Source organism: Nothoprocta perdicaria, unplaced genomic scaffold (genome assembly GCF_003342845.1).
Source record: "Nothoprocta perdicaria isolate Ctin4 unplaced genomic scaffold, notPer1 scaffold_427, whole genome shotgun sequence".
In the NCBI taxonomy this organism is placed as follows: domain Eukaryota; kingdom Metazoa; phylum Chordata; class Aves; order Tinamiformes; family Tinamidae; genus Nothoprocta; species Nothoprocta perdicaria.
In genome coordinates this window covers 84,401-155,969 of record NW_020455674.1, presented here as the reverse complement: position 1 = coordinate 155,969, position 71,569 = coordinate 84,401, and the positions used below count along the sequence as shown (strand labels likewise).

Genomic DNA, 71,569 nt, shown 5'->3' with positions numbered 1-71,569 from the left:
ACAAAACATATTACTTATAAAGGACCTTTCTCTGCCTTTTCACAGTATCTAGTAATCTTGAAATTCCCTTCAGAATTTGGTGCTCTTGAAACTGAGGTGTTGTCTTGGTTGGCCTGCTGGAGAGCAACTTTGCAGAGAGGGACCTGGGACTCCTGGTTGACTCCAAGTTAACCATGAGTCAGCAGTGCCCTCGTGGCCAAGAAGGCCAATGGGATCCTGGCCTGCATCAGGAGGAGTGTTGTCAGCAGGTCGAGGGAGGGGATTCTCCCCCTCTACTCAGCTCTGGTGAGGCCACACCTGGAGTATTGGGGGCAGTTCTGCGCTCCTCAGTGTAAGAGGGATGTGGAGCTTCTAGAGAGGGTCCAGCGGATGGCAACCAAGATGATGAAGGGACTGGAACATCTCTCATACGAGGAGAGACTGGGTGAGTTGAGCCTGTTTTCTCTGGAGAAGAGAAGGTTGACAGGGAATATGATTAACATGTATAAGTACATGAAGGGGGAATGTAGGGAGGAAGGGGCCAAGCTCTTCTCAGTGGTGGCCAGTGACAGGATATTGAGTAATGGGTGCAAGTTGAAACACAGGAAGTTGCATCTGCATATGAGGAGGAACTTCTTTACTGTGAGGGTGACAGAGCCCTGGAACAGGCTGCCCAAGGAGGTTGTTGAGTCTCCTTCTCTGGAGATCTTCAAAACTCGCCTGAATGCCACCCTGTACCACGTGCTCTAGGTGTCCCTGCTTGAGCAGGGGGGTTGGACTAGATGATCCCTAGAGGTCCCTTCCAAACTTAACCATTCCGTGATTCTTTCAGAGATCTTACTGTTATCGTATGAGATTGAGTGCTTTTCCCCAAACTGGCAACTATTTGTTGGAAAATAGCTCTATAGTTACATTATTTTAGAATTGCTGCAGTAGAGCAGAGAATGCTTAGTTTCAGACAGTGAATATTCCTGTTCAAGCTCTGATGTTTTGTGATATGTTCCATGTGATGACAATAACACTTTTAATATCAGGTAGGAAAACCTGTGTCATCCTTTTACTGAACACAGCATTCCTCTGAAAAACTCAGTGATTTTTAGAATAGGCAAAGAAAAGTAATGTCTCTGAAATTGTTTAAATTTTATAAATGGATTTTTTGATTGTTTGTTTGTTTTTCTATCCCAGCATTCTATACATCAATGCCATCACTTTCTTTGCTGATACTGAATCAGACAGATTGTAAGGCTTAAAATCTCTGTCCTTCTCTTCGCTGAACTCTCATGGGCTTTTATTGCAATTCTGTTTAATCACTCATTGAAGAAGTTCTGTCATGCCTGCTGCTTTATTTGTTGTTGAAATTGGTATGGTTAGGATATCAATAATTTCATCTGTGGGTCCTTGCATCCTTTGCATCTATAAACATAACAAATATTCCCAGGTTGACTAGTGCAGCTTCTTTTTTTTTTTTTTTTTTTTTTTTTTTTTTTTTTTTTTTTTTTTTTTTTTTTTTTTTTTTTTTTTTGCCTTTGTCATGGAATGCAAAACAGGTTTATATTGCTCTAATGAGATTCAGTTTAAAAAGTCTGAGTAATTTGAAACAGTTGTACATGTGCATCTCAGCTGGGTTGAGACCTTAATAATTGCTTGAAGTTCTGGATTCTGCTGATCATTAACCCCATATGCATCTGGGGTTGCATCTGGAGATGTTTTTGATACAGGGCTGCTGCTCTTCATTTTTTTCCCAACTCACTGCCGTCCTTATGCTGTGTTCTGGACTAAACACAGTGATTGAAAAGTACTTGTGTTTTGACATCTTTCTGCAGTTACGAAACCTACCTGGCAGTTGTGAGGCTGGCACACAAGGGCTGTAAGTGAAGCAGGTGTGACCTTAGGTTTCAGGGTGCAGGCAAGTCCACTAATATCTGTGCAACCTGATACCTTGATCTGTGCACAGACAAAGCAGGTGCATAGTCCAAGATCTGCCCAAATACCTGTTTTGCATGGGCATCAAGTGCACCTTGCTATATTTTCTTAAAAAATACCTAGTGTTTAAAGACAGGAACTGATTCTGAAACATTACTGAGATGAAGACAAAATCTCAGATAATTAAAAAATCTTCTATAGAGTTTGGTGCTGAGACTGAGAAGATTAAGAATAGTGATGGTATTGATTACTTTTGCACTAGTGACACAAGGTTTTGTATGGTTTGAAATATAATAACAGTTTAAGATAAGTCAAATCCTAATGATAGGTGTTCCAGAAATTAAACCCTAAGTCTTTGCATCTGTTATAATTGGAGAACTTTTGGAGAACTAATTGAATAATATAATTGGAGAACTAATTGAATCCCCATAATAATAAGAGATACAGTATTTTTTTTTTCATGCAGATCCAAAGGGAAATTGGATCCCCTTGTGGTTCAAATGCAGTTTTAAAGTGACAGTGGAAACACCAAAATGAAGTGAATTCACCAAGGTATTTATGTGATCTTGGTGACAGAAGCTTTCTCCTATAGATGATCCGAGTGTGGGTCTGTTTGATGTTCTGCCCTGACTTGAACAGCAGTGACTGATGATGCTTGTTGCCAATTTGAATTTCAAGAACTTTTAAAATGAGGCATAATATTTGTATGTTTTGAAAAGGTAAAAGAATTTTTGTTTCTGGAGCTGAATCTTCTTTCTGATGCAAGTATATACCCAGATTTAGGATTCCATATTAAACTTAAACTGTGAAACTGGACAATCCACATCCAAAATGCTGTTTCAACAATATTTTTACTGTTGCTCTTACACATTTTAAAACATCAAACTATTCACTAACAGTTGACAAAATCCAACACTAACAATTTAAAACAGGTGACATACCTACTAAAATTCAAATTTATGCACTGTGAATAGTTCTCTGCAATGGGACAATGATGGCACATGCTAGTTATCAAGAAAATACTCTGGCATGCAATTTGTGGAGTCATTTCATCAGTGCACTCTGAACTTCTGTACAATACCTCCTCCAGCCTTGCCTTCAATGCACTGTGGAGTGCATTGTGCTGAGAAATCTCCTGCCCTGAGACAGATGGAGTGATGATGTCATTGGGTATTGCCATTTCTACTTCCTATGAACATTTGCTTTATTCTTACATCCCAGCTCTTTCCTGACATGTTTTAGACTAGAGACATTTTTCTCTTGGAGGAGAGCTGAAAAGGAATCATTCCTTTTGATTTTAGACAGGATCTGGCAAATGAGTTCTTGCTCCTAGTCAAAAAAAAAAAAAAAAAAAAAAAGGGCACAGAATCTGTGTTTAGCAAAGTAATTTGCATAAGCTGTACACTTGGTTCTTAGAGCTGGAACAGTTCTAATCTATGACAAATTCCTCTGTCTGGGCTGTCTTCCAAAACTATTTTCATCTACCCTGGCAAGAGAACTGACTCTGCATTCTGCAGTAATTAACAGCCTTCAGAAGAAGGGCCCCAGTAGAAACGCTGACACACTTTGTACATACTTTATTTGTAAAAGGGGACACTAAGTCTATTTGATGGCGTCTCCTGCTCTGTCCTGCCATGCAAAATTTTAAAGAGGGAAACAAAATGGCTATAGTTATGTCTTACTAAGGATCTGAGTTACTAAAACATGGCAATCTTTCCATTAAAATAGTGCTATATTGAGAATGTATTGCCTTTGAATAACATAAATAAGCAGCTAAAGACTAAAGCTATGGCAGGTCCTCAGTGAACATAAAGTGACATTCACAACTTTAATGAAGCATAATAGCTTAATGTCGCTGAGGAACTCTCTCTCTAAATGTCTTCCTTTTGGAAATAGCAGAGTATAGAACCAATGTCTCTTTTACAAACAGGAGGCTGCTGAGAAGGAAAGAACAGCTGTCTTGATAACTCTGTAGATTTCTTTCAGCAGATCTACCTAGGCCAATGAAAAAGCTTTCTGTACTAGATTCATAAAAGGATTCATATCCTTTAGGCATTCAAAACATCCAATTCAGAGTCCTTGTTCCAGTGAGGTGCCCTAAAAAAATATGTGTGAAGAGTCAGGCATCTGAAAGCATGATATCCTCAAGAAAAAAATGAGGAGACATCTCAATAGTCACTACTAAATGGGAAATGGAATAATTTAGGATCTGAAGGGATCGCTATTTAGGGTAGCCACTTGTGTCCCCTTAAGGGGCTTATATGGGGCAAGACTGTTCTTGTTTACAAAATACATCTTCAAGTGCAAGGTTCAGAGGCAGTTCACTCTCTACTTGCTGTAGATGAGGGATTGAACCGTGGTTTCCATCTTTTAGCTTAACTGAGCTATCTGGGGGAAGGATGGCTCCTTGGTCTAATCTTTTGAAACCGGTCACTTCAGTATTCACATTCATGCTTTAGAAATGTGATTATACAACTACTCAGACTGAAGAGGGATCCTGGAGTTGGATCATTTTGTAAGAATGCCCAGCACTGAGAGAAGGAAAGAAATTATTTTGGTGGTTTTTGTGTACCTTGCTTCACTTAGGAGGTATGCTCTGAAAACTGAAATCTAAAAAAATCTGAAATCTTATCTGAAAGATTAGATGCAATCCTACAGCTGAACTAGATAGAGACCTCCTGTAAAGGATAACCACTTTTAAATAAGTTTTGGTGTATTCACCCTGGTCAGAGTATGGAGCGATATATATTTTCCCATCAGGTTTTCAGGTTTTTAATGAATTGTGTGGGGGAAAGGACCATTTAGACATCTGTATAATATTTGAAGAATTTAAAGAATATATTCAAGCTTTTCATCTTACTCTTTTGCCAGGAGTGTGGAAAGCAAAATTAAGTGGAAGAACAGGAGGATTTCTTTCACAGGCTTTTCTGAAATATTTAACTCCTCCACGTGCTCTACACTGCAGCCCTCACTAAACAATGACACTGTGAAAAACTGCACTGATAATCTAGCAAAGAAAGTAGAAAATATAATCAACAATCTCTGTAAGGAGTTACCTTAGGGTGAGTAAATTTCAGGACAATTTTCCATGAATCTTGAATGTGAAGTTTCTGCAAGCAGAAATTCACCAGTACTTTTCCTCCTTCTGCAGTACAGAGGACAATTCAGTCTTTTTTTCTCTCCTCCTCCCAAAAAAGTACTGACTATACTATCTACAAAAGTACTGACACTAGGCATGTGCTTGCAAATGAAAAGTATCATGAATGCTTACACGACCCTGTATGGAGCCTCATGCTCCATCACTGGGAAACAAATTGTTCACTGAAATGTGGCTGGCCTGGGTGTTCTACATACCAAGTAGATGCAAGCAGAATGCCATAGGGAAATAAGAAACATATTGTATGTGATTTAAAATGCTTACAGCTATGGAATATCCTTCTGAAAGTCTAGTGAATATCTCTAACACATATGCAGTTGAAATATTTTGTGCCTCAGAATATAAAACCACAGAACTGGAGACAATCTCTAAACCACAGAGCAAATCTACTGACAGCAGAATCTATAATCATACTGGGGCAGCATTTTGCTAGTTCTTGCTTAATTTTATTCCTTCTATTTCCTACTATCCCAACCTACTATTGAGGGAAGGTTTCGATATGATCCCAAGAGCAAGATTAAGAAACAAACAAGGTCAAAGGCCATACAACCTTGTAAGCTCTATTCTCATAATTGCGATAGAACAAAGAGGAGAAAAGGGGGAAAAAAAGATAAGCAAAAGAGAGAGATGCAGCAAGATTATAGTTACCACCACCACCAGTCCAGCTACATTTTGTCAGTTCCACCTCAGTGCGGTGATGATCTCTTGAAGGAGAAGAGATCGCTTCCAGTGCAGGTGATGATCTCTTGAGAGAGTTCAGAACAAGAGGAAGAAGAAGCCATTCACTTGGTGCGTAAGTGAAGAAGTCTCTCAGTGCAGATGAAAAAGAAGGAGGCCTCTCTCAACGGAGGAAAACATAGTCCTTTTATCCCAGTCCTTGAAGAGTCTGCCCACCTGAAGATTTCTGGTATGAGTTGTCCTACGTGCTGTATGCTCTGGTGCTCCTCCTCCTCCCAGCTTGAGTGCCTGAGCCACTTGGCAGGCACTGCTGAGTATTGTTAGCCCAAAAAGTTGTGGATCCTTGAAATGATATCATAGTCTTCCTGGAGAGAGGATGCTGCAGTCAAGAAGTGTGAATACTGGGGCAACAACATTGAGATAAGTACATCAACCAAGAATGCCATTGTTTGGGTCTTGAGTTGATATCCCAGTCTTCCAAGGTAAAGAATGCAGCAACAAGGCAATAATGTCAAGGCAAACACAGTCCAAAGCCATCTGTTAGAACTACTCAGATCAGCTTGTGCTCTGGGTTCCTTCCTTCCTTCCTTCCTTCCTTCCTTCCTTCCTTCCTTCCTTCCTTCCTTCCTTCCTTCCTTCCTTCCTTCCTTCCTTCCTTCCTTCCTTCNCTTCCTTCCTTCCTTCCTTCCTTCCTTCCTTCCTTCCTTCCTTCCTTCCTTCCTTCCTTCCTTCCTTCCTTCCTTCCTTCCTTCCTTCCTTCCCAGCCCAGACTGACCAAATTGCCATTTATAAATTTAACATCCTTGTATCAGAACTGAAAAAGACCATTTTAAAAGGCACGTAGTCCAAGCTACTAATATCGTCTTTAAAATACAGGCAGGAAAACCTCTCAGATCTGGTCTTGTAAAGCGTTTCTCTGCATAGAGCTTCCTGGCTATTCCAGAATATGAAAAAGAGAAAATAGACCCTGCAGAGGTCTCACCAAAAGCTTAGGCAATGAAGACACAAATGCAAGGGGGAAGAGGTGAAGAAGATAATTTTATTCCTTGTTCTCAAAGTGAAATATAATTTTCAATTAATTTATTCTACAGATGATTTGTTTTCTGTTTCTCTGGTAGGTGGAGGGAGACCTGCATTTAGCACTGTATTGAGAGGTAGTGGTCAGGGTTAAGTGGGTCAAGTTCAGGGACTTTCTATCCATGCTGCTCTCTGTAGCAAGTACTCAAAGTGTCTACTCTGTGGTTAAGCAAGATGAACTCAAGACATGTGAACAGTAGAGATTATATTGTTATATTTTACCCATATCTTAGAGATTATATTGTTATATTTTACCCATATCTTATCAGCCTTACATAAACAAGCTACAACCAATCTTAATGAGCAAAAAGCATTCATGATGTCGTTCAGGGAGAGATAAAAGCTTTTGAGGATGCTTGAAAATTGGTGGACTGGTTTAGGCTTGAGAAGAGGCTCATCCCTGCACATATAGAACACCTACTGTATCAAGATATTGGAGCAAAAGCAGATGGGAGTTTCAGATTCAGCATAGCCCATTTTTATTCAAATCACAGGAAATGCCTCAACCTCAGGACCATGTTTAGGGAAAAAGCATGGGAATACAGCCAAATAATCATGAAAAAGCTCTTCCCACACATCTCTGTCTTGTTCCAAGCATGGGTAGATATCAAGCTTTCCAAGCTTTTCTGTTTTCCAGAAACAAAATATGTGCTTTCACACATAAAGAAAAGAAGAGGAATAACATATAACAGATGGGGATTAGGCTGACATGAAGTTGAGAAGGTAAAACACTAATTTACATGTCTGCCAGTGTCTTTGGCAAAGTCATTTTGCTTCTCTCTTCATGCTCACTCAGATTTAAAACTCCTCAGGATGGGAATGGTCTTAGTTTAACCTGTTGGTGCTGCAACAATCCAAATAATGTTATATAAAAACACATTATAAGAAACAACCAAACAAAAAACTGGAGATGTGTAGATGAGAAGGGAAAGAGATATGGGTGAAAGAATGTGAAAGAGGAAGACGGATAGGGAGAAAGAATGACTTAAAATGAAAAAGTGAAATAGGACTAAATGAATATGAGAAATTGAAAGCAAATGCCTATAATTCTGAGATGGGGTGATGCACATGGTTTACATTCTACTCTCCTTGTAAAAAAATGGAAAGACTTGTGAAACTGATCCAAAGGGAGAAAAGTGCAAAGCAGCTAAGCAAAATTGACACTTGATGCCAGTATGAGCACCAGTGCTAATACCATCCTGCTCTTCACCAACTCTCTGCCAACTCTCTCTCTCTGTGAAATCTTAGATAGCATTTTAGTAATTTGAATGGATAAGATACTGGAAGGCAGTGGAATCTCTCTTTAAAGATCCAGCGCAGGTGTAAACCCATACTAATATGCCATTATTTATTAGTCCTTGAAGGTCGTCTTCAACTTGTGCTAACATAATCCTTCTAAAACCTTCTGGTGTCTGGGGCTTGATTCTTTTCTGGCAATACAGAGGTGCTAAATATTTATGGACAGAGATAAAAATAAAATACAATTTACAGCCTCTTTATATGAGTCTTTAGCTTTAGTTGTAACTCAGATAAAAAGGTCACAAGTGACAGCTAAATAGCTTTGAATATTGTAATATAGTATGACCCTAAAGGAGATAACTCGGCCTAATGCTTTTTGACATTGATGGAAAGACTTTTTGTCTCTCACAGATGTACTGAATACATCTCCAAGAAACTGGATGAAACTTAACCAAGGCCCAAATTTACTAGAATTTAGTAACCATCAGGGGATAGTCAATGAGAATGAGAGTCAATTAAGTGAAAAGGCAGTTGCAGTAGCATGCTTTGTGACCAATAAACTTGTTATTCTTGAGAGGGGCCTGCAGCCATAAACCCATGAAGGAAATATTGCCCAGGAAAGAAATTGCCAGGAGGTAATAATAAACTTACCAGACCAAGTGAGGCTCCCAACAAAGGAGCTCAAGTTACACAAATGTCAATCTGTTTCTGTATTAACTAAGTTTAGCAAGGTTTCTTACCCAAAGTCAATGAGCCTGTCAGTTGACTCCTCTCTTCTACTAAACTAAGGATTTTAAAATAAAAGTCCAAGAATTGGCCTCCAAGTACACCACCAAGTACAGCTGAGACTTTTAGCAATCTTCTCTCTTTGTGTCTCATGTGAAACTTTTCCTAAGGTGTCTTTGTGTGGCTATTAGTTACTGTACTTGCTGCACTGTCACACTGTCATAAGTTTTATGATGGCAAGTGAAAGTGTTTCCTTAAGATGTCTTCTGAGAACCTCTTTAGTTATGGATCATTCTCTAACTACACATGGGAGGAAAAAAAAAAGTAATAATGAGATTTGTAAGGAGCTGATTTCTTTCCATTTTCCCTGAAAATGACCTAAACGGAATAGATCATTTACTGATGTCTCCTGTAAATGCATCCTCTGTGCCTACAAACAGAAACAACTTTCAGCCAACATATTAAACTTGGACAGGTGTATAGCAATAATTTAAAGCCCTTTGTGTACAAAGTAATGATTAATAACAAAGGCATATGAGGAACTGCAAATAAGAGTATAAAAAATGACATACAAGAATTGGAAATATGAGCTTAAAATAAAACAAGATTCAGCTTGGAATATTGCATGTTAACATATTCAGGGAAATGTAATCTGAGATAATATCCTCAATGGGAAAAAGAAATCTGGAAATCATTTATGTTTCAAAGGAGTCTTATGGCTGATTGAGAACAATAAAATAGATTGATATGTTTAGAGTTCCACTGTAATGAAAGCAGCTCATCTGGGACTTTCAAACTCAAGTTTGTTGCTGCTGTAACTGAGGCTGGAGGCCCATTAATAAATCCCTCAAGACTCAGCAGTCTTCTACAAGCTGATTTATACTTTTTTTGAAAATACGTCTGGAAGTGTTTACAAATTCATGGTATTTTAAACTGATCACCTGCCCTGGAAAAAACTGTGCTTTTGAGTCGATGATACTACACCTGGAGACAGTTAGCTCTAGCAATATGGTCTGATGAAGATCTGATTGATCACTGTTTTCAATTGAGTGGATAAGGCAAATTCCTCCCTCCAATTTATGTATAATAAGGAAGTCATGAGTCCAGATTCACCGACATTAGCAGACATAGATATTGCTTCTGTTGGCTTCTGTTGTAATTTGAAAGGGGGCGGTGGCGGGGGCAGGTGCTAATTTGGTAAGAGATGAATCCCTTTGCATTCCAGCTAATCCTTGGAGGTAAGACTAACATGATGGCTGGACTCCTTGTTTGTAGGAATATCAAATACTGTGGAAGCTACAGACCCAACTCGCACGGTACCGGGTTCAAAAACAGTTTGTTGACTATTGGTCTGATTGCCTTCAAAATGAGTCCAGCTCACGAACAGTATGATCAACTATAGGCCACACTCTGGCAGTACCAGATACACAAACAGTCTGTTGATTGTAGGTCCAATTGCCTTCAGAACAATGAATTGAGTTCTATGGTCGACTATAGTATGATCAGCTCCTGGCGGACGGGCAGATTGTGTCCCTAGGAAACCATGGAGGAGCAGTCCATGTGTACCAAACAATCCTAGAAGTGGCAATCGTGTGTCACCCCAAGCAAGCTTCTGTAATGCTAAAACGTCTCTTAGCCTAGCTTTTCTGTAAGTTCCCCTTTTCAAGCAATTATTCTACAGCTACTGGCACATAATTGCCAGTAGAAACTCAGGAAAGGAGTTTCAAATTTCTTAAAATAATCTAGAGTAAAAAAGGCAACCAGATAGGGAAGAATTTTGATGATGCCATAAATCATATAAATAAATAAATAAATAAAAATAAAAACTACATAAATTGACAAAGGCTTTTTCAATTCTAACAATATATTAGACATAGTCTCCTTCTTCTGCCTTGGATCTCTGATGCAGGTGGATCTAAAGCCATTTAGGAAAACTGGCCTAATAGGGCAACCATTTTGATCTCCAGACCTTTGATTATCCAGAAACTTTAAAATGTGAGTAGTCAGGACAGACAGACATACTTCTCTCCACCCTGTGTGCTGTTGGCAGAGCAATTTTGTCATGTTGAAAAACAAAATGTTAATTCCAGAAGCATTTATTTCCTTGAAGTATTGGAGCAATAATTTTATGTCTTCTTTAACACAGCTTTCCATTTTGTCAGTAGTAAGCACATTTTACTATTTTCGGAAATAATTTGTATCAGTTGATGGCAGTAATAGGAATTTCTGTTTACTCTGTGGGAGATCTACAGACTCTCATGGCACATCTATTTATACTTCCATGCAGGAGTAAGACGTACCCTTAGCAGACAAAAAAGATTTGCATGATTCTCTTGGCTTCCAATGCTCACTTTATGATCGTCTTTTCCCCCTCTAGCTATTCTAATTGGATGTTCCCACTGGTTCTTGAGAGTTTTTATTTATAGGCATTTATAGGCAGTTATAGGCAGTTATCCTATAAATGGAGAAAGAAACAAACAGTATCATGTTCAGTATTTGGCAGAAGAGAACCAAACCTGGCGACCATTCATTCAGTATCCAGATGGCTTCAAGTATATTTTAAATTCTAGGCAAGGGACTTAGGTCTCTCTGTATCAGGACAAACTAGACTTCAGGAAAGACAGGAGCTCTGTGGTGTATGCAGCACAAATTTGCCTTGTAGAGACAGATAAAGGGAGTTTACAACCAAAAGTTTTCAGACAGATTTCAAGTGATATTTTGTATGCTCTTTTTTTTTTTTAATTCATATGCTTGCTCAGCAGGAGTAGTACAATTAATATCAGCTCCTCCAAATCACTGGTGGATAAATGAGTCTGAAATGATGGTGGTCTGCTAGGTGCTTGGCTGGTATCAAAATTCTGTGCTTGGTTGGCCAGCATCATGCTGCTGGTGAGGATGTGAGGGGCAATGGCTCTGCTCACAGGTTATTAAGCAGCCAGTCCAGGACTGGCAACCGATCAGCATTCCCTAGAGCCTCACTAGACTGCCTTTCCTTCTCATATTTCAGCATTGCTTGTATAATTTCTCCAACTTTGTATCCCTTCTCCACTGCTATTGATGACAGTTTCTGAAGCTGTGAAAAAACAAAAACACAACAAAATGCAAGTGTGATACATCAGAAATTCTGCTAAGGTTGAGTATTTTTAAGATGAACTGAGATGTGCTCTGTGTGTGTGTGAGGGAGATGGTGATGTAATAAATTATCTCAGTCAACTACTTCCATTCTCCTTTTTGGAGGTTTATACTCTTTATGGCTGGGCTCTAGGTTTCTGCCACCCTAGAAACAATTACAGTGGGAGAAGATCTGCAGTTTGCTAAGTCATCAGAAAAGGGAAAATGACTTCAAACACAACTCAAGCTTCTGTTCATTATTTAAGTTGAAAAAAAATGTATATGTAGAAGGAGTATAGGGTGAAAAGTAATTTTGAATTCTAAATTGTTTTGATATTCAGAATTCATAGCAATTCAGTAGCACAGTTAAAAATTGGAACAATTCATGATCTTTATCATCTTAGTATTCCTTTGTTAAATGGATTTGCTATTAAAAAAATTATGAATATAAAAAAAGCTTTACGTAATACATGTTGAAAGCAAGTGTATTTTTACCTTTAAAATTAAACCTACCAGATCTGTGGAAAAAACAGCTAAAAATTTTAATCACCTTTGTACTGAACTAAAAGTACATATATTGCTTTACATCTCTAATTCCTGCAAGCTTACTATCTTGTAACGAGACAGTAGTGTTCATTTTACCACATTGATATCCTAGGCACTCACTGAAAGAAATGAATATATTAAAAAAATTTCTTGAGAAAGAGATGTTTGTTCTCTGAAAGACAGTAACATTGGGAATTGGGGGAAGATAACAAATACCTGAGCCCAATCACATTCTAATTTCTGCCCCACTTACCTTATCCAGGAATTCTTCATCATCATCCAAGAAGTACAGCACAGGCATGTCTGTCTGAGAGGCAACCATCCACTGCAACAGGGCTCGAACTTGTTTGTTATATACGTTTTCAGAAGGATTCTGATTAATCACCACCACCCTGTGACCTGATACAGTTTCTTCACTAGATCCAACCATAGAGTCTGCAGTTCCTGTGCCCTTTGAGCCTACTGATTCTGTGACATCTTCCCTGCTCCCTGTGTCTGTCGGAGATGACTCAGGGTTGCTGTATTTAGCTACCATAAGACTTAACTTTGTCACTGTATCCACTAGATTGTCAATAAATTGTGCACTGCTCCCATCTTTTCCACTTAGGTCAAGCTGATCAGTAAATATTTTAGTCAGTCCAGACATGGCCTCTTCACAGGATTGCTCGACATCTGAAAGGCTAATATGTCCTTCAGGGCTTTTGCCAGAACTCTGTTTTATTTCATCCATGACTGGATTTCCAGGTTGACCTTCTATTTTGCACACAGTTTCATTTATTAACTTCCGGACGAGCATCAACATAGCACTAGACATGCCATTTTCAGACTTCTGTCTTTCAGTGTCAGACTTCTGTGAGTCTGATTCTTCAGCCTCTTTCAATGAATCCTGACTTTTCTCTGAACCGTGTTGGAAGGTGGGGCCATATGAGGACTCCTCTAACAAAAGCCCAAAGGTAGCAGGACCTGGTTTGCTATTATTGTTACCTTCTGTTTCTTTCTTGTTGGCATTCTCCTGCTGTATTAGATGATACTGTAGCAGCAATAATGCAGTTACAATCAAGCGCTCTGCCCATGAATCTGATGAGCTGTCATCAACATCCTGAGTTTCTGAACCCCAGGGCATGTTGTCTGGTGATCCTGTTCTGGTTTCCCTTCCTGGTTGTGATTTTGAGCACTGGCTGCACTGTTTCTGGTTTTCATGCCAGAGGGTGAGCCCTTGCTTAAGGATGTGGTTACCCACGACTTCTGCACAGGTCATTTCTTTTGAAAATGTTTCAGATTTTGTTGCTGCAAACCTCAAGTTCTGAGCCCTTGCATCTGCTGTTCTTGAACCTGTCTTCATAGATGCATAAGATAGACTCTGAGATCTATCTCCTCCAGGTTTTTGCACTATTAAGCTAGAATGTAAATGATTCAACATTGCTTGTACAATTTCTGCAGTCTTACGACTTCCAACTGTGAACAGAGTCTGCTTCACTGAAGAAGCAAAATCTGTATTAGTCAAAAGTTTGCCTGTTACATCGTGTAAGTTTTTCATACAGGAGTCAATGAAGTCTGAAACTACTGCCTTCGAGTGCTTCAGTAAAACATTTTTCAGCACAATACAAGCTATATTTGAGTCATTTGCCTGACCTTTCATGGTTTTCATAACTGAGACCATCATGTCTGAAACCACATTATTGGCATAATTTAGTATCCCTTTGCTTAAAGTATTTGTAAATTCATCTTGGCCAAACTGTTTTCCATGATTGCATTTTTTGTTTTCCTGGACAGGCTCATTTCTATTGGAAGACTGTCTTATTTCTTTATAAAAAAATGCTTTCTTGGAAGGTGGATTCTCTTCAAATTTAGTTTCTTTCATATTGACGTTCTTTGATGGATTATTTTTATCTTCGTTTGTACCTACTCCAACAGATTTATGGCCAGGTTCCCCAAGAAGAGCAAAATGTGTCTTGTGTATACATGAGTCAGGACCATCTGACTTTTCATTGATCTCTTTATGTGCCATTGCAATGACAAGGTTAGAGAGTTTGTCAGCATAAAAGGAAACTTCATCTAGCTCCTGATTGCCTTCTATAGTATTAGCCTGATCATCTGTGTCCTTTGGCTCCTTTGGATTTGAAGTAGCTTTTACCTCAAAATGAAAATCTGGTGATCCAGTGTTGGATCTGACATCCATGCTAATATGTTCACCATACACACTGAATCCTCCTGGTGATATACTATGCTGCCCCCCATCAGATGGTTCTCTTGAGTTTCCATCACCCTTCTGCTGTTCAGCAGTCTTTAGCACATCCTGAATGCTGAGTGCACATCTTTCAAGGTCTTTTCGAAGCCAGCTCAAGATTTTGAGTGGATCAGATGTAACCTGTTTGAAAACTTTTGCTGAATCAGTCTGAGGAATAAACAAAATGGAAATGCATGAAGGTTTGCTACCTAGTTGGCACAAAGGCTCTTCCTATGTGCATGTACCTGATGAAATTCTGACTGGTCTTAGTGATTACAGAAGAATCAGTACATATATTGACATCAGTAGTATGATATCAATGAAACAAAAGGCCTCCATAAATGACAGTAACTATGTAAATAACAAAGAAAAAGCTTGGTGCTTGATACGTTTGCCATTAAGTGACTAAATATTTTCTTAATATTTCTGTGAAGGGGTACTGTTGCTCTGTAAGTGATGACTATAGCTATCCCATATTGTGGATATTACTTATTTTATGTTAGATTAAAAACATAGTCTCTCATCCCCTACCCCTCTGTGCTGTTGTTGCTCCTTATAATCAATGTAGTCAGCCAGCTACTCCTCCTATGTATCTTTCTATAGCAAAAGGGGAGGAGTAACATGTTTACATGGGAAAGAGTGACAGAAAAGTCCCAGAATAGTGAGGGAATTTAGGGACATGTATCTCCATATTATTATTTTCTGAACTTGTTCAGGGACTTAAAATAACATGCGCTTTGGCCTAATGTTGCTCTTGAGTCAGCTTCTTCAGCATTTTACAAAATATATTACAAAAATATATTCAGTGAATCAAATACTAGGGGAAATGTGGGTTTACAGCATGTGGAAACTTCATACATTCACTCCTTGTCATTTAAGAGGTGGAAGTAATTCTAAAGGCAAATTTCTTAATCCCATTACCACTAAACGCCTAAAAAAAGCTTTGGTTTAAGAAGGTTTTGCACAGGGAGAAAAAATTTTACACTTAGCACTAAGGCTAGTGTAAGTTGTGGTAGACTTATTCTTATCTAGATAGGCATGAACTTATTTGGATAGTTGCAGCTCTGCTAGTTAACTGCAGAATGACAAAGGTTTGATTGAAGGAGCTCCCAGTCACCTGCTAGAATTCATGACACATCATACACAGCTTTGCAAGTGCACCATTGTCAGCAGAGTGGCCACAATAGAAACATCAGACGTGCACAGATTACATCTGTGCCACTCCTTATGGCCCAGAAGTTTCAAATCTTTTGGACTGGCATTAAACCTCATTTGGGTTCTTCTGACAGCTCCTAATGGTTGTGTTAGTTGTGCTATAGTTGTGCTAGTTGGGATGATCAATATATATGACATACTTTAGTGGACAGCTGTGCCATCAGCTAGGGATATTCTATCCTGCAGCTGTGCCACAAATGATTCTTTCCTCCTTATAGTTCTTTCTTCTCTTAGAATCTCCCTTATATTTCTATGTCATAAGGTATGGATTTCTGTCATTTGAATATGAACAGATTTTTTTATTTACCCTGGCATACATTAGTGAACACAGGGTAATGAACTGCAATCCTATATGACTCTCCATATTGTCTTCTTATCACTGCTCTTTGAGTGAATCCACTGAATACAGCTCTCTCCTACCCGCTACTTCCTCAGACAGGCTTCTTTCATTCTGCCATTTTCCCCAAAATTTATAAAAGCTCTAAGTACTGCAAGCTGGAGCCTGAACCTAACATAAAGATTCAGTGGAAACAAAATGGTAGAGTTTTTCTTTCTTTTTTTTTTCTTTTTTTTTTTTTTTTTACTTTCTTCTCATTTATTCTTTCTTCTTTCATTTCTACTTGCACATAGACTTTTTTTTTCTCTGCATGTGCTTAATCAAAAAATGTTTCTTTCCTTTTTTTTACTAAAAGGTGTAACTTTCTTAAAATTATTTAAACAGTCTTTTCTTTTTTTTTTTTTTTTTCCTTCTTGGGTAAATTTTGTATGTGCAAATGCATTTGCAAAATAATAATAATAAAAAGCTAACAAACAAAAAACCACTTCTTACTGTCCAATTGTGTTCTTTCTCGCCTCCAGGAGTATAACGATCCATTTTACAGAGCCCTCGCTGGCTCTGCAACCAGTCAATATTTTCAGACATCTCTGAATAAAAAAAAAAAAATCTTAGAATGGCACAGATATGAAAAGAAGTGTTTTTAGTATGTGGTAAATTATGGAAATACTAGGTTTTCAAATTTTTGGTAGAGAAGCCAGGATTTAATCTGATAGTGTTACACTTTGTTTACATTCACGGAACAAAGGGGTTGCTGAATAGATGGGACAGATTCACACTGAAACTGGGATTTTTCACAGGAAATGATACTCTTCTAATAATTTCTTTATGAAATGAAAATAAAAGTATCAAAAATAAATAACACTTTTGTAGGGGCAGCACGAAAATTTTGAAAATTCATGTATCTAAGTATATTACACACAGATTATGAAAGGTATGGAAAGTTCAGGTTTAATGCCTTAATTTTAGAAAATGTCCCCTGATTCTTTTGGAAGTGAGCTGTAATTAAATTGAGTTTTCAAAAATAACTTACTTTCCCTAGAATGCCTGTGAAAGTCTGAAGGGTTGTGATTTTCCTCACAATTTCCAAGAACAACTCCTGTAGGCAGCCATATAAAATCAGAGTCTATAATGGAGAAAAAAATTGTTTCCAGGATATCTTTGAAAGATGGTAATGCTAGCACTCTAATTTCACTAACCTTTAATTATTAAAAGTGTTGCAATGTATTTGAGAACAACATAAATCAAATGCAGCAATATTATCAAAGTTTCAAACCTCATTAGATGCTAAAAGCATAAGTGATTGCCAAAAAAAAAAAAAAAAAAAGGGGAGCAAAACAAGATGTTGTTAAAACTCTCATCAAACACCAGCTGCCTTTCATTCTGTTTTAAACATCTAAGGTATTGATGGTAAGATCCAGGAAGAGAAACACATTTGTATTATTATGCAGCTACATAGTCCACCTCCTTTATTTCTTCTTGTGCTACAAGTTAAGTAGATTGCCATAACACTCTGCTAAGTCGATCTTGCATAACATCAAATAACCTCAAGTAAGGAAAACTGCTACTGAACATTAAACCTCCAAATCTGGAATATCTAAAAGGGCACTGCACTCTGAGAGTGGGTCAGATATACTGAGTGGAGTCCAGGGCAGCGGAAGTTTCAACTACCAGGACAGCTAGTTCTGGCAGGAGGTATGCAGTTGGTGTGCACTGCTTTCCTTGGATTTACAAGTGAAGTAAAGAAGCTACATTAAATCCTAAAGGTGTTGTGGGTATCTCATGTTCCTTCTATACTTTGCACTGAGGTCTGGGAGATATGCTTGCAGTACACCCTTCAGCTTCCTCTCCCTGTGCCACTTTCAGTCTCAGTGATCTAGTCTAACATCTTTTTCATCTGAAGTTGAATTTAGCCTGCTGTAGATTTTAGTTTATTTAAACACAGACTTTTATGTCAATGCTAAAATATTATGTTTGTGTGGGTCATTTTAAGTGGTCCCTCTGTTTTTTCTCAATATTAGTTACTGTTGTATTATGAGAATGAAAATTTGTAGATATGCTAGGACAAATTAGGTTACCATTCTTACAAGAATAAAGGAAACAATGACACTATATACAGTGCACACTATATACGGTGCACAAATACAGGGAAAAAAAAAAGTATTGTAAAAGTTAGAATTCTATATAAACAGAGGAAATTTTAGGATTGAGTTTTTAACTTCAAAAATATACTACTTACATCAAATAAAGTTAACCAATGGCAATAATATCAGTATGTTGTTTTAATATAGTGCTTTTCATTATTACATTTCTAAATGTTTCACAAATGAGGTATTATTATTCCTCTTTATAGTTGGAGAAGCTGAAAACCAAGAAAGTGATGTGGCTTCCAGAAGTCACACAGCTGACCAGCAATAGAACTGAGAAGGCATTCCAGGGTTCCTGAATTCCAGCTTTGTCCTTGGTCCACTGACAATGCTGTAACTCCCTTCTGCCATCTACAGTAAATAGTCTAGCTTCATCTGAATCAAGTTTTTAAGTAGCATCACAGGAAAAAATCTTGTCACACATAGATCTCAATATCATGGATCTATTGTTTTGCACTCAAAAAGGCCTTTGTTCTGGTACTTGGCACAACTTAACTGCTGCAGAAACAGCCAGTTCTTTGGGAAAGTTACATTACATCTTAAAAATAATTTTTAATTTATAGGTATTACCAAATGAAATAGATGAAACACAGCATGTACCTAGCAAAGGTATTTCCTTTTTTTCTTCCATACTGACTGCCTTTCTCCTGAATGCCAGGCTAAGCCTCCTAAACACTTCAGCAGAGAAACACATCAGAAGGTGAAGGTGAAATTTCAAAGGAAGGGGAATCTTCTGCCTGCAGTTCTTCAAAAGCAGGTATCTGCCTGCTGTTCTTCACAGTCTCTTTCACAGAAGTCAGATAAAGAATAAGGGAGACTATGGGTAGGAGAAGGATTCAGAAGCAAATAAACTAAAGCTATGTCATTGTGGTTTCTTAAGCTATAGAGCCATCCGGACAAACTCAAAGGATGGTGAATGAAAATGGAGCCTCCAGTCAGAAATTCATGGTCTCATTTTTCCCTCACATGAATTTAACAATCTCTAATTTACTTGGTTCTGAGTAGCCCCATAAGAAGACTTTGTTTTACCTTTTAAGTCTTGCATGATCAGCATTTGTAAAACAAAGAATTGGAGTTTCCTACCTCAGCAGCATTGGTGTGTTGGTCCCAGAGAGCTTGAATGGATGGTTTTATAACCAAGTTGTTAAGTTTTTCTCACCAGAGAGACTCTGTGGTCTCCCTCTTTTTCTGCTCCACCTGGGAAGCAGTGACATCACAATGCCTCTGGGGACACCGATGTTTGCACAGCAACAGTAAGGAGGGTTCCAGGAGATCAACAGTGCAGGGCCTCCTAGAAACTGAGGCATGCCTTGGCTATATGCACGTGCAAATAGTCTGCCCTTTGTCTGGAATGGGAATGCTGAGAGATGCCAGAAACACTCATGTAGCTTTTACTAAATCCTCACATGTCTTAGATGTTCTCTAACTTTTCTTGGTTTTAAATAACCCACTAATCAGCACTTTAGCATTTTGAATTGTTTTGAAAATCAAATCCAGCTCTCTTTAATTTACTCATTTAACTGTAGTTGGAGCTGTAACAATTTGGATGTATTCATTATCTTAGTGCCTTTTTATGACTGTATTACTCTAACACATGAACATGTATGGTCAGCTTGTACATATTATGCCCACAAAAACACTGTTAAAATAGCAAAATGTTCTTTTAGAAATAAAGAACAGAAAGCATAAACTCTGAAAACGAGCTATTCTAAAATTGCAGCAGAAGATGGTGGCAAGCCTGGAGTAAAAGACACATCTCATTTATAGCTTCTTGCCTTAGTCTCAATCCATTCTTATCCCCATTTTAGGGTGTTTTTTTTTGTTGTTTTTTTGTTTTTTTTTTTTTTAAATGTATTCCTTTCCCTCAGATGTCACTGTAAAAATAAATGTGGGCTAAGTTTCCATAGTGAGAGATTCTCATTTATGTTAAATTGAGAACAAAAATAGCCATGGGAGATGGCAATCACGGCAGCAATTGCTGGGGCGAAGGGAAATACATATATAAAAATATATAAATATAAAATATTTGCTTAATCTGCATTTATAGTTAATTTAACTAGGCTAGATAATTCAAGATATAAATAATGAGTTACTTATAATATTCTAAATCAATCCAGCTCAGCAGTGGCCAAAAGTTACTGTCAATTAATTGCTTGACTTGATCCATTTCCAAACAGACTAACATTTATAAGATGGCATCAACTCCTTTACAGATTAAACAATTGCATCAGGAGGAGCTGGGGGTCCTATCCACAAAGAAAATAATCTCTCTTGGGTGCTTCTAAAAATCCACCTCTCCAGAGCTGTAAATCTAAACCCACCACGCCAAGTATTCTGTCAGAGACACCTGAAGCAGGCAGCAGCGGGATGCTGCGCCGGTCGCTGCTAATGGCCGCACCCCAGAGCGGGGGGAAGGGAGGGAGCTGTGCCCAACGGGCACGACGGGCAGCCCAGCTCGCAGCAGCCGCGCTACGCGCAATGAAGCTGCGCTTCTGCGCAGCTCTCCTAACGGTCGCTTCTCCCTGCCAACTCTCCCGCGAGCCGAATCCATGGCTCCTGCGCATGCGTCGGTGAGCAGGTTTGGCTCTGTCTGCTGTCCGTCCACCGTGAAGGTTTGTGGGTAAGGCAAGATGGCGGCTGTTGTGTCTTGCCGGCGGTTTTTTCGCGGCCTGTTGTTGCCAAGGGCAGGTGAGTGTCACCGCCGCGGGGGGCGGTTCGCGAGCTGCCGCTTCCTGTCTTTACTGTTTAGCAAATGTCCTCTGCTCGGAGGCGTCTAGGCTGCCCTTGTGCTCTCCTCCTCGGCGGCCTGAGATAGGGCAGGTCAGGCTGGTAGGGGCTGCTTGTAATGGCTAGTAGCAGCCTCGGTTCGCGGCCCTGCCCCCTGCCGAGATCTCACCCGGGAGTATGTGGCAGCTCTGTGCCTGTTGCCGCCGTGCGTTATGCGCTGCTTCGAGAGAAGGCAGGATGTGCTAGATTGTTCTGTGCTGTGCCATCCTATAGGTGTGAGCTGCCCTCATCTCACTGCACTATCCTTGGAGTAGACCTGAGCTCCTATAGCTGCATCTGGGCAGCAGCTGGCTGAAGTGATGCACACTACCTATAGAGCTACATAAGCTTTGTCTGTAAGAGCTGTAGTTCCTCTTCGGGCAACTATAGTTTGTAGTGCACAGTGAGGTGTGCAATTTGCTCAAGCTACAGGCTTATCTGTGTAATACTAACAATATTTCACTGGGACTGTCAAAATCTCTGTGTATGAGATGTTGTCCTGCAGGCTAAAGGTTTGGATTATTTTTATGATCTTGTGGGTAACTTTGGCAGTTTGGTTTAGGACGGTAAGCATGCTTAGACTCATAACCAATATCCAGTAAGGGCTGTACATTACATATCCAGAAATAATAGTAATATAATAATAATTAATAATAATAACAATAATATTGAATAGACTGTAGTTCATGAGGAAGAATCTTGTTGTTTTGGGGCAGAAATCCCTGGTTAAGTCTGTTCACGTATAGTTATAGGACAAAAAGCTTTGAGCAGCATGTACTGCCTGGAAACACTAAGCCCTTTTAGTCTGTGTTATCTGTGTTAACTAAGCCTTATATTTTGGCAGGGCTCCATAAAGATGGGCTGTTCCTGGTGGTGAATGTAGAGACAGAATTCCTGTAGCTTGGTTTTGTTGGAGATTCCATACCCTTAAAACTATAGAGCAAATCAGCTGAGCTTTTCAATTATTCGTTGTTTCATGTTTTTTGTTATTCATACTGCAGTGGTAGTTGAGCGTTTGGTCACATTAGTTAGAGTGTGATATCTTGTGAAGCTCCTGTACAGTATTTGCAGTATATAGCAGGTAAGAGTGAGTGTATGGCATATGAGTAAACAAAAAAAAGACAATAATATTATTCAGTGTGACAGAGATGGTAACAGTCTGCCATCAACATTTTTATAGAAATAGTATAAAATTTTAGTTAGGTATAGATTTAATTTTACGGGTTAACTTTCTAGTTCTTCTTGCAAATCTGTTGATCTGTTTAATAATGATTTTTATAATATGCTTACAGTGAATTAAAGTCTTGTTTGTGTGTTGTACTGTAAGGACGGAAACATTCTCATCTTTCAATAGTGGAGATATGGATATTGGAAGAATTACCACTATTGGGTGCATTTTCTTCAAGTCTTGAGAAAGAAATATATGTGAACAAATTACTGAAAAGTGTTATGGATCACCCAAATTTATCTTTCACCATCTCAAACAGGGTACAAAGCAGTAATTTTGTGCATATGAAGGAATTCTGCTAAATGTAAAGAACCGTTTTTCTTTGAGTGAATGTGTGTGTCTGAAAACAGGCACTGCTGTCTCCCATTTTGTGTTGCAGGTTCTGGCGTTTCTGCATTATCTGCATTGCCACCTAGATTGCAGAAGCACCGCCAAGTTCATCATGCGGTCATCCCTCATGGAAGAAGTGGGAGGTCCTCCGTTAGTGGCATTGTGGCCACTGTCTTTGGAGCTACAGGCTTCCTGGGACGATATGTTGTCAATCGTTTAGGTAGTGACATGGACTCCCAATTAAGAATTCATGTCTGTAGTATTTCTTTGGGTTACAGAATAGCCCCAGATTTTTTTTTTTTTTATCTAAAAATTGAGCAGTGCAGATATATTTTTTGTAATACCTGTGTGAAAAGTAGTGAGAACAGCCTAGTTTTATTTTAGGAAAATGCAGAAATTTTTGGATATTGCACAAGTCATTATGACAAATACTTCTCTTTCATTTTGTATTTTTTATTTACTTATTTTTTGAGCTCATCAAATGTAATTCTAAGTCATCTCCTAGTTGGTTCTTCTGTTTTGAGCTAAATTAGGATATTTAGCTAAAATGTTTGCAGCAATATGGAATTTGATCAGATTTTGTTAAGACTGAAGTTATGGAGTTTTTTAAATAGTTTTCCTTTCCTCCTTCCTGTCCTGGTTCCCCCCCTTCCCCCTTCTGTCCTGGTTTGGTTCCCAACCCCCCTCTCCCCCCCCCACTTCCTTCCTGCCCTGGTTCTCTGCCCCCCGCCACTTCCTTCCTGCCTTGGTTCCCTCCACACCCCCCTTCCTTCCTTCCTTCCTGCCTCGGTCCCCCCTGCCCCCTTCCTTGCTGCCTTGGCTCTCCCACCCCCTCCCCTTCCTTCCTGCCTTGGTCCCCCCAACCCCCTCTTCCTGCCTTGGTCCTCCCCCCCCCCACTTCCTGCCTTGTTTCCCTTCTCCCTTCCCTTCCTTCTGTGTATTGATTGAGAAAAATGTTTTGTTTTATAGGTGTGTGTGTGTGTGTGGTGGTGTTTTTTTTTTTTTTTTTTTTTTTTAGCATTAGTTCACCCAGCTATTCGGGAACTTGGGAACATCCTTGCTTAAGAATGTCTATGATACTATGTGTTGGGAAACTTCACTACTTTTAGCTATGCGGGTGAATATTCAATATACCTGCATTTATTTGTTGTATTTTAATGTCAGTGGAAAAAAAAAAAAAGAAATAGCATGCATTGAGAAGATTATATCCTTAAAATTATTTAGTAATTTGACATAAATGAAAAGTTTTTTGAACACTTAGGTCGCATTGGATCTCAAGTAATCATCCCCTATCGCTGTGATCAATATGATCTCATGTATCTGCGACCAATGGGTGACCTGGGACAACTTCTCTTCCTAGTAAGTGATTTACTTTGATGATCAAACATGACACCATTGCTATACAATAGCTATACAGCTATCTTTTAGCATCTATATGGTAGTAATGTGAAAGAACTTTCTTTGTTAATACCTGTTTGTATGTGATCTCACTTCTTTCCTATTTGATTCTTTGGTTACAGGAGTGGGACTGTAAAGATAAAGACTCTATCCGAAGAGCCGTGGAACACAGCAATGTGGTCATTAATCTTGTTGGAAAGGAGTGGGAAACAAAGTAATTGTTATTATTTTTTTCTTAAATGGCTAGATTTGCAACGTGTATTGGACAGTGTAGCAACCTTTTGCAGCATGTTTTCATTGCACAGTGAAACTAGTTTTTCATTTACTTTCCTTGAAGGGACAAGATTGAAATCTTCTACATAAAAGTACTTCCATTTCTTTGGACGATTAACTGAAATTTGGTTATGATATACTCTTAGAAAGAACATTTTTTCGGTGTCCCATATTTTTTGTCTAATATACAGCGTTTGTCCTGTTGGACAGTCATATTTTTTTAAATCACTTTTGGATTAAAGCTCACAGTTTGGTGATATTTGATGCATGGTTTCTTAGCTGTGATAGAGGTTTACAAATCTCTGAGCTCATATTTGTGGTGTTACAGGTAGGTGGGCTTTCATCCTGTCACTTTGGTATACTGATGTTATACTGAATTACAACCTAGTAAAATAAACTGCAGTCAATTTTATGTTATTCTCTGGAAAATGTTAATAAATGGGAGTAGCCAGTGGAGCATTTCTAAGATGATAATAATATTTTTTTGTTATTGTTTGTTAACCTAATATTTGTTTTAGGTTAAAAATACCTGTAATAATATGAGGGTTCTTTTTAACATACAAGTAAGTTTGCTATATTCAAACTCTACTTAGTGGAAAACTGGCAGAGTAGGTTCTCATTAATTGTGTGATTTGCCTTTGTTTAGTACTTATATGTGTATATATATTTAAATTAAAACTATATTTCTCTGTGTGTGTATATATATATAATTTTCCTATTATAGCAGACAGAAACCAATGTAGATCTTAGTCTACATTTATAAGCTTAGTGCCTCTGTTGCCAATATTTGTAGACAAGCATTTGGTGACATAGCCTGAAATGCTATTTTTTTTCCCTAAACTAGTATGTCTGTTGGCAAGCATCCACTCTTTTCTAGTCAAGTGTCACATAACTTTTGGGAGATGCTTTAATTTGGCGTTCAAACTTTTTGAGGCACTTCTATTATAATATTTAGTCTTTTATTCTACTGTTGGAGTTTATAGCATGGTTTAATTCCTGAAGGGTGGCGGGGGGAAGAAAGAAAAGAGTACAATCCATCTAAACTTTGATTTTTTACTTTGATTTTGATCTGACAAGGTTTGGGGTTCTTTTTTGTCTTTTTTTCAGACTTTTGGAAATAGGTAATGACCTACAAACTAACCTCCCAAGATTAATGAGTGTTCTCAGTAGAATACAAATAGAAAGGTGTAATCTCCTATTACTGTCAGATAGAAGTGAATAATACCAATTATTCAACATAATGAATATGACATAATCTCCATTTGTCATTCAGATATGTTTTTCATGTGTACTTTCTTCAAATTTAGAGGCTCATGTGAAATTACATGGCTTATATAACAGAGGTCTCCTTGCTTATTGAAACTCAGCCTTTGGAAGTTCTATAACAACAATAAAATGAACGTTCATTGAAGCTTAAAAATATCTCAAATCTAGTTGCTGACATCTCTTTGAACAGAGAGGAATCAAAAATAGAGGGGTCTTGGTCTAAGTTACGTACATTTAAGTGTTAAAATGAATACTATATATTTCCCAGATACGCTTATCATATCTGAGAACTGCCATGTTGACACCAATGGTGATGTTGGAACCCTACAATAAAATTATATGGACAAAATATATGAATAACATAAGCAAGCTGAAAAAAAATGAGGTTAGAAATGTAAGTCAGTGAAAAACTAAAGCTTGCTGTTAAATGCTTTCCTTCTTGCCCAGTACTAGTATACAGTCTCATTTGTGTATACTGTGTTGTTTGAGAACTCCATAGCTACGGGAGAGATGTTGTTTGTTCTTGTGTGTTTTTAAAATCTATTTTTATGAGTAGAAGAGGATTGATGGTTCCCAGGATCAGATTAGCTATTGATGGGTCTAAAATTAACTTTTTATTTTTAAGGCTTTTTTTAGACTCTGGAAGGATCTGGAGAGTTGTGGTTAAGGACAGATAGATAAGTAGATAAGGACAGAGATAGGCATTTAAAGAAAATGCCTGTTACACCAAGGCAGATATAAAAGATGGAACAGGGTGTTTACAAGGGCAGTATTCAAACATAGGAAGTCAATTGTACCTTCCTTTCCCTGCCTCCTCCCTCATTATTCTTCAGATGATTAGAAGGAATTTGGGACTTCTTGCCAGACTATAGTGTCAGTTTTGTTTGAAGACTGAGCTGCTGTAGTATTTTTGATCAGATGCCAAGCAAGATTACAGTTGAATCCCCTATTAGGCAACTTGAATGTCATAAACTGAGAATTCTTCTGCGTGGTTTCCTTAAAGTCCCTTATAGCTGCTACATCTTAATTGCCACATCTATGTAGAATCTTCCAGTTGTTTCAGTGAATTCTTTAGTCTGTTTTGTCCAGTTTCCAAACCTGGCATCCCTCTGAGACTGCTCAGGATTCTTGAGCTCATCTCTAATGAAGGCATTGACTCACATTTTAGACAAGTGTGAAAATTGACAGCTTTGCACAGACTTCAATAAAGCAGAACTTTAAAAATCTGTTTTCAAATTGTAAGAGTATTTATTTACCACAGATAAATGGGCGAGAGGTTTTTAAAATGGATTTAATCTTAATAGAGGAAAAAAAGAGTTAATATTATTGTTGTAGCTGCAACTTTCTGTTATATTTGCGTTCTGTTTTGTTTTATTAAGACTCAGTAAAGGAAGCTCGCTAACAAAGAGTATCAAAATAGGTTTGTGAAATATGTCCTGGGATAGCTGAAGAATGAGCATGTTGCCAGTTGTTGGTTTTTTGGCAGCTAGTGTTCCTCTTAAAAATGTAAATTTATTTGTCTTGTTTTAGAAACTTCAATTTTGAAGATGAATTTGTAAATATTCCTAGAAGTATTGCCCAGATAAGTAGGGAAGCTGGTGTGGAAACACTTGTGCATATATCTCATCTGAATGCTAACATGAAGAGTCCTTCCAAATACCTCAGAAGTAAAGTAAGTACAGAATTCTTTGAAATATACTTTAAAATAATTATTTCTTTTTAAATGAGTATGTTTAAAGAAAAATTCTGTATGAATTTTCTGTACTAAAGAATTTTTTCCTCAACTGAAAATAATTTCTATGTGTTGTGGACTTAAACTGTGTGCTTCCTACAACTACAAATCCTGGTTAGTACTTCATCTTCTCTGAAGGGAAGTTCATTATTTATTCCTTATAATCTTTCCTTACTTGTATCATTGAATATGTTCTACATTTATAATTACTGTCACTATGAAAGGGAAACTGGTTTGGTGATGGAATGGATTCTGAAATCAGTCCTAACATGCAAGATTGGAGTGATCTAGTGAATGTAATTAAATAGTTGAGACCAAAATAACTGCTGCAGTGGTGAATTAGTGAGAATTAGTAATACAGTTTGTTACCTATTTCAGTACAAAAAGAGATTTTTTAGTTTTAATTAGGAGGTATATGTTTCTAGTATAGCTTTTTTCATACCTTTTTTTTTTCTTCCCTAGATGGATGCTGTCCAAGTTTCCTTTTTTTTTTTTTTTAAATCCATATGTTTCTGTTGTTTTGGTTTGTAGTATAAACACAACTTTCAATGCAGGATTAAAATATTGTATTCATAATTGTGCAATGACTCTATATGCCATGACTCTAGTTCACTAAACAGCAAATAGCTGCCACTGGTTTTTAAGTTGTAGATAAGCTGTTAGGGAGTGTTCCAGCAATGTAATAGATTTATAGTGTAGTAGATTCCAGATTTCTTCCAAATCCTGGTCTCATTTATGCCAGAGAAGTACTTGGAACAACTGATATGCTGGAGAAATACCTAATACTTTCTTCAGTTTTTGAGCTTAGTCATTTTAAGCATTAACTCTTCACTGTAAGTGCCAAGACTATACTAAATCTCATTTATGAATGGTTTACATGCTTATGGGACTTTTGGGGGTTTCTGTGGGACCTGTTTCTTATCAAAACATTGCAAACCTGAAATTGACCAACCTTGAGCATTCTGTGATTCTGTGATGAAATAGAAATAGTTTTGTGCTCCTGCCAGTATTATTTCACTGAGTATTGTAGTCAAGATGTGCTAAGTTCCAAAAGGGCATCCTATTCTGCGCTATTCAGATTGGGTCTAATTAACAACTGTTACTTGTATTTTTCTTAATTTAATGACAGGCAGTTGGAGAGAAAGCAGTGAAGGAAGAATTTCCAGATGTTATAATTTTGAAGCCCTCTGAGATGTTTGGGAGAGAGGACCGCTTTCTCAATCACTATGCAAGTATGTATTCTTGAAATATTCTTGTTTACCTATATCTAGAGGAAAAAGGGCAAGATATGATTATTGTCTTTTTGAAAAGCAGGAAGGTATATTTTTATCAGAAATACTGCCAGCTGTATTGCAAACTGGATAATGAAAATATAATAAATTTATGAAATGGTAGCTTCTGAATTCTTAGCTTCTTAATCCACTTAGACTAAGTTTGACAATTTTCATTTATTATTACTGTTTGTTTAGATTGTTCTACACTGAGCTAAGGCTTGAAATCTCTCTGAAATAGAACTTTCACATTTGTAGTGCTGGAATGTAAAAAATGATTTGAATTGTTCTGGGCTTGTACAAAGCAACAGTAATGGCTGTATTAACAGCAAAATTGCTAGGTAACATTGAGGAGGATTTACTTCTGTCTCAAAGTTGAGAGATCTCTGAACCATTCTGAAGCAGTAATCGCAGTTGTCTGATGGATTTTGATCTTAAAAAAAAAGAATATTAATTGAAAACAGAGGTACTGACGTGGGGTAGTAGTGGTTTTGTTTCTTTTTGGTTTGTTTTGGGTGTACTGCTGCTTCTCTCGCTCTTTTTTTTTTTCTTTTTTTTCTTTTTTTAAAAATAAAATCATTGTTCAGGAAATACCCCTGCTATAGATGTGCTGTTGCGCTGTGGGATTGTTTTGCTACAGTGCAGCATGTCTGTAATTTGCAGAGGATTTGGCAGTTTTTTTTCTAAAGTTATGTGTCTCTCTATTTAGACATGCGCTGGTTTGGTGGTGTACCTCTTATTTCTCTGGGAAAAAAAACAGTGAAGCAACCAGTATATGTAAGTAAGTTTGACTGAAAAACAGGACAATCCTAAACTCACTCTTTCACTTGTGAGAGAGAAATTATCCTTGCCCCAATCATTTCTGGAAGGAGGATGTGTCTGTACATCTGTGTTTTCTAATGGTTATTTTCACAATTTGCAGGTAGTTGATGTTGCAAAGGCAATTATTAATGCAATTAAGGATCCTGATGCCAAAGGAAAAACATATGCCTTGGTTGGGTAGGTTATTTTTCTGATTCTAATTAATTGAAGTACTTCTTTTTGGCATCATTTTTTTGGCATGCACATTTAATTTCTCCCTCCATGTACACAGTCTGAGCTGTAATAAATACACCTCCTTTTTGGGAGGAAAAATGACTGAAGCTGTTATTGTGAGTACACTAATAAGCATTGCTTGGGCCCCATATCACTTAGTGTTCATACAAAGAAATTCATACAAAGAAATAGGTCATCTTGGAAATTTTATTAGACAAACTAGATATGTGAAAGAGAGAGATTCAGTCTGTGGGCAAATAGTTCAAGTTCAGCATGTCTGCAGGATAGCTACCTGTTGGACATGATTTAAAACTTACTTCCTGGACTTCTTAAAAACTGACTTTCATTTTACAGAACTGCAAGATAAAACCCAACATATAGTCAGTACCATGTAAAAGAACTGAAAGAATTAACAAAACTTGTTTATGTTTTGGCAAGGCCAGATCTCCTAATGGAGAAAGCTGTATCTTTGGAGAAAATTCTGCTTAAAATGTCTGGAAAATGACTTGGAGTAAAAACAGATAGAGTCAGTAGGGCCTTTTGAATAGTCTATGTATAAAAATGTCAAGTAGAGTTGACTTTAAGAAAAAAATGGCATAGTAGAAATCGAGTTTTATGTTTCGGTGTTATTGTGTGCCATTGGAGTTGGTTTTTGTCCACTATATGTGGCAAAAGGAGGTTTACATACAATGTAGGAAAGCAGTATTTAGCATCATTTGTAACTTGGCTAACTAAAGGCTGCTTCTTTCTACTGTATGTTTATCGTTGTGTCTTCTCCTCCTTTTACACTAGAAATATGCTTATTGTCTGGAGTTTGCAAAAGGAATGTCAGCAACTTCATTGTTTTTTCTCAACTCATTTTCTGTCACTCTTACAATGGCAGCGCTCTGCTCTTGTTTTAGAGATGATTGCTGGTTGGTTTTTCACTTGCTTTACTACTTTAACTAAACTGTTCAGGATGAGGCTAGGTGTGTTGGTGTAGTGGCTGCAGATTTTCAGCTACTTGTGGTTTGTGCTGAGTTGCTTTTTACTGAAAAATTGGTAAAGTAGAAACCCACAAAAGTCTGAAAGAACTAACAGCCTTGGTAAGGTTGAAGTTGCTTTCAAATTACTGGGATGATCTAAAGTGCAGCCCTATTCAGTAAGTAGAAACCAATACTAGGCAGGCATTCAAGAAGACTTCTTATTTAAGGAATGAGATGATATGGATCAGATTAGCTCATCCAGTGCAGAAATGCACCTGATTTGGAAGACTTTCCAGACAGCACAGATGTGTTAGAATTAACCTTTTTGCATGACTGCTCCATTTTGTGTTTGCAAAACTGAAGAGGAATGAACATTTACTCAAAGTATTTTTACCTGAGAAGGAGAGATGCTTTTGACTTTCTCATTTTGACTGCGCAGAAGCAATTGCTCCAGCTGAAGGAGAAACGGAGGCTTTATTGCTAAGTAGAGCACTGCTTGCAGCCAATTGTAAGGGCAGCTGGTTAAACTTTGAATGTATTCTTACAGTTTAAAAGTCTCCTTTTTTTTTTTGGGGGGGGGGGGGGAGTGCAGTTTGCAGAATTCGAGGAATTCAGTACTTTCTCTGAAAAGTATTATTAAAAAGGAATATTAATACCTTCTTTCTGATGATACTTCTTTAATGTGACTTCATAAATTCAAATCTCACATGTTCTATAAACACTAAGAGCAACGTGGTAAGGAGTGCGAGTTTAGAAATCTTGATTTGTCCTGAATATGTTCACTTAGCTTTGAGAATATGTTGTGCTAATTTAGCTTTTAAAAACTAAAGCAGCAAATGTGATTTGGGGTTTTGTCCCTTTTCTAATACCAACCAAATATTTTAGTTTGTCATTGTACATGTTGTTTGTTTCTTTGTTTGTTTTTCTCTCTCTGAAGTACAAGTTTACTGAAGCCTTAGTGTGGGTCCCTGGAAGCTCAAGCTTTGAAATCACACCTTTTGTTTAACAAAATGAAATTCATGTTACTTGTATTATAGCCTTGAGATTCTGGACTGGTTTGAATAGTTTTCCATCTTTAAACTGTGTATTCCAGTGTGGTTACATTTTTCTGGGATTTGAGATATGACCATAATTCAGTGTTTCATATTTAAAGAAAAAAAAAAAGTCCTATGCTGTGGTGTGACAACACAATTGTCATCTCATTGAGGCCCCTCCTTTACCTAAGAAGGAATAGCAGATCATCGGGAGAAAAACACTTCTGGTGTTATTGCTCTTTTGATTATGAACGGCAGGATGGGATTTTGAAAGCTGAATCGCCAAGTGACATGTCAGAACTCAGCAGCATGTTCTGGGTGTCATCATAAAGATTTTTCTGAATGTTTTGAAATACCAGCAAGTTGCCTTAAAAGACAAGCAAGATTTTTCTGTCAGTCTAAGCTTCTATAAAGTCAGTGCCAAATTGAAGCCTTAACAGGAAAGGAATGGGAGCTTCCAGTGGTATATGTTTATCTACAGTAAGTAGACAGGAAGCTTCGTTGCTTCCTTCCCTCCATTTTTTGGGGGGGGGTGGGGGGTGGGGAGGGGAAAGGAGGAGGAGGAGAAATGCGTTATTTTAGGGGAATTTATCTTTGTTTCTCCCTCTTGGAGGGAATGCCATGTTCTTGGTTAAGTGAATTGATTTTTTTGCTGTCATTTGTTGTCAAGGGATGTTTTATTAACAAACCTTCACTCTTCACTGTTTGTTTTCTATCTTCCTTCTGTTGCAAGCTGCTGAATAGGTTTGTCCAAACTCAGTCCTGCTCCAGTGCTGAAAATCTAGTATTCAGAATTTGAGTCAGTCCTTGCATGGAGGAAGAACTTTAAAACTGTTCTTTAAAAGTATTCAGAACAAATTTCATTGTTGAAGGAATTTTGTAACTGACAAAGTACAATGTTACCATCACTGGTGTCTAATGAAATGTTTTTCTAACTTAATTTCTCTTTGTTGCAAATAGTATAGAATCTTTGGATCTTTAGAACCAGAATCTTCTTCCCTTTTGTGGAAAAAAAAATGACAAATTACTTAGCATAAAGAAGACAGGCGATTTATATGTATATTTAAATATTTACAGCAAGAGACAAAAAAACCCATTGCCACTTCAAAAAAGAAGAAAATAAAGAATAACCTATACTGTTTATTGCTTTTTGATTGGTTTGTTTGTTTGTTTTCCAGACCTAATCGATACCTACTTTATGACTTGGTGGAGTACATCTATGCTGTTGCTTTTCGAACCTTTTTTCCATATCCACTTCCACGTCCTCTTTATCAGTAAGTGGAATTCTCTAAGAATTCATCAAGTAGCGTAAGAGTGTAAATAACTATTGCATTGTCCATTTAATATTATCAATGTTATTTAGTACTATAGTGTTGTTGAAGCTGGCTTTTCCCTAAGTATTTAGGATTTAATTTTGAGTCTTCTGCCCAACAACTCATCTTACTACTAGGAATCAGGGTATTAAATATGCACTTGTAAAAGATTGCTTAACAAAATTATTTATTACAGAATTATTGAATGGCATTGCTTTTGGTGAGTCAAGAAGTAAAAGGCTTGAAGTACAGAGTAATACTAGAAAATTCAGTGAATTTTTAATAATATTACAGAGAAAAATCATTGTGTATACCATTGACTGTAGGCTCTGACAAATTTTATACAGCTGCTTAGTGTATTGCTACTGTCAGCTCTTCCTGTCTGTGGAACACTGCAGTCCTGAAAGCAGATATTTTATAAGGATCTTGACTCTTCTGGTGAAGTCTCTTGATTTGAACCAGTGGTTGGCAGTAATTTTGTACTGAGATGGTGAGTCTGGGAAGTTCAGCAACACAATTGTGAATCCACATTTCTTTGTCCCCTGTGATGTGAGGATAGTACCTTTAGAAGATAGTAATAAATGTAAATTAGAGAAAGGTGCAGTACCATTACAGATGACTAAGGTAGATGTGTTGTGAAGGCTCAGCTTCCACACACTGAGTGTGATCCTCAGTTGTACATCTTGCACACTGGGGGCACTGGAATGGTAAATGACTGATTTCTAAAACATAACTGGTGAGTAATAGTGCCTTAAAATGTGCAGTATAAATCTGAGCCTGGACTTATTTGTTAGGCAGACATCCTTTTGAGGAGCTACCTTGAGCACTAAACACCATTTCAAAAGCTATTCTTTGTGCTGCTGAGATGTGGTAGTGTTTGGATGCTGATCCTGCTTCATTTCAGTACAACATAAGCTACTTAGCTAAAAAGATCAAATGTGTAAGAGCACTCCTACAAATATTTTAGTGGGTCTTCACATTGCATTTATGTAACTGATGATGAATAATACTAGAACAACATCTTAAACTGTTACAACTCTTCCTGAAGAAATTAGCTGGAGACACATCAGTAGCTTAGCTCATGGCTCAAGTGATACAAGCAAGCTTGTTTAAAAGGAAAAACATAGCTGTTTACTATTCTTATTTGTTGACATTCTCTTTAGGCCAGGTCAAGCCAAAGTTTTTCTTAGCAGGTTAACTAGCTCTGTGCAGTAACTTCATTATATGAGCTCCTAGCCTACCACGTGAGCACTTCTGTAAGATATTCTATCTTATATAATGTTGATCTGAGACACCGAGGAAAAAATGTATCTTATTTTTCTGCCAGAATTACTTGGAAAGGAAGTTGCATTTGTGGAAACTGCTAGTACTCTGATCTTCATCCTTTTTGTAGATGCACATTGTTCCGTATTCCATCATTTTATGTATGTTGTATTATGGCTATTAATTTATTTAGTTGTCGGCAAGTATTTTTCCCATGGAAGCAATGAATCAAAGTTTGTGACTAAATGGATTACTGCTTATACTACTAGGAAGCAGAATTTAGAGCAGAGGTGCAGGCAAGATTGAACCTTATAGTATGGGGGGGAATTGAAAATGGAGGTTTACTTTCCCCGCTCACTAAGGCATAGTTATTTCCAAATATCTACTCCTCTATTCCCTTCAGAAGAGGAAGAATTGGGAATTGAAGAATTTGTTTGAAAAGTTAGAGTTTCTAGAAATTCAGTTAAGAATTTGCCTGCTTGCTTGCTAATAGCTTAAATTATTTTTTAGTTCAGAAGAGGAGGGATGAAATCACCCCTTGCTCACTCTGGACAAGTTGAGTCTGAAATTCTTTACTGTGCTCCTGCATAATGACTATACTTCTATAATACTCTTTTTGATTGCAGTTTAATTGCAAGATGCTTTGAGATTAATCCATTTGAACCATGGTTAACACGAGACAAAGTGGATCGGGTAAGTGTAGGACAGCCCCAAAGTTACTCTGGGGAATGTTTTGCTGTGTGCTTGTAATCTCTACTTGTAACTTTGCAATTCAAGGAGTGCAGAAATGCATGCACATGTTGCAGAATTCCAGTCAATTCATTGTCTGAAAAAATTATAGAATTTGATTACAAAAAGTTGCTTTCAGACTGTGAGCCTTTTACCACAACTTACATTTTTCGATATGTTTGTATGTCACCTTCCTCAGAAATAGTTATGTTTTTTGTCTGCCTTCATCTACTTTCCTGCAATGTCACAATTATCTGTCCAGACCTTGCTGCACTGCACTGTCAAAGCAGTCTGCAGATTCCTCTGTGGCAGTCTTGCAAAGAAGAGGAAATACGGATCACAGAACCACAAAATCACAGACTGGTTAAGGTTGGAAGGGACCTCTAGGGTTCATCTAGTCCAACCTTCCTGCTCAAGCAGGCACACTCAGAGCATGTGGCACAGGGTGGCATCCAGGTGGGTTTTGAAGACCTCCAGACAAGGAGACTCTACAACCCCCCTGGGCAGCCTGTTCCACTGCTCTGTCACCCTAACAGTAAAGAAGTTCCTCCTCACCTGGAGACGGAACTTCTTGTGCTCCAGCTTGTGGCCATTACCCCTCGTCCTGTCGCTGGCCACCAGTGAAAACAGCTTGGCCCCTTCCTCCCTGCATTCTCCCTTCCTGAACATAAGTTTAGGACTGAACATTAACATATTAATCATATCCCCTCTGAGCCTTCTCTTTTCCAGAGAAAACAGGCCCAGCTCACTCAGCCTCTCCTCGTATGAGAGATGTTCCATTCCCTTAATCATGTTGTTTGCCCTTCTCTGGAGCCTCTCGAGAAGCTCCACGTCCCTCTTATAGTGGGGAGCCCAGAACTGCACACAGTACTCCAGGATGAACTTTTTATTACCATAATTATTTAGGATTTCAATAGCTTGCAGTCATTATTGCCAGCATGAATAGAGGAGGAGGAGTTAACTTTCTTTAAATATATTTAATAAGTTTGAAACAACTGATGGGAAGGTTATAGAACAAAAAGTAATATAGTATGAGAGAGCTTATCCTTCCAGGTATTAAAACTATTCAAGACTGCTTAGAAAAGCCAAAGAGAGAGATCCAGTGTGCAGCTAATTGATTTTATTATTTCTTTTTAACCTCCCTGGGGGTGGATACTTCTACCTTTAAATAGCTGGTGAGTTTAGGTACCTCTGGCTGCATTCAAGTGAATAGCATTGTGTTTATATTATCCAGAAAATGGAATTTTAACAACTCTTAACTATGCTGGTTACAACCAAAATTCATACTTATCATTAGGCTCTCTAACTAATGCAGCAGTTGCATCTTCATGTTTATTGTTTACTTCTTAAAGTATGTGAATAGTAGAGTATGTGCACAAATAAGCTGCAGAAAACATACTGCAAGTGAAGAAATGGTAGCGTTAGGAAGTGTTAATGTCAAAATCTGGCCTATATGCAGCTTAGCAAAAGTAGACTTGTACGCTTTGACGCTTGTACGCTACACACATGCTGTTCTCTGAAACTTAGAGGTTGAAGTTTTGATATCTTCTGTTACGATGCAGTGTCATTAGCCTATTGTGTTCTGATCATCCCAAATTTAATTAGAGACATGGTAATAATGTGAATCTGTGGGAACTTGATCCTGTTCATAGGACTATTTGTTGAATAGTTATAAGCAATTAGTTTCTATATTTAAATTTCACCTTCTGTCAAATAAACGTCAGTTTCCTATTCTGTTGTAAAACATTTTGAAAAACATGTGCAGTAAGTTTAGCAAAAAATCCTAGGTTTTATTCCTGGTCTAGCACAAAGATTTTTTTTCAAATCACAGACCTTTCCACATGCAAGAGAGAGTTGTCACCATCACTGTATTGACTTTAGACAGACTCAGGCTGTAGATGTAACATCTTCTGAAAAATTTTGACTGCCTTTGTAGCTTATAGAGAAACAAATACTTCACACAAGACCTCCGTACCAGTCTCTAAAACTATTGTAAGTCAGATACAGTATGGCAAGTTACTTCTATGACAGATTTCTCTGTGCCTTTCCCCAGCTTTTCATCTTCAAATAATCTGCACAAAATCAGATGTGATTGATGTAAGACCTTTCTGGGAAAAATATTCTAATAGGGACCCTGGTTTGCTAAGGTACAGGTCATGTATGTTGAAAATATGGTAATATATATATGTATGTATTTTTTTGTAATGGTAGCCTATTCTAAACCTTAAACTGAGTAAACCAACCTGTCAAAATATGAGTTCATTTAGCTTAAGTTTTCATGAAAAAATAGGAAAATTAGGATTTATATGATTGCAGTTCAAATATGCCTTTGTAAGTTTGACCTGCATTTCATGTTAATGTTTAGATAAAACAGTTAGGTACTGTTTAGATACTGTTAGAACAGTTTAGATACTGTTTGGAGGTGCAGAACATCTGTACAGTTTTCAAGTAGATTAGGTGTTTAATTAATATCTCTGAAAATCTGCTTATAGTTCTGCAGAGACAGACAGAATAGTTCCTTCTTCCTAAGAAGCAAAACAAACAAACAAAAAAAAAACCCACCAAATAATGGTCAATGATTTTACCATTGGCTAGCTGAGCCCACATTTGTGATTGTGAATCATTTTGAGTACAAGATGTTGCAGTGTGGTGTACTCTAGGATTTTTTTGGGGGGGGGGAGGACGGGGACACGACATTTAACCTCAGCTGCCTTTTTCAAAATAGGTGTTTTAAATCAAAATCTAGATAATTGTAGTTGAATCTCCCAGAATCTGTCACTTGAAAATTTTCACATATATTTAAATTTTTCTAGTGCTTGTGATTTCTATAAAAGAAAAAAGTGATCCCAGGTATAAGTGCATGGTGTTTTGTAGTATGTTCATAACTGCATTGACTGTAACATTTTTCATTCTATCAAGTGACTTCCCCCTCCCCTCCTCTCTCTCTCTCTTTTTTTTTTTTTTTTTTTTTTTCCTCCATACAACAAGTTTCATACAACTGACATGACATTTCCTGATCTTCCTGGTCTGGAGGACCTGGGTATTCAACCAACGCCTCTAGAACAAAAAGCAATTGAAGTTCTGCGCCGTCACCGTAGGTTCCGCTGGTTGGAGGCTGAGCTGGAGGAAGCAAAGCCAGCAAAGACTTATCCCATGTAACAGTTGCCAAGGTTACTCATGCTTCCTAAATTGCTTCCCTGTAACCTAGTTTGAAGAACTGTGTACACACTGAGTAAAATCTGTTAATCACATGAACTGTATTTCACTAGTGTTCCTGTCTCATTTTTAATTATGGGTGAATCTCAGTGATATTTAGTAGTTCTCTTTAATAGGTCATGAGGAAATATGTCATTTACTCCACTTTTAAATTTGAGAATTTCATTATTTTGAGATGCTCCAAACTTTTATGTGTAGAGCTGTTGCTTTGATTTTTGGCAGGAGAGATGAGTTGTGTTTCAAAATTAAATAATGATGATTATTTAAAGACCCAAAGAAGGAACCTTACCTTTTACCACATAGAAAGTACAACAAAGTGCTGCTGCCACATAGTACTTTGCTTTCTATTTGGTTAAGTTTTGGTTAGATTTTGACAGGGGCACTGTAAGGCATGATGTAGTTAAGGCAGAGTAAGATTTGTGCACTGGGCTGAGGAGAGATCTAGATCTTCTGTTTTCAGTACAATGCTCTGATGACTCCAAGAAAAGAGAAAGGAAGAGAAGGAAGATATTCTGTGAATCAAGGGAGCTTTTAGTTTTGGAAGAAGGCCAAGTTGCATTAATTAGAATGAGCTGAGTTTGGTGAGAAACCTGGTTTTAATTGGTCCTGGGAGAGAGGATACAGTGAGTGACAGAACATCTTGTTTTCCTTGTCAAGTTTCCTACTATTTGCCTTTGTTGGCTGTGACAACAGGAGAGGAGGGAATGGGACAAAGCGGGCAAATGATAAGCATGTCAAAGAGAGAATCCTAGTGGGATTGCAGAAACATGACATGGAGGTTGGGACTAAGAAGATGATTAATATGGAGCATAGGAGAAAAAAAGCTCAATCTTGAGTTGATCAAAAAGTCCAAGGAGAGTAGGAGAAGAAGCACAAGTCTTTCCATTACATCAAAGTCATCGCTGAAACAAAGGATCAAAATCTGCTTCTCTGCTGTCACCAAGCTACTGTAAAAACCCCAGCCAAACAATTTATTTAATTTGAATGGTGCCTCCTGTTGCTCATCTTGATATGCGACCTACTTCTGGTAATGTTTCTACTGTTGGGAGGTGTTGGGTGCATGTAATTGTATAGATTTTTCCGATCCTGCCTTTTCATGTTGGCTTTTATGGATTGTTTGTTTATTTCTGTGAAGTTCGCTCATTCGAAGTTTACCAAGTCACACATTCAAAGCTATCAAAAATTAGAAGTGAAGTGCATATTGTTAATTTGATCCCTAACTGTTAACAATTTTTCTTTTACTTGCTTGTATATTTTTTCCCAAGGAACCATAACTTTAATATGCTAACAAATCATAACAAATACCTGGTTTGATCTAATTTATGTGGCATACAGGTGATTTACTGCATGCTATTCAAATCCTATGGTTTAATGCTGTAGTACTACAGTGTAATACTTAGTGTAGTAAACTGCAGTACATTTTGTATTGTCTCCCATGGACTGCAGAGATGAACAATTACCATTCTGTTCATACATGAACAATGGTCTGTTTCCATTTACAGATGGCAAAAAGGCTGAAAAAATGGCAAAGGCAAAATACTCCTAGTGTAAGTCAGTTTGAAAAGACTTACTTATAATAATCTAGTGTCTTTTTTTTTCTCTCTTTAAAGTGGTACTTTTTCTGTAAACTTCATTTGTAATGATATAAAGTATGTGGTTTAAGCAAATTACTGCAGATGGAAATACTTTATTTCCACAGTAGTGTTCAGCTGATGTTGCTGGAAGTCATCAGTTTTCACAGAATCACAGAATGGTTCACACTGGAAAGAATCTTTAGAGCTCATCTATTCCAACTCCCCTACTCAAGCAGGATCACCTAGAACATGTTGCACGGAAATGCATCCACATGGGTCTTAAAGATCTCCAAAGAAGGAAGCTCCACTACCTTTCTGGGCAATCTGTTCCAGTGTTCTGTCACCCTGACAGGGTTCTTACTCCTATGCAGATGAAGCTTCTTGAGTTTTAATTTGTACCCATTAACCCTTGTCCTATCACTGGCTACCACCAAGAAGAATTTGGACCCATCTTTTTTACATCCTCCCTGCATGTATTTGTATGTGTTGGGCTAAACAGCCCCAACTCCCTTCGTCTTTCCTCATATGATAGATGCTCCAGTCCCTTAACCATCATTGTTGCTCTGTGCTGGACCCTCTCTAGAAGCTCCACATCCCTCTTATAGTGGGGAGCCCAGAACTGCACACCATACTCCAGATACGGCCTCCCCAGAACTGAGTAGAGGGGGAGAATCCCCTCCCTTGACCCGCTGGCACCACTCCTCCTGGTGCAGGCCAGGATCCTATGGCTCTTCCTGGCCCTGAGGGCACACTACTGATTCATGGTTAACTTGGTGTCAACCAGGACTCCCAAATCCCTCTCTGTGCAGCTGCTTTCCAGCAGGTCAACCCATGATCTGTCCTGGTGCCTGGAGTTATTCCTCCCCAGGTGCAGGAACCCTGCATGTGTCGTTGTTGAACTTCATGAGATTCCTTTCTGCCCACCTCTGCAACCTACTGCCTGAATGGCAGCACAGCCCTCTGAAGTGTTGGACACTCTTCCCGGCTTTGTATCTACAAACTTGCTGAAGGTGCATTCTGTCCCTACATTCAAATCACTGATGATGCAGTTTAATAGGATGACCTAGTACACCTGCAGACACCATGAGTCATGGACCTCCAATACCTCCTTTATCATAAGCATCTGAGTGCTTCTATCCAGACAGTTCTTGATCTACCCCCTCATCTAAACTTGTCTTCCTGAGCTTCTCCATGAGAATGCTATGGGAGACAGTGTTGAAAGCTTTGTTGAAGTCAAAGTAGGCAACTTCCACTGCTCTTTCCTTATCAACTCAGTGATCCCATCGTAGAAGGCTATCAGGTTGATTAAATTTTCCCCAATCCTTTCTTGCAGAAATTGCAGCAGTATTTATCATTATATACTACTCAAAACATTTTCTCTAGGGCATAGAGATCTTGAATGTAAATGTCACTTACGTTTTTTAATACACACAACACAACATCCAAGGTAACAAATTAAACCAGTGTATAGTCTTAACTGTGACATTTCCAGACTTTGGGGCTCTCATATTGCAGCCTCAATGTTGAATTTTAATAAATGCATTTAATTTTTATTTGTGGATGAGGCATCCTATTGGAATGACTTCCCCCCATCATATATATTTAATACAAATGCATACAAAAATTCCCATGATGAAAGCAGCAGGCATAATATGGGTTCATTTAGCGTTCAATTTTATTTCTGAAAAAAAGTAAAAAGAATAACACCAGCTTAAATGTTCATTTTATTTAGTGACATGTAATTCTACCTTTGTAGTAGAATTACAGGATACGTTAAACAAATCTCTCTCTTAGACAGAAGTCTTTCTAGCTGAGTATCTTATAGCTGACAAAAAAAATAATAGCAGATTCCTGGAGAAACAGAGCATAACAGAGTGATGCTTTTTGGGGTACTGTCTCCCAGCTTCCAGCAGTTTGTACTTGAAAGTCTTCCTGAACTGAGCATGTAACAGTTCCTCTGACACTGAGACTGACACTGATCCTCCATTTTTTTTTTGCCTTATTTCTTTCCAAATCTTCACTAATTATTTCTAAATCTTAAGTAAACTTGCATCCTTCTTTAAAATGTTGTGGCTCTGCAAATTGAGGACATGCTGCATGAATAGATATTTTCTCATTTAAAATGTTTGATTTGATTGACTACATTTTGATGATTCCTTTCTCTTCAGTTTTCAAGCCTGAGGAAATAAGGGTTCCATATTTGCTTTCCCTTGTCAATCCATAAACTACTTCTGTTCTCTTTTTTTATTTTATCCTCTAAGTCCTATACATTCTGCTGGTTTTACATGACAGCTGTTGTATTTTTTTCCCCTTTATTTTATTTTTTTATCTATTTTGTTGTGTCCTCTGTCAGATGGAGGAGAAGACATAACTGCATTCAAGAGTTATACTTACTGTGAATTTATAGGGTAATGTTAATATAGAGTAATTGTGGATTTATATAGTGATGTTTTACTGCTATGTTTTGTATTCCGTTTTCTAATACTTTCTAAAATTTCATAAGTTTTTGCTAAAGTTTTTGTTTCTTTCATTGGACGACTATTGAGCACCCAACTAATGCTTTCATAGCACTGTTTATAATATTGCAGAGATCACTCTTTTAAAATAGTATCTCATTTAGAACCTATCAGAATAAAGTACTACACACAGAAAAAAGCATTAGATTTCATCTGTAGTTTTATTACTACTCATTTATCAGTGAGAAGATCTTTCTTCTTATCCTTTCTACTGCTTTCTTAGCTTGCAGTTATTTTCTTGCCAAAGTGCAAAGTACTGGAGGTTCTTTAAGTAGTTGAAATTTAGAGGCACAGATTTTGTTGCTTTTGGAAGGGATGTTGTTCAAGAGTACTGGTAGGAAAAGAGGAGATGTTATTTTCCGCCCTGCCCACAAGAGGTCACTGCTGGAGCAGAAAGTGGAAGGGGTTTTCAGGATTTCTGGGCAAGTTGTTTTTTTTGTTTGTTTGTTTGTTTTTGAGCATGCACACGAATAGAAGGCTGCCTAGAAGGGGTTTTCAGGTCAATCCATAAAATGTGCATGGCTAAATTTAGATACAGTGTCATAAAAATAATACATGGGACTTACACCAAGCACAGGAAGGGACATGCTTTAGGCATTTCCCATTACCTAATGTGGGTTTGTATATACTGTTTATAGTGGAACACTTAGAGAGTCCTCTGGAAAACACAGCAGCTTACTATAGTCATCAGGGTTATCTAAACATCTTTAGGCTGCTCTAGAGGGTCTTGTGGGAAAGTAGACTCTTGGCAGCAGCTCTCTGTAGACTAGTTGGATTGTGTTTGCATGGTTCTGTGTGTGTATGTCTGTATCCATGTATATCTTTAAATATATGTAATATGTGTATATGATAGTGTGTATATACATGGCTAAAGAGGTGTTGAAAAGCAATCATGGCGGCAGTTAGTTTATTTGTATGTGTCTAAGTAGTATAACACATAGTATTAAATACCTAAAGTATTTTTAAAAATTATTGGACTGTATTGTGTACTCTTAATCCAAATATACCTTTAGTTACTGTGTGCATTTTCCTCTCTCACCACTTTCGCTCTCTGTTGTACTAAGCCAGCAATTCTGTACTTGGAGTCACCACTTTTGAAGCTGATTACTCATTTCTCTAGCCTCTTTTGGTGTGGCTATTCAGATTGTCTGTGTTTCTCTTTCCTTGTTAACCTGCACAGGCACATTGTGCGCGCTAGTTCCTCTTTTCTCAGTTCCTTCAAGTTTCCTGTTTTAAGACTCTAAAACATGCAGAAAAATTTCAACATAATATTTCGACCAATGGCAAATTGGCAATTGGCAAAATTGGCTGTTACAGAATGAAGAAGGTGGGCCAAACTTCACTGGCCTGGGCCTTTGTATAAATTTGTTTTCAGTGAGCACCTGAAATGTTCTCTACCTTAAGTAAAATAGTTTCCTTTGGATTTGTCCCCAATGTTTGGCTGGTCAACTGTCCAAAGAGAAACAAAACCTTTAGTGTGTCCATGTTGTGGCATTTATGATATCTCTCTTTCATTGAATTAACCAATGTTTAAATTATGCTTTTTTTTTTTTTTAGTTTATGCTGTAACCTTTCTACTAGTATGATAATATGGCTGATAGTATGTTCTCTGTAAAACTGTTTGCTCTCTTTTGCCAATATGATCATTATGAGGAATTATGAGAAGGGCAGGAATCTCATAGGAATTAAGAGAAGGGCAGATAGATAGGAATGTGCATCATGGCTTTATGCTATAGACTTGATCTCCTTAGGAGGTGCACCTCAAACAAAGATTGCTGTTGCTTAAAATAATACTGTGAGTGGCTACTATGTGTTTGGTGAAGCTCCCTAGGCTGAGGCCATGTTTGTCAAAGCTCCAGGTTTAGCCTGGAAAGTGCTAAACAGAGTAGTGGCTTGGTGTAGTGAGAGAACTGAGTTCAAATGGAGTTTGCTTATCTCTAGTTTGCCAGCATGAGGCTTGTCTGTTTCACATGTGTATGCATTCATATTTATCATTGTGCCGTGGCTATGCTTAAATGCCTCTTATTTTAATGGTAGCTGAACAGAATTTTCAAGCTTGCATTTTTCCTAAAGTGGAATTTGGGAAGGAAAAAGAGATCTTCTTATCCTGTTTGTGATTAAGTCCCAGTTCAGCTAAAGCCTTGCAGTAGGACTTGCTAGAATAAGAACACTCCCAGAACACTCCTGTGGAGGACCGACCCCAAAGAAGGGACACTTTCAAAGAGACACTTTCATAACTCATGGAAGAGCCATGCTAGAGCAGGGATACTGCCAAAGGACTATGACCCACAGCTGAGCAGGGACCTTTCTAAAGGGAGTCTGGCCTCTAGCATAGATTCTCCTGAAGGGACTGCACCCTGTAGAGGACCTATGCTGTGATAACAATTCTGAGGAGCTTGAAAAGACTGATATTTTTATATGAAGGAAAAGACTGTATACTTGTCATTGTTGTAAGCATTACATTATGTTTACGTGTGTACTGGGCATGAATGTCAGGACTTCAGTAGCAGGCAGCTACAGAGGTGCCCTGTGTGGGAGGAGGTTGTGAAATGTCCTTATTCCAACTGTCTCCAGCTGGTCCAGCAAATGGAAATAGCCCATGGTACTTCAAGGATCAGAGGAGCATGTACTACTGCTATTCAGACTTATTAAGAAAAAGCAGTAGCCGCTATGGCAGGAGATATATGAAGTGGTATTTGGAGGAGATGCTCTTGGGAGACGTACAGAAAGAACTTTTGAGGAGATATGTAGCTGGAGATGTACTCTTGGAACAAGGTGCTTCATGCCAAAGAGGTATCTCTCTGAAGGGATTATAGCCCATGGAGGACCCATCCTGGAACAGGTACGTCCCTGAAGGGACTCAGCTTTGTGGAGAGCTCATTCTAGAGCAGCAACACTGAGAAGTGTGGAGGAGCAGAGAAAATCCCGTGAGAAAAGCTCAGAGCAGCAGAAAAAAACTGTTACATGCCCAACCTTAAACTCCTGTGCTGCTTGTTGTCCCACCAAAGTAACTGGAAATGGCTGAGTGTAACCTGTGATAGCAACAAGGGAAGCTGAAACTAGATGGGAGTGGAGGTGTTTAGCTTAGGCTAAGCTTGGAAAGGAGGAGGAAGGATGTTTCCTTAAGTGCTTGTATATGTTTTTCTTTGTTTGTTTGTTTTCAATGCCTGAGTTAGTGACAAGAAGTTTGTGTTAGCTGGCAATAAATACAGTTCTCTTGAGTTAATACTACTTTACCCATGCTCATGTGTTAAAGGAGTTAAAATGCTTGAGGTAACATTACAATGCTGGGCAGTTTCTCCACATGTTTTCAGAATTCTAGGGCTCACAATTGGGCACAATCCTTCTGGTGCAACCTCACCAGTGCCGAGCAAAGGGTACTGTAACTTTCCTTTAATCCTCCGGATTTGCTGTATTTGTGGTAGGAGTGTATTGTTGGCTTGTATTCAACCTGGCATTTGCTGTAAGCCCCGATTACTTCCAGCATGACTGCTATTCACCAGTCATTTTCCAGGCTATATTAAAGTATGTAGTTATTCTATCCCATGTATGGAACTGAAACTCTTATGAAACTTCTGAGGTTTTTATTGCACTAGTCTTCCTACATTTCCTCTGGATTCAACCACTGTCATTTCATGTCATCTGTAGATTGCTGAGTGTATTGTTGACATTACTGATGAATGTACTGAAGGATACAAACCTCAGTATTAACCTCTTGTGCACTCTACTTGTTGATGTGACAGGGGAGGATAAATAATGTTACTCCTGGCTTGTTAACCTTACTGTAGCATAAGATCTAGCAGCAAATTCAGTAGGTCGTGCATGTAGCTGCATTGTATATTTTACCTTCTTTTCACCCTTTACATGTCACCAGCGAAATGTAAATATAACTTGTGCCTGTTTCTCACAAATATGATGAGAAGACCATTTGATGAACAATGATGATAAGCTATAAGCAGTGAATTTTTATAGCAACACTAGCTTTATAGTCACAAGTGAAAATAAAGAAACAGACTTTGAAGCCTTTCTGAATAGTTGGACTTGCATCCCCCACTTATATTTTAACCATAGCCATAAAAAGTCAAAGGTGACTACATTTCAAAAGCTAGTAGTTAAAACTTAACAGGAAACTGCCAGATATGATTTAAAAGTGAGCACAGAAGGCAAATAATGAAATATTCTGCCTTCTACAATTTCAAGTTCCATTATTACAATGATGTTATATATATCCTGAATACTTTTTTGTAAGCAGTTGCTTATAAGCAGTTCCTTTTAACACAAGTGTGCTATTTCCAAAATTGCCTAAGTGATAAAGGATCAAAGTCCAGTGGGAGCTTAGCCTTTGTAGGTATTTTTGGAATGAGCAGGGTGAAAATATTGTCTTTGAAAAATTGAAAAATATGGATGGTGAGGCACAAAGTATTCTTACATCATGGGAATTGAATAATGTTGTGCAGATAGGTAAATAGTGTGCTACTGAGTGATAGCAACCCGTCCTGCAATTTACTTGAAAATCATGTAAAACCTAGTTCAATGGGAGTACAGTTATAAATTATTATTTCTCTTGTTTCATTCAGACAAGGACAATGAAATAATCCAACCAATAGGATATATTAACATATATCTTAATATTCAGTTAGACATAATTCACCATGATAAATCTTAGCATTATGCAGTATGAATATGAAGCTCAATACAACTTCATTGATCAGGAGATGGATATAAAAGCATTTATTTGCATTTTTTAAAGATGAGTTCAGGGAATTATTTTCTTTTATGAGAAGAACAGAGCAAGTCAGAGATAATGCACTGACCTAGTTGTTCTGATGATAATTGCGTTGATTTTCTGGCATGCTCCCAACATGTCAAAAATTTCAACTGGAGATTTTAAACCCCACCCAGTGGTGCACGTGGTAAACTTGCAGGTTTTTAAAATCAAATATTACCCTTCGCAGACAATAGTGATCACAAAACATAAAAGTGGCATACATTTTATTCCAATCTTCTCTGGGTGTAGGTGTGCTTTACTGCGTCAGAGGCTTTCTGATATCTCCTTATCCAATGGTCTTGTACTTCCTACAGAATAACTCCAGGTAAGTAATCAGATCATTTGACTCATTGCAAGCTGTGAGAACTGCCTGCTTTCTCTATCAATGTGTAACTTTTACAAATTTCTCTCGCTGTATATATATCTATAAATGATAGAGAAAATATGTCTACATTGCACCTTATTTTTGTCAACTATATGACCTGCTAGACTCAGTTAATTGCTTCATCTGAGCAGTCTTTGCATCTGCTTGACTCTGAGCTGTTTGAAAGAGCAAATTTGGAAAGAGAAAGCAGAGTGGAAAACTGAAACAAATACAAATTCCAATCAGCAGAAGTCTCGGTTTCTTTGCACTTAAAATGGCACCATGGAGGAGAGTGGATAAAGTCATACTACTAATAATGAATGTAAGCTTTGTGTTTTATATTATGCACTCACTACAAGATCTAAGAAAGGGAAGAAGTGACTCCTCGGTAGATAATCCTCGGTCTCATAACCAAGAAAATACTATCTTTGAGAGACTTGACCATTTGGACTGGCGCATTTACAACCTCTGTAAGTAAATACAGTGCTGCTTAACTTTGTGAGAATTAGATATCTAGTTTTCCTGAAGGATAGAATGATAGGCAGTAGAGCTAATGCTTATTTGGATTTCTCTGGACATTCTTTACTTTTTCTTGCAAGCTTTAAAACAACTTGATGTCGTAAATGAATGTCTTCATTTGAATATAACATACTGAAATCTTTCGTAGCCGTCACTGTTCTTTCTGGGTATTAGATAGATATCCCTGAACCGTTCTACTGATTTTAAGATCATCTTATCAGCAAAATAATTTTAAATTGTTAATAGTCCTTGAAATGGAGGGAATCCCTAGGAATCCTCTTATCGCATTTCTTCAGCCTCTGCTTTTTGGGTGAGCAAAAAGGGTTGTGACCAGCCTTGCCTTAGTCCTTGCTTGTGTACTATAGACATGATGGAGTGGCTCTGAGGGAAAGGATTGCTGAACTTAGTGTCACCTACTTAACTGGACCATGTTCTGAAGCAGCATTTGTTGAGATATACCAGGGGTGTAAGCTGGACATCCAAGCAGATGAGCTTGTGTATAACAAATATTAATTTAGGAGGAAGGAAAGAAGGAAAGGAAGGAAATTTAGCCATTGCTTTCTCACAGTGCTGGTTACAAAGTTTGAAGAATTTTGCTTCAGCTATTTGTTGTAGCTTTGACTGTTGGTAACTGTACAGACTTTTTCATGTTGAGTTTGTTTAACAGTTTTTCTTAACCTGATCTTTCTCAACCAAGGATAAACTTTCATTGCTCCAGACTTCCCTCTGGTTTCAGGGGCCTGGATTTCTTGAGGACTGGGCTTACCTGTAAAGACTGAGGCAAAGAAAACATTGAGTACCTTTGCCTTTTTTGTGTCCTTTGCCACCAGGGCCCTTGACCAATTTAGTAGTGGGCACACATTTTTCTTTCCTAGTCTTCTCTTTACTGCTTATGCACTTGTAGAAGCCTTTCTTGTCCTTAACATCCTTTGCCAGTATTGACTGGCAAGGTAGGCAGCATTTTTCATAACTGTAGGTGGGCTTTAGGTGTCCCAACCCCATTCCTGCTTGCTTGGATGTCTCTATATTCCTCCTGGCTCTTGTCTCTGCTTACGCTTTCTGTATACTTCCTGCTAGTTTTGCCAGGAGCTTCTTTTTCCGTGCAGGTCTCTTAAATACTTTGCTTGAGTTCTTGCTCATTAGGATGGGCAGATCTTGAGTTGCAGGAAATGATCCTTGAATATGAACCAGTTGTCTTAGATTCCTCTTCCTTCCATATCCCATTGGATTCTTCCTATTAGGTCCCTGAAGAGTCTGCTCTTCTGAAGTCTAGTTTGTGATTCTGCTCTTTATGATGTGTCAATAAAGGGATATCTGTGATTATTTTGGATTCTGGGGATTAGTTGAAAGAAATCATAATTTGTGAAGTGTGAAAATTTATTAGAGATGAGAGATTATAACAAAGCTGAAAGTAGCTAAAACATAACTAAAATCTAAAGCTAGAAATATAACAGAACTGGATATATATATGCATGTCAGAGCAGTCAAATCAAGGAGTGCATGATAAAATAAATACCTCAACCTTTCCTTGAGGGACACACTCTAGTATAGTTTTCCCTGAACTGTTTGGCAGCAGGTGCACTTTCATTCTTTATGTGCCACCTTTCCAGTATAATATTCTGGTATATTATTCACCAGGCTGTTAACACCAGGAGTGTCCCTGGAGAGTGTTCCTGTTCATGGGTGGATGCTTGGATCTGCAGGTCAGCTGATTTTGGGTCCAAGTCCACCACAAACATATGTGACTTTTATAGCCAGCCCACAGTTATCTAACAACTGTATGGTTCTAATCAATAACAACGTGCTTATCAACAAGTAGCCTAGTTTCAAGCCCACAGCACTTCTCATTAATAACAATATGCCTATTAACATTAACAATAATGTGTTATTAACATTAACAGTAATGAGAAATGACTCCACAGCACCCAGATGTTTATGGTGTGGATCTGCAGTGCCACATCCCCATTGTCTGAACTTGTCAAACATGAGGTTGTTGAGGGTGTCTAGGCAACCACAGTCCCACGTTGTGATGCCTGTGGCAGTAGTGCACTTCGCGTTTCTTAACTTTTGGAGAGCACCCTGGAAGAAACATCTTCCCTATGGGCTACACCATCTGGAGTGCCACGCTTGCCTGTTTCACAGCTGTCAGTCTTTGCCCTGCTTCCTTCCTCATAGAATTCTTATTGTTGCTGCAGTCAAGGCTGCCCTTTACTTTCACCTCTCTGACCACTTCATCCTTGGCTTGAAGTATGAAATCTAGCAGAGGTACTTCTCACTAGGTCTTGAATTGCCAGTGCTCGAAGTTGTCATTGATGCATTCCAGAAACCTTTTGGATTGGTCTGTTCCCCTCCAGCTGATATCAAAGTGTCTCAATTCCCTTATGAGGACCAGGCTTGCAAACATGAAGCTTCTTGAAGTTCTCTGAAAAGGTTTCAGCCACTATTTCTTTCTCTTTAGGTGTTCTACAGCAGGCAGCCACTACAATGATGGTCAGCTGGCTGATCCTGACCCATGAATCTTCAGCTGATCCCTCCCCTGTCCCCACTACATTGCAGTTGATCTCTCACAAAGAGGGAAATTACTTTTCCTCTCACCTTCTTGGCATGTCCTTCCTAAAAAGCTTGCCTCCATCTGTTGCAGCTATTCAGTTATGCAAGCAATTCCACTACTTTTCTCTGATCTGAATAATACTGTAGCCCTGTAAGCACACACAGCCTTCTAATTCCTCCTGTATGCTTCTCGTGCTGCATGCACTCATGCATGTAATGATTTCCTGAAAAGGACACAAGGGCTTTCTCTATATTATGGTTCCATACTCACTTCCTTATTTACATGCATTAGATGATTCTGTAGCAACAGTTACAGGCACTTGCCTTTATGGAAAAAGTCTTGTATTTTGAATGCCGGAGAACAGATGCTTTCATTTGGCTGCTTTGAATGTGAAGCTCCAAAACCAAGAGAGGAAGATTTCAGAATAGGTACAGCAGTTCCAGTTGGACAGTTCTCATATGGCTAGATAGCATATGTATTTGCTGATATATGCATTTGATGAATTGCTTCTGTCCCATGAGCCTGAGTACATAACATGCTTTCCATGTAGAGCATGTAAGTATTCAAGTGTTTTAGTGAATTTGTCTGGAGGACACATGTTTTTTCGTTAGACTGACTTTGGTGTACCAGGGCAATAATGTGTAGCTGTGCCCTGTGGTGCTTTCTTAATATGCTAGACTTGTGGCTTTTACAGGAGAGCAGTGAAAGACTTACCAGTTTAGGGAAATCATCAAGATAAAACATCCAAGTTCAACTATCCAAGAACGTTTGCTTAAATCCACACAGACTGTGGCACTGGCTGGACAAAATGTGCAGCACATGGCTGCACAAAATAATTCATAAGGCAAATTTTAGGTGAGTTAAGACTATACACACAGGGAATATAGGAGTATACATACCTTTTCCCTTTAAATGCCCTATCTTAATTTTGTAGGATGTTAGACCTGAAATTTCTCTATAGACTAAGAATCTAGAAGCAAAAAAAGTCCTTCTGTGCTTATTCCCTCAAATACATATGTTTTTATGTTTTGCTTCTCAAATGGAAGAAGTACTAGAGGACGAGATAGCAAGTCTTTGCTTCTAACAGACTCTAGACCATAATTAAGGACAATTGTCAGGGTATTTTAATATGACTTTAAACTTATGTGCATGTATCATTAATTGCTGTACAGAAGTGATTGTATGATACATTTTGCTTGTTTGTGGGCTTTTACTTGTGCTTCCAGTGGGGATATAATGACTTTAACTTAATTTGTGCTTGGGTAGATGGTTATTCTTTTATTAACAGGATACTAATTTGTTGGAATTGACTGTGTTAACAGAGTAAGAAATGCATATGAAGAATGGCTTTCTTTTTTTCCTTGACGAAGATGGACAAAACTGCTTTGCAGTTTTTTGGTATCTGAAAGTATTCCTGAATATCCTTCCATCAGCAAAAAGTATTCTGAGCCTGAAATAGAACATGATTTTATTATCTGGCCATTATTGTATTTGTTTTGGGTTAAATTATATCGGATATTCCTCCCAAGTTAATCCACGATGTCTTAGAAGAAAGAAGTATTATCAGTGCCTTATGATATATTAATAACTTATATGCCTGACAAAACTCTGAGATGAGGTTCCAAAGTTCCCAAGAAGCTGATCAAAAGAGAGGGCAAAAGGCTTGCTTGTGGTATTTACCTTCAAGATCAATATGGCGTAAACATTCTAATGTAGACAGCAAACCCCACTGTGGATCCTTGATGGATTGATGTCAGCCAAACATCATGTATATGGTTTGGATCAGATTTAATTAGTGTACTGCCTCTATTCACAGATTTCTCCACTGATATCATTGCAGTGTCACTTCCTCTGTGCTAGTGTAATTGAGAATATAACCTGGTCAATGCTATTGTGGACGGTGGCATTTAAAGGGGAGAGTCTGATGCTATTGCCATGCCAATTTCAGTTTAGCTGTAATTTCACACACCTCTTCACCTGCATCATTTTGAGGATAATTTGGCTCATTGATGATGGATAATGTTCTCAATTTAATTGATACATTTTCATTTTCACTTAGCAAAATCAATGGAACAGTTTCATGAAAATATCAAACAATTAAAATATGATCAGAAACTACAAGATGATTCCAAGAGTAAAGTACAACAGGCTGGAAATGCAAAGGAAGAAAAGAAGAGTGTACATCGCTTGCTGTACCCGGACTCTTTCCTCTTCAAGCGCTGGGGTACAGATTTAAGAGAAGAGGAGCAAACTGTTGCACAGAATCTGTTCTTAAAATATGGGTATAATGTTTATCTCAGCGATCGCCTACCTCTGGACCGAATTATTAAAGACACCAGATCTCCTAGGTACAGTATAAGCCCTCTTGACATTTGCAAGGCAGCATAAAATTAAAGGGAAGGGGTCTGCATTGCCTTGGAATAAATATAATAATAACTTTATAATAATCTACAAGTAGATTTAAATTTATGCTGTATCTGTTTAGAATATTTTCTACAATTTTCCAAGTATTTACTGACTTTTAGGTAATACTCCAAAGTGTGAAAAGAAGTGACAGAGCAGGGAAGTTATTTAGGAAAAAAAAAAAAAGAAAAAGAAAAGAGAGCATAATGTTGTCATTATAACTGAAATAGCATTTCTAAAGCTATCAAAAAAGGGTAAAAACTAATCAAAAAATCAGAAGAAATGAAACCTTCTGGTCTGTTTAAGCCCAGAAAGGAAGACATCTGATACATGTTTTGCTCTAGATGCTTATATTTATTTTTAAGTCTCCTGTATGCTGCAATATCCAGGTAATACAGGTAATATTCACATTTTAAACTTCTTGCTTGGGATCTTTATTCCCTTCCCCTTTCCCTCCTTTCAGTATAGTCACTGAAGAGCAGACTTCCATGTTGCTTCTAGGGTGGACAGTGTTACACTGCCCTCAGCCATGAGTGTCCTTTGGGCTGGACCAAGCACTAATTCCACCAAGGGCTGTTCTTGTGTGCTTCTGAGTTCCAACTGTCTGAAGTGGAATGGGAGTTATGTCCTGGCTTCTGAGGTGAATTCTGGGGGATTTTTGTGCATCATGCCTTAGGGTGCTCAGGAGTATGATCTGCTTCTGCTTACTGTGATGTTTGACCACTCTAATCTTCTTTTGTAGAAACCAGAAACCAAATTCAGTCAAATGTCCACTACTTTTTGTAAGCTAATCTCCCTTGTCAGGTTGCTCATATTCTTTGATTAGAACATTGTAAGACACTTTAGAAGTGATAAACAGTAATTGTTGTTTTTATCTTTACAGAAATTAACTTTATCCCAACTTTTTGCATTCTCAACATAACGTTGTTTAAATGAATGGTGAAACTAGGCTTTGGTAGATTCCTCTCTTCTGTCTTTTACTAAACTCTCATTATGTACTTTCAACCTAAAGTACCAATTCTGCCTTCTTGCAGCTGCCTTGTTCTCTGATTTTCTTTGGAAACTGTACTAATTTGTTCTCTATTACAGCTGTCAAAGGAAAACATATCCTCAAGCTCTCCCAACACTCAGTGTTGTACTTATATTTATGAATGAGGCACTGTCAATCATCTTACGTGCAATTACTAGTATAATTAATCGAACACCTTCTCATTTATTGAAAGAAATCATTCTGGTAGATGATTACAGTTCAAATGGTAAGTGATCTGGGGACATCTTTCTTATTTACGCTACTGTTGTGCTAAAAGAATATATCTGGCATTTTGGAGGCACACAGCGTAGGTCTCAAAATTCAGAATATATTAGAAAAAATACACCCTCTTAGCTTGAAAAATGACAATTATTAGGGAATGTGGTAATGGTCTGGAACTATTAGAAAATATAAAGACTGAAGTTGGAAATCACGATTATGTGCTTGTCAGATAAGGTATAAAAAATGAGAATATACTTAAAAAAAAAACAAAACAAAACCATATTTTGCAAGCATCTGAAATCCTTGAAAAGTCGTGTGTAGGGTTATGTAAAACACTCCTGAGGAAAGTAGTGGAAGCCCTATTGTTCCTAGAAATGGATTAAGTAAAAGACTTGGAAATTGTTTATGAGAAATAGTCATGCCCCTGTTTGCAAGAGTGCTCTAATGGATAACATATACCTGTTGAAATTACCCTAGGTGTAATGTCTCATATTGTAAGATCTGAAATTTGTCCTATGATCTTTCATTTCAGTCAAACTCTGAGTTAGTATGTTCTTTTAACATTGTCGAAACTAAAGAGGTTTTCATGAACTGTAACCAGCACCACCATTGCATTGTTACGACCTCAGCTCTGTCTTTTCACTTACAGTGGAAGTTCTGTCTTGTCCAGTTTTCATAGCACTCTCACTTGGATGCTGCAGGCAAATCTTATTTTATCTTGCCATCTTGTCTGGTGAGATGTGATTGATTCTTTTAGCGGTTCTATTTTAAAGAATCTTTCAGACATTTTCAGTCTGGAACTGGGAGAAGCTAGAAAGCAGTTCCCTAATTATCATTTCTATTTCTTAATATTGATGACCTCTGTTAATTTTTAAAAATCATTAAAATGTGTGAAACTTCTTTTAGATGATCTGAAAGGACCTTTGGAAGCACATATCAAAAGTTACAATGCACAGCATGTTGGACTGCTGAAAATCATAAGGCATCAGAAAAGAGAAGGTCTGACACAAGCCCGGATTTCTGGCTGGAAGGCATCAACTGCAGATGTTGTTGCAATTTTGGATGCGCATATTGAAGTTAATGTAGCATGGTAAAACCAAGAGGATTTTTAAAATATGCTTTTGGATGGAGGGAACAGAAGGAGGAAGACAAAGAGTTTAATTGTATAATTGGGCAAGCATCTGTACATGTTTCTCCTTTCTGGCAAACCATGAGTTAATTGACAGGCACTGAGTTGTTGTATAGGGGTGAAATTGTTTGAAATAAGTAGTAAAAGAGTTGTATTACAGAATAAGCTGTTTAGTGAAGAACAAGAGAGCAGTGCCTCTTGTCTCTACACATTTATTGCATTTCTGGAAAAAAAAGACTGTATAGTGAAATGAGAATGATAGTGGAGTAGGCTGACTCCAGTACTGAAAAAATTTAGCCCTTTATAATAGGCAGCTGTAATACTGAAATAAATTTAAATTGACTTGATTCCTATTACAATTTTGCCTTTTTGGAATGTTTAGTTACTATTGTCTGTTAATTTAATAGTGTATCATAGCTTTGTAGGACTCTGGAATGAGATACAAAACAGGTATCTGATGATCAATGTTTGTATTCTGTTAGATAATGATCTTCACAGTGCTGTTTTGTTTCAAATGTCTTTAAGTTTCCTCTCCTCTGGACTATTGAATTCAGTGGCTGACTATTGTCCATGTTGTCTTTCGTCCTGGGAACAAAGTTCTCTCACCTCTCTTCAGACAAAAAGGCAGTTTTCTTAAGATGTCTCTCTTCTCTTTGGATAACGCATTTTCTGACACTTCCTAGTTGTTACAGTCTTAAAGGTAATACCATAGGCCTTCATGCATGGCTTTTAGGACCAAACTGCAAAGAGCACATAGGGAGAGAAAAGGTCTATTCCTAGAAGCCTAAGAGTAAGAGTTCCAGCAAAAAAAACATAAAGCTGTCCCCTTGCCTCATATTGGTCTCTTCCTCCTGCATACTGCCACTATGCCATCAAGGCACAAGAAAGAACCCTCTCTCAAAGGGGAGGATCAGACCTTCCTCAGGCCTTATAGCACCTCTCACCTTTTCTCCCTTTCCTCTCTTATCTCTTTGTGCAGATAGGGAAGAAAATTTTGGTGTCTGTAGGAATCAAAGTTAAGAGTAGAGGGTATGGTTAGTAAAAATAAGTGACAGTCAAGACAAAGTTGTCTAATGGAAGGGAGAATTGAGCTATGATGTTAGCAAATTATACTACTGTTGCTCCAAGAACAGTAATACTCTAGAGGCAAAAATCAATGATTAAATAAAAAAGCTAGCACAATTTTAGAAAATGGTTATGCAGTTTAGTTCCATTTGCAAGACTTCCACTTCTTCAAGGTGACTAGGTGTTGGTGAATTTTTGTAGGGCTGAACCTATCCTGTCTCGAATTAAAGAAGATCGCACTGTTATTATATCACCAGTATTTGACAATATTCGCTTTGATGACTTTGAACTTCTCCAGTATGCAGTGGCTGCAGATGGATTTGACTGGGCTCTCTGGTGCCTTTATGAACCTTTACCAGCTGAATGGTATGCTCTCAAAGATGAAACAGCTCCAGTTCGGTGAGTATGAACAGAATTCAGAGGGATATGATATCCAACTTAGGAGTGGAGGAAGGGAGAAGAGATTTCCTAGATGGTGGGATGGATACGTATGTAGCACTTAATGTCTAGATATTTGAAATTGATGCAAGGATATTTAGGTAGTCAGAAAAATCTCGGTGCGTCAGCTGAATTCCAGAATCTTCTGTCTGCTAATGGTACTGTCAAATTTTCAAGCTACTCTGGTCATGTTATTTAACTTTTCTGTCTTATGTTCCTTGCTTGGAAAGGTGGTAGCAGTATTCATTAACTGATCAAGACAAACTGTCACACCTCTTTGTATTTGCCCAGGAGTCTGGGTGGGATCTCACAGCTTTGCTGGACAGTTGCATGTCCCAGCTAGGAAGATTCACATGGATTCACAGAGGCACAGAATTCTTAAGGTTGGAAGGGACCTCTAGAGATCATCTAGTCCAACCTCCCAGCTCCAGCAGGGACACCTAGAGCATGTGGCACAGGGGGGCATCCAGGCAGGTTTGGAAGTCCTCCAGAGGAGACTCCACAGCCTCTCTGTGCAGCCTGTTCCAGTGCTCTGTCACCCTCACAGGAAAGAATCATCATAGAATCATAGAATTCATAAGGTTGGAAGGAACCTTTAGAGATCATCTAGTCCAATCTCCCTGCACACTCAGGATCACCTACAACATGTGGCACAGGGCTGCGTCCAAGCAGGTGTTAGAGATCTCCAGAGAAGGAGACTCCACAACCTCTCTTGGAAACCTGTTCCAGGGCTCTGTCACTCTCACTGTCAAGATTTTTTTCCTTAAGTTCCTGCAGAATTTTTGGTGCATCAATTTGTGGCCGTTTCCTCTAGTCCTATCGCCGTCCACCACTGAAAAGAGGCTGACCCCCTCCTCCTCACTCCCTCCCTTGAGGGATTTATAGACACCTATCAGATCCCCCTCTCAGCCTTCTCTTCTTCAGGCTGAGCAGGCCCAGCTCTCTCAGGCTTTCCTCATTGGGCAGATGCTCCAGGTCGCTATGTTCCAGGCCCCTGATTATCCTCGTTCCACATGCCTCTTGTAGTGAGGAGCCCAGAACTGGACACAGTACTCCAGATGTGGCCTCACCAGGGCTGAGTAGAGGAGCAGGATCCCCTCCCTCGACCTGCTGGCAACACTTCTTCTAATGCAGGCCAGGATCCCATTGGCCTTCTTGGTCACGAGGACACACTGCTGACTCAAGGTTAAATTAGTGTCAATCAGGACTCCCAGGTTCCTCTCTGCAGAGCTGCTCTTCAGCAGGTCAACCCCTAATCTGTACTGATGCCTGGGATTACTCCTCCCCAGGTACAGGACCCTCCACTTGTCCTTCTTAAACCTCATGTGGTTGCTCTCTGCCCAACTCTCCAGCCTGTCCAGATCCCTCTGAATGGCAGCACAACCCTCATTCATGTCAAGTCATGAAGTCATCATCAAGTCATGATTGAAATCATGAAGTTCTTTATTTAGAGATGTAGGAGCAATGCATACATACTGAGGTTGCCTTGAACAGCATTTTTCAATCATTGCACAATGCATATGGCTCTTTTACCTAAAGCAGCCCTTTGCTGCTAGGGTTATGATTCAACCTATTTCCTTTTGCTTCTCACAACTCCCTCAGATTTGTGTGTATATATTCAAAATAAAATGATTGCAGGTACTATGATATCAATAAACATCTTTTGCTGAGTAGAAGAATTGGCCTCCCTGTTTTATACAGATGACATGTGATTTTTGCAATCCCTTAATAGCAATCAGAAAGAATTATTAAAAAGCCACCAACAGATAAGGCATATTCACCAGATTTTTCATTTTTCTAGTTCTATTGTATTTACATAAACTAATTTTAAAATATTCTATGTAAATCTTGAAACTCGCAGCAAAGACACTGCAAAAACATTGCAAAATCATGTGTTTCTCAGAAGAGATGGAAGAATTCTTTACTTATATAAGTAAAATGGCCAAATGCCAGAGCTAAGGCTGCCTGGATGCCTAGATAAAAGCTGTTAGTGAAATTGTCGGTATTAAAAATGCTATATAGTAAATATTAATGGCTCAGGCAGGACAATGAAATGAAAGAGATAAATGTAGCTTAAAGAATGGTTAATGAGAAGATCACAATTTTTGGACAGACGAAAACAGAATTAGGTTTTGTCATAAAGGATGAGAATACTGAAAGAATTAGAGAATCATGGAACCTATTGAGGTTGGAAGGGACCTCTAGAGATCTAGTCCAGCACCCCTGTTCAAGCAGAGTTGCCTACAGCATGTTGCCCAGGACCCTGTCCAAACAGCTTTTAAATCTCTCTCCAAGGAAAGACTTCATAGCTTCTCTAGGCACCCTCTTCCCATGCCCAGTCACCCCCTCACTGTAACTAATTTCCTTATGCTGAAACAGAGCTGCCTGAGTTTGTATGCATTGCATCTCATTCCATTGCTGGGCATGACTGGGAAGAGTCTGGCCCCATCCTCTTTACATCCTCTTTTCAGACATTGATACACATTCCTAAAATCCCCCCAAAGGAGTACCATGTCCACTTTCAGCCTCCTTTCCCCCATACTCCAGGCTGAATTCAACAATAGTAAAATTGTTCCTGCTGTTTCCTTTCAAAACCTCAATTTATAGTGGAATCACTATAAAGTCCCCTTTGGCTTAGTTTTACTATTTTAGCTTCTTTTATGTTAGATAAAATCTCCTAATGTCTAACCCAATCCTAACTTCCTGCAGTTTTACCTGACTCTTTCCTCTTGTTTTATACGTCTGAAGACTTTTGCTATGTCTCCTCTAGTTACATTTTTTATGTTTGGAATCTTTTCTGTTGATCTACTTTTAACTACGCAGTGATTGATTAACTTTACTGTGTTTTCACCATGGTTGCTTCTTTCTAATTTTACTGTTTTGTTCTCCAGGAGCCCATCTATAATGGGGATTCTTGTTGCACATAGAGAATTTTTGGGTGAGATTGGTGTCCTGGATGGTGGAATGCACATATATGGAGGAGAAAATGTGGAACTTGGCCTGAGGGTAAATGTATTTTTTTAAAAGAAGCACTAAAACTTGGCACATGATTTTTGAAAGTATTCATGTCACTGGTTCTTGCCAAATTCATTGTCATTTTTTTCAGAATAGCTCAGTTTATTTTAGATATAAAGAGAACTGGATAGATTTCCATAAGTTTTTAAGACGCAGCAGGACAGTTTTGTGAATACTGCTTATAAAGTTTGGCTCCTGACACAAAAACTTGGCTTAATGAGAAAATACCAAATCAAGAAAAGTGATTCTATACAGAAGTTTTTCTTTTGGCAGTAGAAAAAGAAGAAATCATAAACTTAAGAAATATTTTTAAGAGAAGCAGGTGCACCTGTTGTAGAAGATAATGTAATTGTCATCTTTTTATGCTTTCAGCTCAAGAATAGATCCTTCCTTTTGCTAGAGTCTTACCAGCAGTTTTTTCAGTTTTTACTGAGCACTAAAAATGCTCACTAATGCATTAACAAATACTTTTGAAAAGTAATGGGAGATATTATGGAAGGATTAAGAGACAAAAAATGAAAAAGGCACTTATATTTAGAAAAAAGAAAATGGATGGAAGGGCATGAGATAAACTTGTTTATAATTCTGAGCAAGATTTCAATTTCTTGGAAAAAAATGGATATTTGCTCTCCCTACTGAAGTGCAAGCTAAGGAGCTTTGAGACACCTTAATTACAAAGTTCAAATTATAAGGAAGTGATTCTTCACTCGTCAAATACTCTTACTCATTCTTTACTCTTCAAATGGAACTTCTTACCAAAGAATATTGTGGATCTTGAAAACATACAGAGATACATGGGCAGAATGAATAGATTTTTCAAAGAAAACCTGAAAGTTAGGGTACATATGTGAACCACAAGAACATCCATACTTTGGCTTGTTTTTCCTCTTTCCCAGGCCCTGGGAAATGGTTTATGGTCCCTGCTAGATGCAGAATACTAGGCTAGATGGGTCTTTTTTCCAGTATGGCCGTTCTGTTATCTTCTTACAGATTTTTCTTTATTTTGGGATACATGAAACATGAAAACTAACCAGCTACAGTGATGTAGGTTGAGGAACATCTAGCTAGAAAAGATCTTTGAGTAACAGGCTGTGAAAGAGTCAACAGTCATGCATGTGATGGAGATGTCCAAAGACTTTATGCTTCAGTTTCTGTCTTTAAAATAGAAATTTGACATGCCATTAGCTCACATTGGGTAAGGCAAGTGGTGAATTAATATTGAGTTAATATTTCAGTTGTCTTGCCTGAAAATACATTTACCCTGTTAGGCTAGTGCTGTGTGGTCTAAGCTATTGCCATGTGAACTTCGCAGCTTGAGTTTAAATCAGCACAAATCAATTGATGTACAGAGCTTATCATTTCTTGAAGAGCTTCCACTCTTGCACTGGCTTATGCAGTCAGGTTGGGTGCATTTCTGCTGAATCTTAGTGGCTTTGAAGTGTAGGTTGTAGCTTAACTGCTTAAATACCTCTGTGGATACCATATAGGATGTTCTAAGGCTACTACTTGAATTCTCTCTAGTTTATAAGATTCTGCAGAACAAATTTTGTCTTTGTCATCTCCTGAACAATATCATAATTTCTGAAAGATTCAAGTCTGCATCCACCATGGTCTTTAGCTAGCTGACTTCCAGTGAGCTCATTTGGAGATATGTAGTGGTTTAACTTTAGCACAGCTGGGCCAATGGCTCTGAGTGCCTTAAACTGAAAACTATTTTTTTGGTTTTGCTGATGTTAATGGCAAAGAAAAAGAATAAAACTTGGACCTGAAATACGGCTATATATTATGGAATGAAAGATACTGACAAATTCTCTTTATTCACTTAAGAAATAGGACTTTGAATGTTGAGAGCACATAAATCTGGTAAAAGAGTAAGGGGAGCAGAAATAGGATCATTCTAACAATACGTGAAAAAAAGTTTGAGTAATCAGGCAAATTTACCTGAAATTCTCTCTTCTCAATCCAGGCCTGGCAATGTGGAGGGAAAATAGAAGTATTGCCCTGCTCAAGAATTGCTCATTTGGAAAGAGCTCACAAGCCTTACTTGCCAGATTTGAGTATCTCTGTGAGACGGAATGCCTTGCGGGTGGCAGAAGTGTGGATGGATGACTACAAATACATGGTCTACTTAGCATGGAATCTTCCAGTGGAGGTGGTGGTATTTCCCTGTATTTCAAATTGGGATCCATAGTCTAAAAGTGGTCAAATAGAGCAAGTGATGCTCTGATGGAACACAAGCTTGAGTGATTATGAGATACATTATTAAAAAAAGAGTTGGTAATACGCATATGTTAGTTATTAATACAAATGGCATCCATCATCTTTAGCCATTCCCTTTATGCTGTGATGTATAGTCACAGACCAAGAGGTAATAGCTGGTTTAGAAGAGCTTATAAACAAACCAATTAAGGTATATTTTATCTTTTTAAGTGAAAGAATTAGTTTACCTGGAATCCTTACAAATTTTTGTAAAACAAAATTTCTCTAATGATTCACATGTCCCTGTATAGGCAAAAGTGAATCTTGAATAGACAAATCAATTGCTCTTCATCAAATATCAAGTAGCTTCTATTTAAGTGAGCTCTCCTGTCTGTATTTCAAAATTCTACTTTTGTTTTCTTGGAAGAAAAACAAAGAAGTCTTGTAGCATCCTAGAAAGGGTAGAAAAATGCTAATATCAAGAAATTAAGGATTCAGAATTCTCAGTGTTCATATAGTTGGAAAATTTCCTTTTTCATTTTTCTTTTTTATTGTCATGCTGTTCTTAATACAATCTCTTGCATTGTGAATTAAAACAGGCATCACACATATAAAGTGATTTTTAATGCTTTTCTTTTTTGGAATAATGCCAGGCTACTGATTTCTCACTTGGCTTGATATTCTTAAATTTCACTGAGAACTACAAAGTAAACCTTATGAAAGTAGCTTTCTGTTTGATTCTTTGTTAGATTTTTTCGTTTTCTTTGTACTGTGTTCAGATTTCATATTTTATATGCCCATTTATGAAAAAATTACACTTTCCTTTTCCTTGACTATTTTTCCTTTAGAGATAATCTGTCCTTTCAAATTATTTTTGTTGTTTTTGTTGTTTTAGTTTATCTCAGTAATTATGAATATGGCTTTAACTTCCCACAAGACAAATTGCTAATAACACTAGAAGTGGCAGCACCATTTTTTGAGTATTAATTTCTTCCGTGAAGATGACAAAGTTCATGAAGTTTTACTTCAAACTATTTATATATCTTTATTAAAGAAGTATACTCTCCTACCAACTTGTTTTCTTCAATAGATAATTGTAACTACTATTGTAATTGTAAAAATTTTAATATATACTAAAATATATGTCATGCTAAAATACATAGTCTAAATTAATACATTAAAATATTCTCTTCCTGTTAATTGACTTTTACTGAAAACATTTGGAATTTTTCTTATTTTCCATTTCTTTTCATCAAAAATGTTAGTCATCAAAAACAAAGCTGTGGATAGGAAAAAAGTAATATCTTTTCCACAGTGGATTAATTTCTACCCTTGAGAGAATTTTATTTTAAATAATGATATTTCTTTGTTCAAGCTAGTGTTCTTAATGAGCTCTCTCCTATTTTTTCACCTTGATTTACTTTTTATGTCACTGTAAAACAGGAAAACTACTACTTCCTTTGCATATGTAATTTACATCTGTGAAGTCATAATATGTTAGTTCTTCAGTAGCTTATTGGGACTTCAAAGAAAATATGATCTGAATTTCTTAAGTTTAAAAAATACATGTTCAAATGAACTTTTAAGTCTCAATTTTCTCAGATTGCATTAATGTGCTGTGATCAAATGTGGTGTTTTTCCAGAATCCTGGAATAGACTTTGGAGATATTTCTTCCAGAAAGGAGCTAAGGAAAAAACTGAACTGTAAAAGCTTTGACTGGTACATTAAAAATGTCTACCCTAATTTAGTAGTTCTGCCCAACATTGTTGCCTATGGAACAGTAAGTATTAAGTCTGTTTCTTTCAAATATGGTACAATTAACTCCAGTGTTACAAAGAGCTGTTGTCAAAAATTCTATCATTTGAGTAGAGTCTATGATATAATCTTTTAGAAAGGCTTCCAAATGTCTTTCTAGACACTAAAGTTTTAAAAAATCTTACTTGTATTTGCTGCCAATCTAGAATCTCTAAACTTGTTATTTTGAATGGGAGCATAAAAGTTACTTGGGAAAGTGCTTAATATGATTATTTTATTGTGTGTAAGGCTTAATTGGTGAGGAAGAAGAATGGATCAATATCTTCTAGTAATGCTGAGTCTTTGATTTGCTTCTTATTTGTGCTATGATAATCATTTCTGCAAGGTAGTTGGAGGTTCTTTTCTGACTTCATACTGTACTTTCCACTTCAGGATTTGATTCAGAGCTCTGAATAAAATATCTTTGCTCACAGGAAAGTTACAAAATTACTGGTGGAGTGTTGGAAACAGGATAACTGTTCCTTACGGTAAATTTCCTATTTTATCTTGTAGATGAAAAACACGTTGAAAGAAGATATCTGTATTGATCAAGGTCCTGTTCCTGGAAATACACCAATTATGTATGTTTGTCATGCATATTCACCACAGGTAATGCAAACTTCAGATATGAGCCATTACAATAATTCAGCTTCCCATGGGACTATGAAATGAGCATTTCAAAACTCTCTGTGCTATCTAGAGGGGAAGATAAACCTTTACTTCAGTAAATTCTGCAATTCGGTCCCTACCCCCTCCTAAACAAGTGATAGCAGGGTTGGTGCCTGTGGAGATCTAGGCATGTTAAATAGAGGGTTTTGGTTTCGCCTTACCAAAAAGATAAGACCTCATATTAATACTAACTGATCTTTTTGATTAACAGAATCTCAGTGGACTGAATAGGAGAGATACTGAGCGTTCCTCACACCTTGCTGCCTGTCCTCTCAGAAGGAGGAAAGATGAGGTTTACTATTCGGCTGTAAATACCTTGCTTTTGTTTTAGTCAAAGGAGAAAGATGCTGTCCCTTGTAGGGGATCAAATTCGTCCTGGTGAATTCTGGTTCTGTACAGCCAAACTCACCTACTGTGAGTTGCAGAACCATCTGAGATTTCCTTGCTATTTTAATTCATTGACAATTCTGTCACCTTCTCTTTCAGCATATCTTTTATCACAGCACTGGAGAAATATACATAGGAGGTTTGCGTGCCCGACTGAATATGATTGATCGATGTCTAACTGATCCTGGGAGTGGAGATGTGCCAGTTTTAGAGCAATGTGACATAGCTGTGAATAAAGGCCTGAACATGTACTGGGATTTTAAGCAAGTAGGTACATTTCTGTATCTCCACATTTCAGTAAGCTTTCTCATTATGAGGAATCCTAAACATTTTCCTTGCAAAGAGTTTTACTTCTAAATAGGGTTGCTTCAATTTCAGGACTTGCACATGTCAGTTGAAAAACTATGGTGAAATCAATGAGTTTGCAAGGATATGTGATGCTTGCATATAGACCTGTTAAAGACCAAGGGATAGTCACACATACACAACTGATTGACCTATCAGAATATAACCAGTTTCCATATGTTATTTGAGCTACAGACACTGATTTGTACACCTGGCTTTCTTGGTGGAATTAAGTGGCTTAATCTATAGCCTTTTACATGAGCAGGTGAAAAATTCTCACTTGCTGATTTAGCAGTCAGGAAATGTGCAAGACCTGTATGTCTCATGTTTTTGGTAAAACTTTAAGTTATGAACTCTCTTTGCTGTCTACCCTCCGTCTTCCCAACCTCCTTATGGGAAAAAATTGTTCTGGGGAAAGAGCAGCAGGCTGGTCTGCAAGTCCTGAGCACTTTCTGGAGCCATCTTTAGGAACAGAATGTTACCATGGAAGTCCCTGTTAGGGATCAGACTGGGCTCAGCCTTTCTGGGCTCAGGTTAATGATAAAACTGTTAAGTGAGTGCATAGTTCATTTGTCTTCATTTGTGCCGTACTTGTGGCAGCTGACACTGACATTTAAGATTCTAAGCGACAATTTCATATACTGCTTTCATTGTCTCTTCCTTGCATTCAGTCAGCTGGCAGATGCTGCAGCAGGATAAACAAGCAGCAGCAAGGAGGGGAGAGATGAGACAGGAGGCCATGAAGCTTTTCCCTTCACAGGCAGTTTAGATCTCATCAATTTGTACAATTAAAAAGTTATTTGTCTTACATAAAAACGGTGGGTCTGTTTACTATAACCCCCTCTCGGTAAAATGCTAGACAGGGTACAAATTTTGGGAGAGTGACTGAGTCTAGAATTGAACTGTTAAAAGACAACAAACAAATAATATGGCTCTATGCAGTCTCCAGAACAGTGATTTTGACATCAGAGTTCTTGTCCTTAGTCTGATCTATAAGCACAGAACTTAGAAAAAGGTGAAGATATATTTCTGAAAGATTTTAGACCCACCTTAAAAGTAAATCTTCAGTTCATTGTGTGTGTCAAACATCATTAAACAACTGAAGCCTGTTAAGATCTTGTTAGCTCTGTAGCCAAGCCTATTATAAACGTCATTATTTCCAATATGATCAGTGGACTTAGTCACACCCACCCTATTCACAATATTTTACATTGAAATACTAACAGAGATAAGAGGAGAATAATCTCTTGATCTTCTATAAGCCCCTTTCTTGCAGAACCTGATATTACTAAAATGACTTTTGAACTGTAAAAAACTCCACAAAATAGAATTTAAAAAATCCTCAGAAAACAGCAACAGAGTAAGTTTGTAAATATATTTTCATAAACATTGGAGATTTCTAAAACCTGTCATGCTTTAGTATGGAGAAAGTGCAAAACTTTTCTTTCCTGTATGTGGCTTGCATGAATTTGTCAGATTCATTTGTAGAGGCCAAGAGAATTACTTCTGAACTGGGCAGTACATTTTTAAGCCCCAAGCTTTTCTTATATTTTCCTTCTTTTTGTAGGGATCAGCAGTAATCAATAGAAACACTAAAAGGTGTCTTGAAATCACAGAAGACAATCAGGCTTCATACAGACTTGTGATGCAGGCCTGCTCAGGACAAAGATGGAATATTCAACATACTCTTAAGGACTGGGGAAAGACAAAAGATCTGGATCAGAAGACAGAGCATTCAAAGCATTGAGTGGAGGAACTTGCTCCATTAAAATTATTATGTTTATAACCCTGGAAGCAACAGTTTAAAGAGTTTGTTTATACAGCAATTTACAATATACTAGCTATTCATTTACGATGTACTAGCTACTTCCTGCAATTACAAGCTATGACTCCAAAGTTCCATGAACTCCGGGATGTACCAGAGTTTCCTCAGTTAGGAGTGGGATAGCCTTTGCTTCTAGAAGTATTTTAGCTAATTTAGCCTTTTATATTCTTTGGAAGTGACTATCTCTGCTCATTGATGGCGTGAGCCCTCTAACTTTCTAAATCAGGCATTTTAGACACATATCAAAATTTGGAAGGAGTGAATGTGGCTCTAAGACTTCGTACTGCACAGAACTTGCTAAAAAATGGACCATTTGTTTTTTCCTAGGTTGTGTAGTGAATTCAAAAAAATATCAGAGTGTGTCTATAGTAGAAAAGAAATGCATTCTTCTTCTGCTTGTCTTATGAATCTACTAGGCATGAATCTTCTTCTCAGTTAAGTTTATTAGATTAGGAAGTACCACACTAAAGTGGTTTTAAAGCTGTTTCAGTCAAATTCCAACTCAATCCTTTCTGCAAATGAACACAAGTCCAATGACAGATTATATATGTGTCCAAGAAACTCACAGAATCACAGAATGGTTAAGGTTGGAAGGGACCTCTAGAGAGCATCTAGTCCAGCCTTCCTGCCCAAGCAGGGACACCTAGGTCATGTGGCACAAGGCATCTAGGTATCCCTGCTTGAGCAGGGGATACCTCAGGGAAACTCAGTAAAATATCTCAGTAATTGCTGAAGGGAGGTAACTTGTGTCCATCTGATGCCTTCCACATAGTTATACTGTGCATTCTTGTTCTCTGTTTAAGAAATAGGGTTAAGTGGAATTGGCTGTTTCTGCTCCATAGAGTAACCACTCCTTTGTTGAAGGGAACTCCTGTAAAATAAACTTCACTGAAACCATTTAGAGTTTTGGCCTGAAGTAATTTCACCATCAACTGTGCCAAATATTTTATCAGCATAGAGAATGGGTTCAGGTTTTGTTTTTGAATATAATCTTGTGAACTGGTGTGCCTCCTAATTTCTCTATAAACTTGATGCGGATAATTTGGCTCTGAAATTCAGGACTACCCGGACAATCTCTTAAAACAATCTTAGGTTTCTTAGGGCCCGTTCACCTGCTTTTGTTTCTTTGTTTTATTCTGCAAAGTTATAGGTAAAAACATCACATTTTAATCAGACTACAATTAAATTACAAAAATCAACTTTTATTCCCATATCATTGATTAAAGCAATTACCATTACAGAAAGAGGAATATTTACTCTGGTTTAGTAGAGTGGATTACCAAAGTCCAAGGCAAGCACAGTGAACACAGTGAGAATTTTGCTGATACTAGTGAGATCATAATTTATCCTGCTGCTGCTGATGGTGGTGAATACATTCACTTAATTATTTTTCCATTTTAATACAATAATAGAACAAAATGTTGCAGACATTTGGACAATTTTCTTTGGAAATTAGAACTTGGAAAACATGAAAATATTTGGATTTTCTTTTTCCAAATGGACAGACTTTAGTTAAACATAAGTCAGCACTGAAAGAAAATTTTCCAATGTTATACCAAGCACATCTAAAGGATTCTTAGCATATATCAAAATGCCAAGTATGAGCATTTTTAATTTCCTGAAGCGCTTCCAGAAACATTTTGGCAAAACTTTTTAATGAAAAAAAAAGTACTCATAGGAAAGGAACTCCATTTTTAGACTTATGCTTTCTGGTGAGGTTTGATGAGACATAAATGGCAACACATGGATTTTATGCTGCAATGGTAATGCATTGTTCTCCCTGTTAATAACTTTCCATTCAGAAATTCACTACACAATGAAATGATTGATGCACGATTCTTTGACAAGTCAACAATATTGGTAGGATTAGAAAGTGTATGTCAAGGGGTATCTTGAGAAGGAAGCTATAACTGATGACATGGCATAATGAGTGAAATGTCTTCATTGACCTGAAAACGAGTCTTCACCTGAGCCTTCAGAAATACACACTTCAGCTCCTGCAAAATAAGAATACTATAGTATAATTTATCGAAAGGGACACAGGAGAAATATAATAACATAAGCAGGTGGTCTTAATGGGTGTACAGCCCGAAAAGCTGTTTTAATAAAACAACCTGACTTTTTTTCATTTGCACTTTTATGCCTGACTTTTCTCATGAAAATTACTTTCCTCAATTTTCCCCTCTTTATGGAACTTGCCCATTTGAATCATTACATTTATGTGTTATCATTGGATTATAGCTGCCTACTCAACTGAAAGGAATGCAAATAGGATCAGTGAGCAGATTTTAACCAAATAATTATTATAGCTTTATGCCCAGAATATGGGTTCCTATGTATAAGAAAATTTGGTAAAAGATTTTTTCAGAAAGTTGGATGATTTACTATTGCCTTCATCAGTTCTCCAATATATGTGTCCCTATCAGAACAAAGTTTTACCTGGCTGAGGTAAAGAGTTTAGCCAGTAGTGCCATCCAAGAAGAGTCCAAGGAGAGAGGCCTGGACTGAAGTGTCAGGCTGTTCAGAGTATATAAATGGAGAAAACACTTGAAGGTAAGCGCTACATAGCCTAGAGCTATTAGGGATGCATCAGCCTAAGGGTAGGCCGAGCACCCAATACTCTTCATGATTCGTTAGTGAAAGAAACCATCAGTGTTGATAGTGTGCAGTACTTGCCTTGAGCAACACCTGTACCTGAGCCAAAAGGGTGCATGGCTATGGAGAACAGAGCTCTTACTGTTGATAATTTGCCCTTTGATGACTTCCAAGAGCAAAAGGAGTCTGAGAGAGAAAGCCCTCAGTCCCTGTACTGAATCAGAGCCAGAGGCATAAAGGGCTCTACTGAGTCCCCAATAACTCATGGCACCTTATGTGTGGATCCCTGTAAGGAGGCATGGAAATCCACAGCCCTTGAGGCATCTGGAATTGGACATGTATCACTATGGATGGAGGGGGATCAATAGCTGTGGGTGCATTGGCCCAGGGATATATCAGGCAGCTGGTATTCCTCACAGCCTATTGCTGAAAAGAACAGTCAATGTTGATAATCTGAAATCAATTTTCCTTTGAGCAAAATGGGCCTCTGAGCCAAAGGAGTGCATGCCTGCTGAGAATGAGCAGAGTTGGGGTCTATTGCTAGATTTTGATATTGATATGCTGATATTGGAGCCTATGGATAGGTACACAAATGTACAGGCTTTGATGTCACTTGATCCTGATAGCAAGCGCTCACTGTCAACGCAAATCAGGCCTGAGAGCAAAAGCTTCCAATGCGCCAGTGACACGAAGGGCTCCTGTCAGCCCTGAAAACTTGTGGTACCTTGTGCGTTCATCCCTGTAAGAAGGTATGTTAATCCACAGCCATTGATGTATCTGGAAATTGAGAGGTATTGCTACAGACAGAGACGGATGGATCACTGCCTATGGGTGTGTTGGCCTAGGGATACATCGACCAGCCAGTACTCTTCAGGGCCCATTGGGGAAAGCAACAGTTAACGTTGATAGTCTGCAACACTTCCCTTGAGCAACATGGGCCTCCGAGACAAGTGAAGGGAAATCCTGCAGAGAATAAGCAGATTTGGGGCCCTATTGATAGGTTTGGATATCAATGTATCCATATTGGACCCTATCTGTAAGTGCTGAATTGAACAGACATCAATGGCATGTGATCCTGAGAGTGAGCAATCACTGTTAATGCCCTTTGATGTCTTCCAAGAGCAAAAGAGTGTGAAAGCCATCAATACTTATGTCAAACCAGAGGCAGAAGCATGAAGGAATCCTGTTAGACCCGATAACTCCTGGCACCTCTTGTGTGGCTTCTTGCAAGCCTGCAAATTTCCAAAGAAGTCAAGGATTCACCAATCACACAAGACTGGGCAGATTGAAGCAAAGATAGCATTCAGTAACTGCCTTCTCTGTGGTTTTTTTTTTGTTTGTTTGTTTTTTTTTTTTTTTTGTCAGCAGGGCACCAGCCCCCTTCAGCAGGTCCAGAAAGAAGTACCAGAGTTTTCTAGGTGCACAATGGGAATCTGAATTCAGTTTCCCTAAATGATAAGTTTTGAAGATTGAAGATTTGTGTCATGACTCTGGTTATTTAGGAGAAACCCATATCCAAGAAAATATTCTGGAAGGTGGACTTTGTGATCCATTGTAATGGATCTGAAGAGAAGAATACACTTAGTAACTGTGTTGTACATCTCATGGGAACAGCCAACAGCGGGCATTTACTGTGTGGAAAGGCAGAAGCTCTTTAGAAGATTCTTCTTTACTATCGGAATGTGTAAAACTAAGACCCGGCACCATGAGTGTCAGGCATGTTTTCTTTCAACTCCTCCTAAGAGCTTCTACATTATTAAAAGGGTGAATGAGGTAAGGAGAATGAAATCATGCTTAACAACCCTTAAAGAAAGCAAGCACTGTGCAGGGGTGAATCATTGGACTGTGATGGCTGCCTTGGTTACTTTGCAGTAGATATATATCATGAAGGAAAAGAAGCAAGTTCACATTCATAGCTTGCCTTTGTCTTCTGTATATCTCACTTTGTAGTCTTTATGGCCTACCTGTTTCACTGCTGTTTT

At 38.0% G+C, this 71,569-nt stretch overlaps 3 protein-coding genes across 3 annotated transcripts; 2 read left to right on the top strand and 1 right to left on the bottom strand.

The window, feature by feature from the left end:
- Nucleotides 1-11,696: 11,696 nt before the first annotated feature.
- Nucleotides 11,697-16,800, bottom strand: AKAP3 (A-kinase anchoring protein 3). Its single transcript, XM_026046200.1, has 3 exons — nt 16,708-16,800; nt 12,690-14,831; nt 11,697-11,852 (listed from the first exon to the last, which is right to left on the bottom strand). The coding sequence occupies exons 1-3, from the start codon at nt 16,798-16,800 to the stop codon at nt 11,697-11,699; spliced, it is 2,391 nt and encodes a 796-aa protein (XP_025901985.1).
- A 4,175-nt stretch (nt 16,801-20,975) lies between these two features.
- Nucleotides 20,976-39,750, top strand: NDUFA9 (NADH:ubiquinone oxidoreductase subunit A9). The gene is made up of 11 exons (XM_026046199.1): nt 20,976-21,047; nt 22,733-22,903; nt 23,945-24,042; nt 24,204-24,295; nt 27,151-27,292; nt 28,482-28,584; nt 29,333-29,400; nt 29,546-29,622; nt 32,836-32,931; nt 34,860-34,926; nt 37,951-39,750. The coding sequence occupies exons 1-11, from the start codon at nt 20,990-20,992 to the stop codon at nt 38,119-38,121; spliced, it is 1,143 nt and encodes a 380-aa protein (XP_025901984.1). The 5' UTR covers nt 20,976-20,989; the 3' UTR covers nt 38,122-39,750.
- Nucleotides 39,751-47,653: 7,903 nt separating this feature from the next.
- Nucleotides 47,654-67,441, top strand: GALNT8 (polypeptide N-acetylgalactosaminyltransferase 8). The gene is made up of 11 exons (XM_026046204.1): nt 47,654-47,870; nt 52,530-52,818; nt 53,963-54,129; nt 55,032-55,215; nt 56,521-56,718; nt 59,649-59,763; nt 61,739-61,924; nt 63,615-63,752; nt 64,280-64,375; nt 64,922-65,089; nt 66,735-67,441. The coding sequence occupies exons 1-11, from the start codon at nt 47,675-47,677 to the stop codon at nt 66,912-66,914; spliced, it is 1,917 nt and encodes a 638-aa protein (XP_025901989.1). The 5' UTR covers nt 47,654-47,674; the 3' UTR covers nt 66,915-67,441.
- The last annotated feature ends 4,128 nt before the right edge of the window (nt 67,442-71,569 follow it).

What these genes read in the sequence shown, in the direction of transcription:
- AKAP3 (XM_026046200.1), bottom strand. Translation starts at nt 16,800, where the DNA reads ATGTCTGAAAATATTGACTGGTTGCAGAGCCAGCGAGGGCTCTGTAAA. An exon ending in AGAAAGAACACAATTGGACA is followed by an intron (nt 14,832 to 16,707) that starts GTAAGAAGTGGT and finishes TTTATTCCTCAG; the next exon opens with ACTGATTCAGCAAAAGTTTT. An exon ending in ATGAAGAATTCCTGGATAAG is followed by an intron (nt 11,853 to 12,689) that starts GTAAGTGGGGCA and finishes GTTTTTTCACAG; the next exon opens with CTTCAGAAACTGTCATCAAT.
- NDUFA9 (XM_026046199.1), top strand. Translation starts at nt 20,990, where the DNA reads ATGGCGGCTGTTGTGTCTTGCCGGCGGTTTTTTCGCGGCCTGTTGTTG. An exon ending in CTTCCACGTCCTCTTTATCA is followed by an intron (nt 32,932 to 34,859) that starts GTAAGTGGAATT and finishes TTTTGATTGCAG; the next exon opens with TTTAATTGCAAGATGCTTTG. An exon ending in CACGAGACAAAGTGGATCGG is followed by an intron (nt 34,927 to 37,950) that starts GTAAGTGTAGGA and finishes CCATACAACAAG; the next exon opens with TTTCATACAACTGACATGAC.
- GALNT8 (XM_026046204.1), top strand. Translation starts at nt 47,675, where the DNA reads ATGGCACCATGGAGGAGAGTGGATAAAGTCATACTACTAATAATGAAT. An exon ending in CTGGCGCATTTACAACCTCT is followed by an intron (nt 47,871 to 52,529) that starts GTAAGTAAATAC and finishes ATTTTCACTTAG; the next exon opens with CAAAATCAATGGAACAGTTT. An exon ending in ATTGAAGTTAATGTAGCATG is followed by an intron (nt 55,216 to 56,520) that starts GTAAAACCAAGA and finishes GAATTTTTGTAG; the next exon opens with GGCTGAACCTATCCTGTCTC.